Raw genomic sequence first — 72,089 nt, 5'->3', positions numbered from 1 at the left:
ATATAGTGAGAATGCCGGGTATTTTGAGAGTTGGATTGGTTGTTGTGTAAGACAGTATGTGCCTCTCGGTACGCCGCGTATCAGTGAACTGAGTAAAATACGGAACATCATGCTAATAAACAGAATAAAGGTATGTATATACAATATTAAATGCTTTAGCTGAAATTAAGTTACTACTTGATATGTGTATTAGCCGAAACACTTGTACCAACTATGCTCATCATATATGCAGTTAGCTTACGTTGTCCCCAAAAAGTATGATAAGTACCTAAAGAAAAAGACAGGAGAAGCCCTCATATCTTGGAAGTTAAAGATTATTGAGAACCACTTGTTCAACAAGGAAACCGGGGAGATGAACAAGAAACCACCAAAAAAGAAGTATCCGTATGTCAGTCAGGACCATTGGGATAGCTATATTGCTTATAGGCAGTCTGACAAGTTTAAGGCAACTTAATAATAATAAGTAAATAAGTATACTTAGTTTAGTGTTTGGTCATGCTTACGTTTCTTGATAGAATTTATTTGATGAAGGCTATGAGTGAGAGGAACAAGGCGAACATTTCAAAGAAAAAGACCGTCTTTTACGGCTCCCGAGGTGGTTATAGATTGATTAAGACGAAACTTGTAAGCACATAATTCTTATAGTATTAGATTATTAGGTATTTTAGTCGGATGTTATATATGTTCATAGTAATCATACATATTTTGAGAGGATATCAATGTGATGAATGAATTGTAGGCAAAGTTTGGAAAATTTAGTCGTCATGATGCTTGGGTGGAAGGTCACACTCCTAAGAATGGAAAGACGGAAACTGAATATGATAAGGACATCAAAGAGAAAATCGTAAGTTTGAATAAATATGTCACTCCTACCACTGGTGGTCGGAGTTATATAATTGTGAACTGCTTCAAGGTTTTATGTGTATGTAGAGGATCTGAGAGAAGGACGTACAGGAAGGAAAAGGGAAGCCTCAAGGACGTGATGACATTCTTGCTAGGGAAATCGGCAAAGCAGAGCATCCAGGTCATGTGAGAGGGGTATCGACGCATGTTGGTATCACTAAGTATTTTGGGAAAACTACTCGAAGGATGATGAGTGGTGATGATTCCAAGAAGGTAACTGTATAAATACTGTATTTGAACTAAGGTAATTTATAACTATATATGCTGACATTAATTTCTACTACACAGCTACAGAAAATAGCCAGGTTAATGCTGAGAATGTTGGAAACTGGGGAAAAGCCATCAAAAAAAGAGTTGGATATGGTTCAAGAAGTCATAAAGGAAGCAGAGGAGGAGGAGGAGGAGGAGGAGGGGGAGGAGGGGGAGGAGGAGGAAAAAAAGGTAATAATATTTATGTCTTATATACAGTGTGTTATTTGATTTGAAAAATCAGTACGTGTTATATGGACAAGTGTTAATGTACAGAAGGAAGCCGAGGATGACATGGAAAGGGAGAAGGAAATGGAAAAGGAGACTGAGGTGGGAGCCGATGATCGATATCAGGTAGTTGAAGAGGAAGAGGAAGCCAGGAAGGCCGTGACACAGGATGAGGTGGAGGTAGTTGATGATCATATGTTCTTCTCAACACCGAAAAAGGTAATAGCTGCTAGTTTATAACTATTCATATCATACACGTTTTTTACTTATGAAATTTATTAAAGGTAGTTAATGTATGTGTACTAATTGATTAAAGGTAACGTGAAGGGCGATTGCAAGGTGGCTTGTCGTCTGTTCTATTTACATGGAAAATAGAAAGTTGTTGTTGCTAGGGGATACATGTTCAATTACGACCGACTTCATCAAGTTAAGGTTCATGGTATACCCCTTCGTGAAAAATGCAGGAAAGTGGAAGTGTCCCAATTATATAAAGACGAGTATGGGGAAGTAAAAGTACCATTTCCTAATGAGGAGGTCACTTATTTGAAAGAAGCCCTAAGCTCTTATGTACAATGGCTTGACAACCTCATCAATGTTGTCATCCCCGAGGTAGCTATATGCAGACGTTAATTATTACTTGTTCTTTAAATATATTAGGGTACGAATATTAACATATCGTAATTACTTTAATCTTTAAATTTGCAGAACTTAAGCAAAGCCATGATGGCAGCTAAAGCAATTACTACTACGTCAACGAAAGTTGTTGCAGTCAAGCCGGCTTATGATTCTTATTATGAATCTTGTGAATATAAGAAAAAAAAAATGAAAACTACTTCGCTGAAAGCTTTGCACAACCTGGCTATAAAGAGGTCACCTAGAGGGGATGTAGTCATGATTAACATTGAAGAGAAAATTATGGGCGCAACTGATATAGCCGTACTAGACCCGAAGCAACTGATGGAATTTGTCGACCTTGACAATTTAGATGCTGTTCACATTTTGATTTGGATGAAGTACGTTTTATTAATATAACTATTTAGTCATTTCCGTTTACGAATAATGATGTTTGTTTAAATTATCAATTATAATAACATTCTTCGTTCCATGTGGCATAATAGGTACCTCAATAATCAGTTCGCAGAGTGGAAGGTCCCAATTCACGCCTATGGATTCTTGAGTCCTAAGGTGTTCTCTGTGCACAGAATTTCATACAAAGAACAAATCAATAGTATCGCTCGTCGGTTGATGGCAACCAAAAACTATGGTTTGCCCCCTACAATGAGAATATGTATGTATAGTACGTGATTATTGTAATGAATCACGGTTCTATAAATTTATTATTAACATGCTTAAATGAGTGTAAATGAACTAACAGTTCAATGTTGCAAATTGAATAGGAAGCATTGGTTGCTACTCGCAATCCAAGTGGAAACAAAAACAGTGTACTGGATTGACTCTCGCGAAGGCAAACCTTGTGACAGTTGTGTAAAGATGATAACTGAGTAAGTTTAAAACCTTTAATAATGTCATTTGTTATTGTATGACTTGAGCCATATATATGCAAATAATAATGGCATGTGTGTATATTTATGAATTAGTGTTTGTGAAGCAAAAAAAAAAGATTATGTCCACTTGGGAAATATAAAAGCAACACTGTTCTCAATTTCATCATGCCATTAGTAAGTGTATTCTTAATAATTACTCGTATCATTTAATTAATGTTTATGCGAGAGGTTGATTATCTAATTTAGCTGATTTGTGTGATTTATATAATAGTCTCCTAAAGCGCAAGACGACAAACAATGCGCCTTTTACGTTTGTCAGTCCATGTGGGAGGTTATCAACGCAAAACTTTATACCATTCCGATACGGGTTAGTGTGATTTAAAAACTATTTCAGACGTAAATTGAGTTCAATTCTGTATACTTCCATGTATTATATCTATTTTGATTATGTATATTTTGAATTGTAGTTTCCACTAATACTCAACAAAGCCCCGAAATATTCGCCAGAGGACATCAACCAGATGAGAAATATGTGGGCCAGTTATGTTGTTTCATTAGTGGAGTCTCAATAGTTTGCTCAGGGTTTATGTACGTGTATGTATATATAGAGCCATTGTGTATTGGCTTCTTTTGTTTTTTTTTTGAGGAAGTTGTGTTTTGGCTTTTGATCATCCTGTTTGTACTGTTTTGAAACTGGGTTTAATTGATCACGGGGTGTAATATTTTGATGCTGGATTGAATTTTTGCAGTGCACAGCTGCTGGAATGCTATTTTCAACAAAGAAATTTAAAAAAAAATAGCATTCCAAAGAACTACTACAAACGCTGCTGAAAAATAGCATTTCAAAGAAACAATAGAACAAGCTAAAATCATTTTTTTTAAAAAAAATAAAAATAAAAACGATAACGGTTAAAAACAACCCGTTGCAAACAATTATTTGACAACAGTTTTATTTAGATAAATAACCGTTGACATATTTTCCCTCCCATTCAAACAGCCAAAAATATAAGATAACTAACGATAACCGTTGTCGAGTTCAAAACATTTACAACGGTTTATTTAAGAAGAACCGTTGTCAAAGTTTCATCAAAAAAATAGATAACGGTTAACTACCGTTGTCAATTGATAAATATAACAACAGTTTTGCACGCAATAAAACCGTTGTTAAATTTTGACATTTAATTAAATAAGATAACGAAATAAACCATTATCATATATAATATTTAACAACGGTTTTGGAACCACTAAACCGTTGTCAATAGTAAAGTAGGACAACGGGTTTGAAACCGTTGTTAATATTTAATAACGGTTTCTTAAAAGTATACCCGTTACCATAAACATATTTAACAACAGTTTAATAGCTGTTCTTGAGTTGTGATAACGGTATTATAATCCGTTATTGATGTTATATAACAGTCGCGTGTTTGTATACAACCGTGGTATACATTTAACAACAGTCATTGCAATAACGGTTCCGTGTTTCTATTTAATAACGGGAATTGCATTATCTGACCGTTATTGAAGGACTTATTTGGCGTAGTGATTAAATATAAAGTATAGATATAAAGAATAATTAACATAAGTACATAAAATATGTTGTTCAATTTTTATCAAGTACCCTTAACTAACTCATCATGTACATTGATTTTATACTGAATATACATTAAATGTAAACTAGAAGTACATTTAATAGTTATTAGAGGTATATATTGTTTTAACTCAGATCTTCACAAAGATATTTAGCAAAAGAGATACAAAAGTAACAACAAGATGCATGTGTCATAGTGGTAAAAGTAAGTGCATTTCAACCAAGAGGTTGTGGGTTCAATCCCCATCAACAACATTTCTGAAGTTATTACTATTATTATTAGATTATTAGATAGGTATAAAAGACAAGTTCCATTATTATTACTACACACAACACCAATTAGATTAGTTAGCTTATTTTTCTCTCAACATTTTAGAACCCTAGAATATTTTCCCTCTCAATATTCCTTCAATAAAATTTGTGATCTTTCTTTAATTCTAGTTTAATTACTCTCTAGTTTATCCAAGTTCTTCTCTTTTCATTAGTTTACATTTAGTTTTGGGTTGTAATTGGAAGACAATAAGAAATTCATCTCCTTTATCAATCCAAGTTCATTACTTTCCTCTTAGGTGGTATAATTCTCATCTTTTATTTACATTTATTTCATTAGTTTACATTAATTGTCTTACTTGTTTGTTATTCATTCAAAGTAGTAATCTTTATCATGTTTACCATGTTTGCTTGTGTATTGTTGCACTTTGTTGTTGATTTCTCACCCATGAAAATGTGTGAGTAGTTTTATCTAGGGCCTAGGGGGATCTTGGGTTGTCAATGGGTGTGAATTTGGGTTATTAACATTTAAATTTGGGTGATTTATTGGTATTCACTTTCATGTACATGAAGTGTTTGTAGGAATATTTGAACGAAAGTTTGAACCTTTTCCTCACATGCTTGACTTTTCTTGGTGCCCTTTTATTGGGTTTTACAAATAGTGTTTGATACCGAAAACGACGACAAAATCTGGCCATCAAAATGGCGCCGTTGCCGGGGATGGTGTTAGGTTATACTTAGTTAGTTAGAGTCTTAGGCTTAGTCATTTTGAGTTGTTGCTTGTTTGCATAGTTTGTGTGCTTCTTGTAGAGTGCGTGTTATTTTTGCCTTATCATTGTATGTAACACCCCGGTTTATGAAGGAGCCTTTAGCAAGACATTCCCTAATAAACCGGACTGTTACCATCTCGGTTTCCCGAGGTAGTGAATAACAAATTAAACTCCAAGGCAAATTATATCATTACTTCAACTTAATTATTACAAAACCTCTTTTACATCAAAATAACAAAGAACTAACATAAATAAAAGTGAAAGTCTTCTAAATGATGATCTAGCTACTAAGTCTTCTGATCCAGTGTCTCACGCCCATCAAGCTCCCATCCTATCTCTTAAACCTGTCAAGTCTCAAAGTGCCAGCAAATCCAATTAAGCAGTTCAAGCAGTCCAGAAAATAAAGCAACGAATCTGATTATCGATCCTTCACGAATCCGTCACCTTTCCGCCACCACAACAGCCACCACGGCCACCCACAGTCGTCGACGATAGTCCCTAGCTCATCCCTGCTGTGCCGTCAACACCCATGGCCACTCTCTCTCTCTCTCCAAGCGTGAAAACTGAGATTTGGTGTTGATGAAGAAGGGAGGCGGGTTGAGGGAGTGTGTAGTGAGGGAGGCGGCTGGGTAGGTACTATTAGGGTTAGGGTTAGGGTTTAAATGGGCTTAGGGCTAAATATATTATTGGGCCCACTCAAATGGGTTAGCTCACAATTCGAGTTCCATATAAACCCGTCTCAATTAACTTACGATAGCTTAACGTAATTATCGACTCAACAATTAACCCGATATAATTAGTAATATAAAATGTATAATAATTAATATATATATTAATATCCGTTTAATTGATTATATAAAATACGGGGTATTACAGGCTTCCCCCCTTAAAATGAACTTCGTCCCGAAGTTCGCTCCCGTACTCAAACATCAGAAGGGTATTGTATATCGTACATACGGACGTCACGCATTTCTAACACGGTTAACACACACTGTTGACACATCAGTTAAACATAACAGACACGGAATGTTACATTCTGCCCTCCTAAAAAATAAACTTCGTCCCGAAGTTTTAGCTCGTCTATACTTAACCCAACTAACTACAACTACTAACTACCTGAGAACACCAATGTATAACAACTAAATATTCACCTGAGAACACCGTCATCTTCCATCTAAATTCCGATCTCAAACTCAAGTAACTCGATAACCATGGTCTCACTGGACCGTAAACGTAACTCGGCACAAAGGCCCCACAACTCATAACTCAATACCAGCAGTTTAACTATACTCTTCTTTTACACCTCAACCAACTAACAGAAGTATGAATAAAACATATAGAACTCATTTGCATAGGTACCCCACAACGAAACATCTACTTGATCAAAACTACCATCTACAAACAAGTGCAATATAAACATGAAGATTTTACAATCCTACCCGACTAGAAACATGGTTACGTCCTCGTAACCTCTTTTCAATTTTTCATATACCTATGCAACAAAATCAATATCAACCACATGTGACAGGAAAGAATACATGATAAGAGATTGCGCATCAACATTAAGGTCGAGACAAGGTTTTATTAAGGAATTAACTGATTGTCAACAAGTAACATTTATTACTAGCTCATGCCTAACTTAAAAACACAACATCAAACTAAAAGAACAACAAGAAAGGAACCAAGGTTTACACGGTTTCACAACTAACAAATTTGATGATCAATTATAGACTATGAACGAGCGAGAGCAAAATCAACAAAACAATTTAAGAACTTCTCACATTTGTAATCATATCACAGAAATAGATTTACCACTACTATCTATCACAATCACAGGATCTTATTGACATGTCCATACAATCATTTACTCACTCACTGGTTTAGGTCACGAATTAGGTCGATGAATTTAAGAAATCAACAACATACTCATAATTCATATTTTAAATTATAAAATTTGTTTGCACGATATCAATTCTGAAAACATGTTTCCCAATAAAAGTAACTACATATGATCTATGACAACGACAACATTACTTCCATATCACACCTATGTTTCACATTTTAGCAACCATATCATTCAATTGTGTCCAGCAACTTAGTATAATTCATTTTCAGCAAAACAAAAGATATTGTATAAATAGTTTAAACATATACATTAGCCATCATATACTTTGTAGAACACTAGCTATGATAAAAGATTAGCAACTTGAACAACTTCCCTGATTTGCACGATTTGAATAATTAGGCAACTCGTGGCTCAAATAAATGTAACTATAATGACTATCATTTAAACCAATGCATATCATGTGAATCATCAAAAGAGTTATCCCATTATAATTGCCAACATAGTTATCATAAACAATCTTTATTAGAATATAATTAATAGTAACGACTCGAGAATATAGATATGTCAGATGTCGTGTTACGATTGCAAGGATCACTTTAGCATTTTATGACAATATATTAACGAACATATCCAATAAGAAATAACTCACTGTTTATTATCATGTTATAGATTTAGGTTCAACTGAAATAATTTAATGTGATGAAGGTAATAAATATAACTATTGGCACACAACTCATATGAAAGACATTAGAACTCAGATGCATCCTACACGTGTGAACATTTAGACATACTCATTACTACCATCCATGTGTAAACATTTAAACATAATTATTATAATTATCCATGCGAGTATATTAGAACAATCAGATTAACTTTTAACGCCATCAACTTTACCAAGATATGACAATATAGTTTTATATTTATATATATCCGACCACTATGCAAATATGATGAACACACCAGATATATTACAACATGCCAAATATACATAAAATATGCAACAACTGGACTCGTATAAAATATTTCACCCTTGATTAAGAATCAATTTAAGCTATTCAATCTTACTCATACTATCATGCCAACAATGTTATCAACTAAACTTTAATTTTATCACCGGTTAAGATACATAACTACTGAACATGCCTGCTACTATCATCATATAAGGACATTATAAATTCACATTACTAAAGCTCATGAATTAATCAAATAACTGTATGAAAACTCAACCTAGAACACACATTTTACAAGTCATGTTTCCCGTTGTACTTTCAAAGATCACGAATAAATAACCGTTCGATTAAAACTTGATTCATATTATTTTTATAAACACGGGGAGTTAAAAACACAGGGGAAAAAGAATTAGGTCTAACGCACAAAAATTTCATTTTTAAAGAATTTTACAACTCAGTTGGTCCAAACAAACATGTGACAACAATTGGTCCAAAACTTGGGTCAGTTTGCAAAATTTACCGTTTAATATAGAGACATCAAGAATTTTCGTGGCTTATCAATTTGAAAACATACGCGACTCTCTTGATCGATGGAGTTGGAATTATGCAAAGGTTACTAATAATTTAAATGAGGATTTTTACAAAAGGTTGGTCAAACATCACTGCACAGGAACTTCCTAACCACAGCTCACTAAAATATTTATTACTCCTAATCCGTATATCATATAAGCATGAAACCAACGCCAAATGGACACTAACTCCCAAGGCTATCTCTCATATAATTTTCATCCATAGGCAATAAACAGAAAAGAAATGGCAGTAAGGTCAATTAAAAGTAACATCAACCAAAACGAGTTTCAGCACTAAGTCTTTCATTTCATATGTCCCAATTCTTACAACTAGACTATCGATGCTATCCCATCCTAACTTAAATCTCACACTGTGTATTTCGTAACATCTACCCCATAAAATCCCTTCGCATCTCGATCTACTCCTTACATCTAAATCACGATTGCTATGACTATAAACATGCAATTCAACAGTGTTTCTAATTACTATCACAAGACTATACTAGCATGGCTTTGGGATCACATAACCGCATATTACTAGACATAATAGTACTATCAGCACATCATTCAACATCCCCCTAGGTAACTATCATCGACTCGTAATTATTTTCATACTCACGACTAGCACAATACTTCATTGATTATTAGCCTGAACTCGAATTTTTATTTCTCATTTCCACAACATTATATGATCACGTCATCATTCATACAAAATACTTACCGTAGCGTTGTCCTGCAGAATGGTTAGAATATATGGGTCTCAAGGTATACATCAACTCGATTATGCAATAATCAATGTATCCATCAGTTAACACTTAAGCAACGATATATGAATTTCATGTTCAACCTCAAGCAACTTTTCTACCCTTTCTCTCATATACACTCAGGGTTTCCGGGTCAAACTGAGAGGGCCGCTGGTTCGGTGTGAGGGGGCCCCTAAATCATACCTTACCTTAGTGTGCTCCTAACAGTTCTATCCCGGGGTTCATTTTAATTAGACACATCCTATGTTCATTGGGCTCATTGGTTTAGGCCTGAGGATCGTTCGCTCTGATACCACTTTGTAACACCCCGGTTTATGAAGGAGCCTTTAGCAAGACATTCCCTAATAAACCGGACTGTTACCATCTCGGTTTCCCGAGGTAGTGAATAACAAATTAAACTCCAAGGCAAATTATATCATTACTTCAACTTAATTATTACAAAACCTCTTTTACATCAAAATAACAAAGAACTAACATAAATAAAAGTGAAAGTCTTCTAAATGATGATCTAGCTACTAAGTCTTCTGATCCAGTGTCTTACGCCCATCAAGCTCCCATCCTATCTCTTAAACCTGTCAAGTCTCAAAGTGCCAGCAAATCCAATTAAGCAGTTCAAGCAGTCCAGAAAATAAAGCAACGAATCTGATTATCGATCCTTCACGAATCCGTCACCTTTCCGCCACCACAACAGCCACCACGGCCACCCACAGTCGTCGACGATAGTCCCTAGCTCATCCCTGCTGTGCCGTCAACACCCATGGCCACTCTCTCTCTCTCCCTCCAAGCGTGAAAACTGAGATTTGGTGTTGATGAAGAAGGGAGGCGGGTTGAGGGAGTGTGTAGTGAGGGAGGCGGCTGGGTAGGTACTATTAGGGTTAGGGTTAGGGTTTAAATGGGCTTAGGGCTAAATATATTATTGGGCCCACTCAAATGGGTTAGCTCACAATTCGAGTTCCATATAAACCCGTCTCAATTAACTTACGATAGCTTAACGTAATTATCGACTCAACAATTAACCCGATATAATTAGTAATATAAAATGTATAATAATTAATATATATATTAATATCCGTTTAATTGATTATATAAAATACGGGGTATTACATTGTAACACCCGCATACTCCAAGTGCCTTACCAGAACAACTCAGGTATAAAGATGCTACCATCTCGGTTGCCCGAGGCAATGATAATCATAAGACAATAACGAAACAACATTTAAATAGTATAACTTTAGTGAATAAGATACAATCCAAAACCAAATACCAAAATACGGTTACATGTTCTCAAAATCAACTGTCTGCTCAACTAAATGAAATGTTTAATAAACTAATCATGCTACAGCGGAAGACACTATCATCAGACGGTGGCACATCCCAGCTATCCCATGTAACTCGACTCATACCTGCTCAACAACGGCTCACCATCCCCGAATGGATCACCACAGTTTTTAAAACAATAAACGGGGCCAGTACTAATCACACAATTTATATAAACCAACAACACAGTAACAAACAGCTCAATCATCACAGATATACTCCGAACTCCAGTCTCAACTCCACAATCCTGATACACACTAAAGTGTGTAGCCCTGCCAGAGTGCCCATCGCAACAGGTCACTCCACGCCGCCAGTGGGGGACCGCAACCGTATCCACCAAATCCCCGCTCATCTCCGTCGAGCGATAAACCCAAATTCCTTAATGTGCACATCCCTTCTGTGGCGGGTTCCACAGAAGGCGAATAATGGGCATGAAGCCACTCCCGCAAGTGACTCCACTCAGCCAGGGACACTCTCCGAAGAACACAGACAGATACAATCAATCACAACTACTATCAACAACCAAATCCAACAATCGTCACAATACGAGTATGATAATATTCAACAATCACAAAACACCAACAACACATTATGGGACTAATACTGAGTAGGGAAACCCTACCTGGAAAGCAACACAGGCAGACGATCTCAACAGATGATATTAAAAGGCTTCTTCTACGAATCCTCCTCCTAACATACAATCATATAATCACTACCAATCAAGAAATACAACAAAACCCTCAAATCCCCAAATTAGGGTTTAACTAACTTTAACGAAATACTATAAAAACAGTACGTAGATCTTACCCTCGACGCAAGGATTACAAAGGTATAAAAAAACACGAATTCCGACCTTCCAAGCTCCGGGATTTGCCAACAATGCGATTGATGCGAAGAACGTAGATTGTTTTCTCTTTGAAAGTAATTAGGTTTGTAAAAGTGTTTAAAGAAAGTGACGGGAGTAATTATATACTAAATCGCATTATTAACAAAACCCGACAAATCATCCCCCCGTAAACCGGCTACTCGATCGAGTAGCTGACATACTCGATCGAGTGCCTCCTACTCTATTGAGTATCCAGGTTACTCGATCGAGTACGCAACAGGTCAGAAACTATTTTAAAACGCAACACACCCTTACTCGACAGAGTAAGGCCCAGTCGATAGAGTACCCAGAGACTCATAAAATCGTAGTATTACAGTCTTCCCTCCTTAAAAAGAACTTCGTCCCCGAAGTTCAAACCAGAACAAAACAATGACACACACTACAACACTCCCGACTCAACAACCGAAACGAAACTCAACATAAAACATGTTACCAATCCAAACTCAACCCGACTCGACCACAACAAACATACCGACCCAACATGAAAAAGGTATAAAAGCTCCTAAAAACTCTTCGCGATCATCTCCTACCCCCTTAAAAAAACAAGGTTACGTCCCCGTAACCATACATACCTGATCAAAAAGGAAAAGGGTAACGCTCTCTCATAGCCTCCTCTGCCTCCCATGTAGCTTCCCCAGACTCGTGGTTAGACCAAAGGATCTTAAGCAAAACTGTCTCACCACTCCTAGTCTTCCTAACCTTCCGGTCAAGAATCTGCTTAGGCACCTCAAGATATGACAAGGACTCATCTAGCTCTAAGCTCTATGCCTCTAACACATGTGACAGATCACTCACATACTTCCGCAGCTGAGATACATGAAACACGTTATGCACTCTCTCTAACACGGCTGGTAAAGCCAGACGATATGCAACCTCTCCAACCCGCTCTAAGATCTCATAAGGCCCTATGAACTTCTGACTCAGCTTGCCTTTCTTCCCAAATCTCATAACCCCACGCATAGGAGACACTTTCAGAAGAACCTTATCCCCAACCTGAAACTCTATATTCCGGCGATGTAGATCTGCATAACTCTTTTGCCTATCCTGAGCTGCTCTCATCCGTTCCCTGATCATCTTAATCTGTTCAACCATCTCATGTACCATCTCTGGTCCTAGAACCACTGCCTCAGCACTGTCGTCCCAACAAATCGGACTCCTACATCTCCTCCCATATAAGGCCTCGAACGGTGCCATACCAATACTAGTGTGATAGCTGTTGTTGTAAGAAAACTCTATCAAATCCAACCTCTCCTTCCCACTACCACCAAAGTCCATCACACAAGCTCGTAACATATCCTCAAGAGTCTTGATCGTTCTCTCGATCCCGACCGTCTGTCGCAGAAGAAATGTCTTTGACTCATCTTCAAAGTCGTTCCCAAAGATTCCTGCAACTCTTTCCAAAACCTTGAGATAAATCTCGCATCTCTGTCAGATACTATGTCCTTGGGGACTCCATGTAATTTTAGCACATTCTTCCAATAAGCCATAGCTAATTGTGCTCATGTATCTTTCATTGGCACAAAGTGAGCTGACTTGGTCAGTCGATCCACTATTACCCATATCATATTGTTACCCTGTTGACTCTTTGGCAAACCCACGATAAAATCCATAGAAATGGATTCCCACTTCCACTCAGGTACCTCTAAAGACTAAATCTTACCTTGAGGTCGTCGCTGTTCCCCTTTAACTCTCTGGCATGTCAAACAACGGGCCACAAACTCAGCTGTTTCTTTCTTCATCCCAGGCCACCAAAATGTGTTCTTTAAATCCTTGTACAGCTTGTCACCACCTGGATGTACTGAATACGGTGTACAATGTGCCTCTGTCATGATTGTCTTTTTCAGCTCCTCATCATTAGGGACACACCACCTACCATCAAACCTCAAACTACCATCTGTATGAATAGAGAACCGAGACACTGTCCCTTTCTCTACTCCAGCTCTCCACTCAACCATCTTAGGATCCAACGCCTGTTTACCTCGAATATCATCATAAAGATCAGTGTCTGTCACAAAATCTCCCATGGCATCCCCTCTCTGCATCATATGTATCCCAAACCTTCCCACCTCATCTCTCAACCTCATCAAAGATAGAGCTGTACACAAAGAATGTACACTCTTCCTACTCAAAGCATCTGCAACGACATTGTCTTTCCCTTCATGGTAGATAATATCCATGTCATAATCGCAAATCAGCTCCATCCACCTCCTCTGTCTCATGTTCAACTCCTTTTGAGTGAAGATGTACTTGAGACTCTTGTGATCCGAAAATACCTTAAAGGTCGCCCCATAAAGGTAATGTCTCCATATCTTGAGAGCAAACACCACAGCACCCAACTCTGAATCATGTGTAGGATAGTTCTCCTCATACGGCTTCAATTGCCTAGAAGCATAAACAATCACCTTACCGTTTTGCATCAACGCACATCCCAACCCATTCTTCGAGGCATCCGAATAAACCTCAAAGTTCTCGATCCCTTCAGGCAATGCTAAGATAGGAGCCGTGGTCAAACGCTCCTTTAATGTTTGGAACGCCGTCTCACAACTCTCATCCCAACGAAACCTGTTCTCTTTCCTCATCAAAGCTGTCATAGGTCTAGCAATCTTGGAGAAATCTTTCACGAACCGTCTGTAGTATCCAGCTAAACCCAAGAAACTCTTGATCTCAGCAACATTCTTTGGTGCTTCCCACTTTGTCACTCGCCTCAATCTTTGCTTGGATCCACACTACCCCATCCTTAGAGATCACATGCCCCAGAAAAGCAACTTTCTCTAACCAGAACTCACACTTGGACAGCTTAGCATATAACTCATGCTCCCTCAAAGTCTGCAACACAATCCTCAGATGCTCCTCATGCTCCTCCTTAGTCTTGGAGTAGACTAAGATGTCGTCGATAAACACCACTACAAACTTGTCCAAAAACTGTCTGAAGACTTTGTTCATCAAATCCATAAATACAGCCGGTGCATTAGATAACCCAAACGGCATCACCACATACTCATAATGGCCATACCTCGACGTGAAAGCTGTCTTTGGTATGTCCACCTCTATCTTCACCTGATGGGACCCCGACCTCAAATCAATCTTGGAAAAGACTGATACACCACTCAACTGATCAAACAGGTCATCTATCCTTGGTAAAGGATACTTGTTCTTCACCGTCACTCGGTTCAGCTCCCTGTAGTCTATGCACAACCTCAAACTCCCATCTTTCTTCTTCACAAAAAGAACTGGTGCTCCCCACGGCGATACACTAGGTCTAATGTATCCCTTCTCTATCAGATCATCTAACTGCTTCCTGAGCTACTCCATCTCCTTAGGACCCATCCGGTATGGTGCCTTAGAGATTGGCTCCGTCCCCAGTTTCAACTCAACCATGAAATCTATCTCCCTCTTCGGTGGCAACCCCGGAATCTCCTCTGGAAAGACATCTGCAAACTCATCCAGCACTGGTATCTGATCAACCGTCTGACTCTCTATCCGGTCATCTCTCATATGGCACAAGATCAAAGGGCATCCCTTCCTCAGATAAGACTTCAAGGTCACAGCTGCAATCAACTTAACTTTGGGTTTGACCACAAACCCACGATAAGACACACTAACACCCTTAGGACCTCTCAAAGACACTTTCTTTTGATGACAGTCTATCTTAGCATTATACTTTCCCAACTAATCCATCCCGACTATCATCTCAAAACCATCAAAAGGAAACTCTAGCAAGTCTACAGGTAGATCAACTTGCCCAACTATCATAGGTACATCCCTATACAACCTCACACATGATACAGACTCACCCGAAGGTATAAAAACTTTCTCACTTACAGACTCATATACCCTCAAACCCAACCGTTTAACATGACTCGAAGATACAAACGACTGAGACGCCCCCGAATCAAATAAAACAAAGGTATGAATACAGTTAAAAAGAAAAGTACCAGTGATAACATGTGCATCATCCTCAGCTGCTTTCTTGTCCATCATGAATAGCTTTCCATCGGTCTTCATCCACCTCCCCGGACAAGATCTTGGTGATGTGGTCGGCGTAGCACCCGACCCCTGTTTGTTGTTGTTGTTGTTCGTAGCTGGTTTCTGATAGGAATTACCGCCATTGCGGTTACCTCCACCTTGATAGCTCTGACTTCCCCGGTTAGACCATGACCCTGTCGGTCTATTGCTCGCATAACTCTGTGCCGACCCCTGAGAATAGCTCCCCTGAGCCGGTCTCTGAAGAGCTCCAGGTAAACTCGTACACTCATGTCTCTTGTGGTCAACACTGCCACAACCATAGCAGGTCATCCCCCAACTACCACTACCACTCATACGGCCACGCCCAAAGGAAGCTCCAGCACTGAATCCTGACCCAGAAGATAACGCTCTAGCCTGATTGTGGTTGCCTTTCTTGTGACTAGATTGGCCACCACCTTCACTCTCAGCTTTTCTTTTCTCAACCACTCTCTCCTGAGCCATCTCCACCAACCTCTCAGCTCTCCCAGCCCTCTCATAAGCTTCCTTAACATCGGTAAGGACTCCCACGGGTAACTTATCCATGATCTTAGGGGTCAACCCCCTCTCAAATCTCAGCGCTAGATTCTCCTCACTCAAACCCATGTCCTCAGCATACCTAGACTTCTCATTAAACTGCTTGTAGTACTCAGCCACTGACATATCAGATGTCATCCTAAACCCATCAAACTCCTCCCTCAGCTTACTCCTTACATGCTCAGGTACAAACTCTTTCCTCATAGCCCTCCGAAACTCTTCCCAAGGAATAGCAGGTAAGCCCTGCTTCGTGTACATCTCCCTAGCACTCACCTTCACCTTATCCCACCACTCACCAGCTGCTTCCCTCAGGTAGAATGCAACTTGTTCCACTCTCATCTCATCAGGACAGTGTACCAGGTCTAGTATGTTCTCCATCTCACGATTCCAGTTGTCAAGAAGATTAAGCTCCCCGGTCCCCTTGTACTCTTTTGGGTTAAACCTTGCTATATAAAGGCTGATCTTGGAGTGATCAAACTCCTTATCCTTTCCCACTCTCTTTAGGGCCTCAGTAAGAGCATCTTGATGCTCCAACATCTTAACGACATCATCGATGTTCATGCTCTCAGCTCTCGCATACAAAGCGTTTCTCTTGGGCGGCATCTTAAAACTATATAAGAAAGGGTAGATATAATCATACACACTATAACCCCAAAACACGAAAACAGACTGCCCAGAACACACTCGATCGAGTGCCCCCCATACTCGATCGAGTGCCCCGACATCAGACCCAAAACAGACCTTCTGATCTGTAACATACTCGACCGAGTAGCACAGCTACTCGATCGAGTGACCCCCTACTCGATCGAGTGCCCTATGTACTCGATCGAGTGCCCAAAAACACGATTCTGGTTATAAAAACGTCAAATACCCACTCAATCGAGTCAGACCCACTCAACCGAGTACCTCACCTACTCGATAGAGTGCCCCCTACTCGATCGAGTCATGCTGACTCGTATATACTACCCGCATGTTATCTTACATATCCCACCATACTATACAACTTTATAAACTCAACATTATAATATAGGTAAACATGCAATTCTACACAACTCTTCATATGATCAACAAAACAACTATTTCATGTTACCAAACGCCACATAATAAACATCCAACATGCTTCTTATACGAACAACATACATATACGTACTTCACTAACTTTTCAATCACCACATCAATCTTCTACTCCCAACATCCATCAATTCACAACATATATCGTCACATTTTCATACAAGCTAACAATTATCACATACGACCTTGACATATACCCCCCATGTGACCGGTTCAAAATTGTAGGGCGAGTTCGCGACTTTAGGACGTCTCCCAAGTCTTTGCATTAGCTCCTACAACCTTTACCCCGGGTTCATTTTAATTGACTCCCTATATTCATTAGATTCATTGGTTACAGGTTTTGGGATCGTCGCTCTGGTACAATTTTGTAACACCCCCATACTCCAAGGATCACTCAGGTATAAAGATGCTACCATCTCGGTTGCCCGAGGCAATGATAATCATAAGAGAATAACAAAACAACATTTAAATAGTATAACTTTAGTGAATAAGATACAATCCAAAACCAAATACCAAAATACGGTTACATGTTCTCAAAATCAACAGTCTGCTCAACTAAATGAAATGTTTAATAAACTAATCATGCTACATCAGAAGACTCTATCATCAGACGGTGGCACATCCCAGCTATCCCATGTAACTCGACTCATACCTGCTCAACAACTGCTCACCCTCCCCGAATGGATCACCACAGTTTTTAAAACAATAAACGGGGTCAGTACTAATCACACAATTTATATAAACCAACAACACAAGAATAAAACACTCAATCATCACGGATATACTCCGAACTCCGGTCCCAACTCCACAATCCCGACTACACACTAAAGTGTGTAGCCACCTTGAGTGCCCATCGCAACAGTCACTCCACGCCGCCGATGGGGACCGCGGCCGTACCCACCAAATCCTCGCTCATCTCCGTCGAGCGATAAACCCAAATTCCTTAATGTGCACATCCCTTCGTGGGCGGGTTCCACGAGAAGGCGAATAATGGGCGTGAAGCCACTCCCGCAAGTGACTCCACTCGGCCCGGGACGCGCCCAAGAACACGACAGATACAATCAATCACAACTACTATCAACAACCAAATCCAACAATCGTCACAATACGAGTATGATAATATTCAACAATCACAAAACACCAACAACACATTATGGGACTAATACTGAGTAGGGAAACCCTACCTGGAAAGCAACACAGTCAGATGATCTAAACAACTGATATCAAAAGGCTTCTTCTACGAATCCTCCTCCTAACATACAATCATATAATCACTACCTATCAAGAAATACAACAAAACCCCCAAATCCCCAAATTAGGGTTTAACTAACATTAACGAAATACTATAAAAACAGTACGTAGATCTTACCCTCGACGCAAGGATTACAAAGGTATAAAGAAACACGAATTCCGACCTTCTAAGCTCCGGGATTTGCCAACAATGCGACTGATGCGAAGAACGTAGATTGTTTTCTCTTTGAAAGTAATTAGGTTTGTAAAAGTGTTTAAAGAAAGTGACGGGAGTAATTATATACTAAATCGCATTATTAACAAAACCCGACAAATCATCCTCCCGTAAACCGGCTACTCGATCGGGTAGCTGACATACTCGATCGAGTGCCTCCTACTCGATCGAGTATCCAGGTTACTCGATCGAGTACCCAACAGGTCAGAAACTATTTTAAAACGCAACACACCCTTACCCGACAGAGTAAGGCCCACTCGATAGAGTACCCAGAGACTCATAAAACCGTAGTATTACAATCCTAGTGTGTAAAAGCACTAGGAGTCTTACGGTTTGTCATGTTGCATGCCTAGGAGGAACCATCAAGCTTTGATCTTTGACTCCGACCCTGAAAGGCTTTTTAGAGCCTTAAGGAAAAGACCTTTGCAAGGGTTAGAACCTCTTCTCAAGCTACTTTAAACCAAGCAAATTCACCCACCCAACCTCTCATTGAAAACACAACACAACAACAACCAAATAACCCCATTGATACTCTACTAGAAAACCCATTTCACGATCTCCAAATTCCTACAAATACACCACCTCAAATACTACCTCCAAATACACCAATTCCACAACCACAAATGGCGGCTCTAAGAGACCACAATCGCCCAAACCCGGATGACTCTTCTTCTCCAATCAACTTTGGTACCTTGGCTCCAAATAACTTCGAACTTCATCCTGCCCAATTCGGGTTGATCGAGAAAGATAGATTTAGTGGCAATATTGATGAAGATGCCCATGCTCATCTAAATTAGGAAGTTCAAGAGCAAGGTGGCGATGATGAAAAGAATTGGAGTCTCCGAGGATACATTGAGGCTTATGTTGTTTCCATTTTCTTTAAGAGATAAGGCGGGCCAGTGGTTAAACATTTATCCACCAAATACCTTCACGACTTGGGATGACTTGGTCAAAGCATTCCTTGCCAAGTATTATCCTTCTTCAAAGACCGCTATACTCCGGAATGAGATCCATAAATTCCTACAAGAAGATGGGGAGTGATTGGGTGAAGCATGGGATAGATACCAGGATTTGATTGCTCGTTGTCCTCACCATGGAATACCGACTTGGTATATCACTCAAACATTTTCCCAAACTCTATTGCCAAGAACAAAAGAAATGGTGAATGCCTCAGCGGGAGGAAGTTTTGACCACCTTGGAGATGCCGATGGCACCCCTTTGATCAAGAAAATGGTTGACTCCGAGGCAAACTATGGCACAAAAGGGCTTGAGAAGAAGTAAGCCCTCTTCCAAATTCCTCAAATACACCACCTCAAATACCACCTTCAAATATACCAATTCCACAACCACAAATGGCGGCTCTAAGAGACCACAATCGCCCAAACCCGGACGACTCTTCTTTTCCAATCAACTTTGGTACCTTGGCTCCAAATAACTTCGAAATTCATCCCGCCCAATTCGGGTTGACCGAGAAAGATAGCTTTAGTGGAAATATTGATGAAGATGCCCATGCTCACCTTAATTAGGAAGTTCAAGAGCAAGGTGGCGATGATGAAAAGAATTGGAGTCTCCGAGGATACATTGAGGCTTATGTTGTTTCCATTTTCTTTAAGAGATAAGGCGGACCGGTGGTTGAACATTCATCCACCAAATACCTTCACGACTTTGGATGACTTGGCCATAGAATTCCTTGCCAAGTATTATCCTTCTTCAAAGACCGCTATGCTCCGGAATGAGATCCATACATTCCTACAAGAAGATGGGGAGTCATTGGGTGAAGCATGGGATAGATACCAGGATTTGATTGCTCGTTGTCCTCACCATGGAATACCGACTTGGTATATCACTCAAACATTTTCCCAAAATCTATTGCCAAGAACAAAATAAATGGTGAATGCCTCGGCGGGAGGAAGTTTTGACCACCTTGGAGATGCCGATGGCACCACTTTGATCAAGAAAATGGTGGACTCCAAGGCAAACTATGGCACAAGAGGGAATGTCTTGAGAAAAAGTAATCCCCCTTCCGAATTCTTGGCAAATATGGAGACTAATGCTAAGCTTGATATGCTCAACAAGAAGCTTGAGGAGTTGAGTAAGAAGAAGCAAGTAAACCATGTAAACCAAGCTATCACATCTTATGAGCCATACATGAAGTAATGGAAAGACCAATGTGTGAGTCATGTGGAGGGATGAGGCACACTTATGAAGTATGTGAAAATAACAACTTTGATGAGAACAATGTGAAAGAGGTGAATGCTTTCCAAGCATTTAACACCTTCTCCAACCGTCCACCTAGGCCCCCATTCAACAGCAACCAAGGACCGAACCAAAAATTTGCCAACCAACCTCAAGCATATCAAGATTATGAGGGTAATGAAGGGAACCAAGGACCGAACCAAAACTTTGTTTAGATCTGGCATATACACGAATCTGTGTTGTTAATTGTAGCAGTTAATAGCATTTATTTGGTTAAGTTGACATAATTGATTATTTGAACCGGTAAACACCGGCCTTGATCGAGAGATTGGAGAGAGTTAGATCCGCTGCAAACAATAGAATAACCTAATAAGAGCTAGAGCATATTAGAAGCATTCTAGGGCGAATAGCGGACCGAGAGGACCTTTTCACTACCCTGCATACCGTTTTATGACTGATTGTTGACCCTAGACTTGACCGTTGCATTTTCATGGTGACCTGATGTCCTAGCCTTTTCTCTTATTATTTGAACTCCGTTTTCTACACTTTATTTCTCTTTCCTTCGCTACTTTAGTTAGTAAACAAAACAAACCCCCCCAATTTGTGACGTAGACGGACTTAGAACAGAGAATAGAACGCATTTGTCTCCTTGTGGATTCGATCCCGACTTTCTTTGCTGCATTAGTTTTGTAACACCCCTTTCTTACCCGACCAAGGTAATGGGAGGATGTTACCATCTCGGTTTCCTAAGGTGGTGAATCGGAGTTTCAATTAAGAAACAACTTAAATAAATAACAAGTTTAGTGATTTACAGATGATTAAATAAATGAATGATAAATGTGAACTAGACATGATACAACTTGTCTACCATCTAAGTTATCTATCTATGCCGCTCGACTCCAAATCTGATGCTCGTCCCGTCTCCCGTCGGACATCAAACCAACATGTACTTAACTTGCTCCCCAAATTGTAACACCCCCATTTATTCAGGAGCCTTTAGCTAGACATTCTCAAATAAATAGGACTGTTACCATCTCGGTTTCCCGAGGTAGTGAATAACAAAGTACAACAATACCAAAGTACTTTAAATTAAAACTTTAATGATTACATATGTTTTACAATTTTAATCAACTAAAACTTAATATAAAAATAAATACATCTCGCAGCGGAATTTAAATAAGTGATATAACTACATTTGTGATCTAGACTCCTGCAGGTCCGAAAGCTCACACGCCCAAGCTCCCCATATCCAGCTAACTCAAAACCTGCTATTTAAATCTGCTCCCCATTTAACCGGAAATATTAAATGGTTCACCACAGGATGCCATCAATTAAAGCAGGCATCAATTTTATTTTGACACAGAAGCAAACACGTCAACCAATGGTTGAGTAGGATAAAATATATTAAAACAACCAATGTCTCACACCTGTCAATATTCCAATCTCAACTGTTCACATGTCACATCTCAACATCAACTATCCACGTTATCCACCAGAGACTAAGCCTGGGGCAGTCCAAATATTCACACACGTTATCCACCAGAGACTAAGCCTGGGGCAGTCCAATCACCACTCACGTTATCCACCAGAGACTAAGCCTGGGGCAGTCCAATTCTCATAAACCATTCTCGTAATTAAACATGACAATCATGTATATAAACCATCCAATTAAATAACATCACAAATTAAATTGCCAATCAACCATATATCATAACCATATGATAAATAACACCAATTACACAATCAGTTGAGTAGATTATCCTACCTGGCAAGCAAGCACTCCAATTACGCAATCCAAATAAATAAAGCAAATCCAATCCGATTATAATTCTTCACAATTTCCGTCACCTATATAATAATAACAATCACAACAATCATAATTACTAACTTTATTTATTTATTTATTCCTTTTATTTAATTATCCAAATTAATTATTTACTATAATTATTAAAGGTTTATGATAACTAAAACCCGATTTAACTACGAACCCGACTCACCCGAGCTAATTAAATAATTAAAACCCGTCACACTACAAACACACACCACCCTAACATGGTTTATAAACCATGGCGAACACCTCTCTTAAAACCCACCAAACCCGACACCACAAGCCACCACAGCCACCACCCAACCTCGACACCTCTAGCCTGCAACCCCACGCATCCCACTCGCCCTTAACCACCAGCTAAACCACCACCAACAACCCACAAACACACGCCCTATCACACGACACCAACCGCAACACTCACCTGACACCCCATAAAACCCGTCCCAAAACCACCACCTAACACCACCTTCACTGCCACCTACAACCACTAATCAACTCACCAATCTACCCTTGACAAAATCCACCCAAAACCACCCCAACCCAGACCTCCTACAACCATTAAAAACCCCCTCGAAACAGCCTGCCCAAAACGCGAGTCACTCCCCTGTTTTCGCCACCACCGCCACAAACCGCCATCTGCCACCATTCCGCCACCACAAAAAGGACCGACCACCTTCCCCCATCACAACCCCTCTATACCCAGGTCAAGTCGAGGTCAATTAGGGGTTCAATTACTCATTCTAATCACCCACAACCAACCCGTATAACCCCCTGACCAGCCACCTTTAGCCGCCCTAAACGCCACCCTACCACGGTCAATGACAGTCAACAATGGTCAGGTTATAAACTTGGCAGTCCAATGTCGCTATAGGTCCAATTCCCGAGTCCTATGGTGGTCTATAGAGGTCACATGGTTGTCTTAAAGATGCTTGCATGAAAAGATTATAAATCGATTTAAGATGAATAAATTACCTCGAGTTATTAATTGTTTTATGTTAATTCCTTCCTCTTCCGTCTCCTAAAGCTTCTTCTTTTAATTTGTGAATTATTTCTCAGATTTGAGGTGGTATTTATAGTGTAAGATTTAGAGAATACGAGGCCAATTAGGAAACTATGTAACTTTCCTTATTCTAATTAATATAGGAATTGTCATTATAATTATATCATTATTATTTATCATATACTATTAATCTTACCATAATTATGATTTCCTCATATAATACTTACTAATTTATTATTGCCATAACTTTATTATTATTATTATAATTATAATTACCTTTATATAATATTATTTCCTTGTTATATTATTATTAATTCCCGATATAAATCCCGATTATTCTAATACCAACTTAATAATTTCGGCCCATACAATAACAACACACGGTCCAATCACTCGATCAACAACTAAGCCCAAAGCACAAATATTAGCCAAACCCAATTCCCGACTAGAATTATTAATTTATTACTTAATTAACGTCTCACTTGTATTTATTATTAGAAATGTCATTTAATCACTCATTAAATTACATAAATTATCCTTATAAATTATTATTAAAATACGGAGTATTACACAAATAATAGGAAATATCATATGGATCGACACAGGCCACCCGAAAATAGGTGACAATTACATAGACACACAACACGTCAGTTTCAATAAATAAATATAATACAAAACATGAAAGATAAATACTCCCTCAATACCAGACCAATCTTCCGACTTACCGAATACGTCCGTACCACACCAATGGTAACATACCATAAATGGGTTATTTTTTTACAAAAATACCCTTATATCCTTCCTATATCTACATAAATACCAAAGGTTGGGCCACTCATCAATCATACATTTAACCCATTAATCCCATTGATTATACCCACCAACCCAACATTTAACCCAATAATCCCACCCACTACCCACTAATCGTTCCCTCCATATTTCCCTAATTACCCAACCCAATCCAACCCAACCCTTCATTCAATTCTCTGGAATCTTCTCCTCTTCTCTTCTCTCTTGCTCATAAAACCCTCAAAACAATCGTTGCAATCTGCCGTTCTCATACTCCCTCTCACTAGATCTAAAAAAAACTCAACTTTGCCATGAATCATCTTGAATCTCAACCACTTTCGATGAAGAACAATAATAAAGCTGCCTCATATCATAAATCTCTTGATCATTTGTTATTTATACCTGGTATTGGGCATGTTGCCCCTGATACTTACTCCGGTTATGGGTCACTTTTAGACTCTAATGTTGATAATGATACTGAGGTAACATCAGCATTTTATGGTGATTCAAATACCATCATTCCTGATTCTATACCCATCGATATCCCTGAATGTTCTGAGAAAATCGGTAGAAGAAACTCTGATTTTGGTGCATGTTTTGATAGATCTGGTGATTTGTCACCAAAATCTGTGAAGATCAACAAATTTGTTGCGAATTTCTTAGAAAAGAGGAGGAAAAAAGCAGAGGAAAATGTGAAAGGTAAAGATTCTTATTTTGTCCTTTAATTACTTTTATTGTTTGTAATTGTTTTTATTATTTGAATTTGTTTGAAATAGTTTATTTCCAATTTCTTTCAGTCTGCATTCTTATGTTTGATAGGAAATTTCAGTCTGCATTCCGTCACATTCATAGTTTATGTTTTTTTTCCTATTTTTCTATAAATGTGTAGGTGAATTTGATTTTACGATTTTACGATGTGACTTGTGAGTATTGATTAATTGAAGTTTGGTTTTGTTGCTATATGATCATTAGATGTTCATGATGATATTAGGGTTGACTGCTGCATTAATTGATGATATTTCGAGGATGATCTTTTTAACAATGAAGCGCCTTCAGTTAAATCATCAGTCTTTGGCTTAACACGCGTTGTCCGCATTGTTTTATTTCCGCTACTTGTACTTGCAGAGCTACCCCTATTACAATCACCACCACAATCGGAAATACAAACCTCACCAACCATTGTTTTCAAACCATTCACATCCTTCTTAAGAAAAGAAAATCTCGAATCTTTTTCATCACCAGAACAATCAGTAGCATTCGGGTCAGTGTACATAACCCGAACTCTTTGTTTCAATACTTTCCTACCAGACAAGCAACGCTTCTCTTTCGTCTTTTCTTCCAATGATCGGATCAAAATCTCGTCATCTCTTAAATACATATACTAGGAGTATAAAGTAAGGTCCAACCATGAAAAACCCAAATCTTGAAAATAAAATGCTTTACATTAAATACATCAATTTTATGTCTGTTTACGATATTTTTAATTGGTTTAATTGTTTTAATTGTCTGAATTTGATGAGATATTGATTTTTTATTGACTGATTTTTGTCCCCCTTTTGTTTTCTACTCCAGGTAGGGCTCATATTGTCTTTGAGGAAGTCCATTATTGTGTTGATATGTCACCAAAATCTTTGAAGTTCAACAAATTCTATGCTAAATCCTTAGAAAAGTACAAATAAATGAGCTAAAAAAAGGAGGTTAATTTCTTAATCTTGGACTTTAATTGTTTCTACTTTGGGTATATTATACGGTTTTGATTGTATTGTTATTATTTGAATTTTGTTGGGTTTTTATTGTTGTTACTTGAAATTTGTTGGGTAAACTCACTCTCACTTTGTTAAGAATTGTTTATAAATCCTGTGTTAATAATTGTGTCCAAATTTCATATGTTAAATCACGTTTGCAGTATAGTGTGCTCAATGTATGCCATCTGCATTAGTCTGTAACATGTCATCTGTTTTGGTTGTAATGTCACCCAATGATGAACACTTTGAGGGTATTTGTTACTGTTGCATTCACTATGTTACCCCATAATCAAATTAAGATTCTTATAGAACCAAAAATTAGGTTGGTTAAAGAGGCTAACTGTTGATCATGTTATGCCACCCCAATCTAAGTTTTGGATGCATATAATCACAAGTTAATGCCACCCCAATCTAAGATTGGTTAAGGAGGCATTACTAGAATAATTTGTAAGCTCAATGACGAGAGGGTCATTACTCCCTGAGAGCTTCTTTTCTGACCCAATGAAACATTTTATGAGGGTCTTGCTTGGACTAAGTAGTGTCTTTCCCCAATATATAAATGTTTATTTTATGTCACCCCAATCTTAAGTTGGTTAAGGAGGCATTAAATGAACATATTTAAGCTCAATGATGAGAGGGTGTTAATCCCTGAAAGCTTAAGATGCTGCTGCCAACAATGATGTGGTATTCTGTGTATGATGTTCTAAATGATGAATCACTATATTCAACCACCAAGTAGCCAATTGAACATTAATTGAACAAAACGTAATGTCTTAACATGTCATGTGAATAAGTAAAACATTCTTGGATTTCATTACACATGATTACATTTGATTGCATTAACCAAAAATAAAAAACACTATTGCATTTTGATGTTTAGGTAGTTAACATTCACAACAGTCAAACCAAAACAGATCCCCTACATCATTGGCTTCAGCTGCTTCAATCATCTGTAACATCTCCCCTTCCCCTGGCATATTTTCTAGTTCTATTATAAACAATTGAGCAACTCCCTCTCTTAGCTCATTCAGAGAACTACCAAACCCATTTTCATCCAAATAGTCCAAACATTCCCTCACTAAAGTTACATATATTGTGAGATTAACTGGGAGTAATCCATGTCTCAGTAGTGACTCCTTCCCTATATGAGGAATCTTGAAATCATTGTGTCTCCTACATTTCATGATTTTCACCATGACTGATTGTAGAGTAAGATAATTGAAGTTCAATTTTATTGAGTCATGATCTATAAAAGCTATCATAACATTACCCACCAATTCATCAACTGTAGAGGCAACTTCAGAATGTTTGTAAAGACCTAAAAAATCCAAAATCATTTATGTTCAAGTCAGGACTATTAGGTGGTTGAAAAATAAGGTGAATATTAAAACCATCTAAGCTGGCAGCAGCCCTAAAATCTGGGTCAAGGTCAGAAATATGTGGTCTTTCATTATCTTGTTGTATGTATATGTTCTTACTTCCATTAGCAGGCCACTTTGCCTTGATTGCTGGAATGATTTTCTGAATTATGCAGTCTTTTGTAACTTGTCTTGTAATGGAATCAATAGCCTTGGTGACTGTTGATACGTCTGTCGTGTACCTATCAAAAATAAACTAACTAAACTAACTATATAGCTAGGGAAGTCAGGTCGATCTCCTCAGGGAGGCAAGATATCTGTAGACGTCCGTCTATTTGGTCACAAATGGGGGGGGGGGGGGGTGTTTGAATTGTTTTCTAAACTACAAAGGGTTAAAGGAAGAGAATTAGAGACAAGAGCAGTAAAGGCAAGAAAATAGGATTAAACTATCAGATAGAGAAGGGACATGTCGGGAATTCGATTCACTACGGTAGTCCAGTGACTCAGTTGTAAACAACTCAGACGAATTAATGCAAGACGGATGCGGAAAGGTCCTTTCGGTCCACTTTCGATCCTAAAATACCACTAACTTAACTTTCATTCTCGTCAGGGTAGTCTACTGTTCATAGCAGGCCTATTTAGTCCAATCTTTCAATCTAGGATTAATTTTAGCCAGATTAAAGAGATGACTCAGAAGCGTGCACTCAACTATGTCGATAAATACAATTAAATTGCTATGGTGACAGAATCTCACAATTAATCCATCTATTTCATTTACTACATCGTCACATTCCTACCGCAGATCCCCTAATCCCAACATGTATTAAATTTAGCTACTCATATTGCTATTAATATCGAAACTAACAATCAACAACGAATTAACGGTAAACATAATGAAATAAACAATAAGGTGCATAAAAGTAAATTAGGGCAAAGGATTAAATGAGGTAAACAAGCAATTAAAGCAAACAAATGATTGATTATTACTAAGAGAAGGGAAATGAATTACAATCGTGCGAATCCGGCATAAAGAACACAAAATCCGAGCAAAACAATTCCGAGAACAAGGTTACAGTCAAAGGGAAAAAGCAACGTAATAAAGTTCTCTGTGTAAAACTGATTAAGATAAAAGATAGATGCTAATGACCTAGTAAAGCGTGCTTAAATAGGAAAATAGATAAGTTTATCGAAATAAATCAACTCACGGGCTAATTAAAGCCCATAACAGCAGAAACCACTCGATCGAGTGGAATAAAACTACTCGATCGAGCAAACCTCAGCACAATCTACTCGATCGAGTAGAATAGTTACTCGATCGAGTAACTCTCTTTTCAGCACCTGTCGATCGGGCATAGTAACCACTCGATCGACCAACTGGACTCTGAAAACCACTCGATCGAGTGGTAAAACTACTCGATCGAGTCTTCTGTCTTCAATTCAGCTCAAGTCCACGTCCGACTGCCTTGTAAACCGCGCCTTCACGCATTCCAATGCAATATCTCAATCAGGAAAATCCCGTCTCTTCTAAATGCATGCAAAAAGGACGAAAAAGGGTACGATTCCACTACTTTCGCGTTCATTTCTACAAAACGGACAAAACGAACTAAAGTAGCCAATTCGGGGCAAAATACTATAAAAACAGTATAAAATGCATGGAAATACGTGCTGAAATAGGCTAAAAAGACTATACAAAATGCACGTATCAAATCTCCCCAAACCGAACCTTTACTCGTCCTCGAGTAAACTAAAATGCAACTAATGGAAGGGAAATGATAACTCAGAGCTAGCTTACCTTGTCTACTTGAACCAATTTAATGCAACAAAAACTAACAGTTAAAGCTAACTAGTCAATACGCAAACGAGTTATAAGCTGTTCAGAAATATAGTCAACCTATCGACCTTGCAAGACCAACAAAATCGGACTCTCTCGTGGTCACTCTTCTCTCATGAAGCAAAGGGTGAATGTTATATGTAAAAGAGAGAAGGAAAGACAGTCACTAACCTAACTGCGACCTACATAGCATGCATGCAACAAAAATGAAAGACAATTCAAGTACTAATGCACACACTCCAACCAATAATGTCCGTCACAGCCGAGGGCTTACAAATAATATGGGAATAGTAAAGTTCAGGTGAGAAAAGGCAAAACAAGTTATGGTAATGTGGAGGTAAAAGCGTCAAGCTAGTTCCTAACAGGACCATAATAAACCATCCGAATCTCAACTGACTGAAAAATAGAATACAAGTGCCCTTCGTTTGGCACAAAGCTCACTAAACTCAAACACAAACTCCTCAAAAATATAGAATAAGAATGGAGGAGTCAGACGGTCACAGACTTCCCTTTTTTAACACCGTCTAAACGAGTCATATGAAACAAATCAAACTTTTCAAACCTCTTTTTTTTTCTCTTTTTTCACGTGATCAGCTTTTTTTTCATTTTTTTTGCTTTCTTTCACGGTTTTCTTTTTCTTTTTCTTTTCCAATTCTTTTTTCAATTCTTTTTCCTCCTTCCTCTATTTACACCAACTCCATACAAAGAGATACGGGCCAAACTGCAGACGGAAAATCATACCACAAAAGGACATACTAAAACTAGCTTGACTAGGCAGGCTTAATTTTTGGATGTAGCTAATCGGTCAAAAAGGCAAGTTTTGGCTTATGTGGAGCTAAATGGGTGAAAAAAAAATAAGGAAAGGGAAATTTGCAAGCAGCTCCCTGCATGTGACACCAACCACAAACCCGAATATGTGCATTTGACAAGAAGTTGAATGTCATAAAACTGCAAAAAAAGATGAACATGCTATGCAAGGAGTACTACTCTCAATTCCTAATGAACTGGTCATGAATGTCACCAGTTATGGCTCTAAAACTCAGAATTTATCAAGTAGTTTGCCAATTTATCAGGTCAAGTCTAAATAGTCAGCTATATTTGAACAAAAACTCGTAGACTATGCGTATGACAAAGCTAATAACTATCAACAGAAGTGCAAGGCTCAAGTAAAATGACAAGTTATAGTGCATTATCATCACGGAAATCTACCGTTCCGACTCAATCTATATGCAAAAATAAACGTGAAATTTTTGAATTTTTTTGAAATTTTCTAATTTTTTGGAATTTTTGAATTTTTAATGAAATAAACAACAATGCAAAGCTGAAAAATAAACGTGAATGCAAAACAAATGCAAATGCAGACTCAAAAGGATGCAATACCCTCCCCAAACCAAAACGGACAACGCCCTCGTTGTCCTCCAAAGATACACCAAGAGAGATATACGGGGGGGAACGGAGTATACAACCAATAAATAAATAAAAACAAGAAATAAAAAGGAGACAAAATAAAAGAGTAAGATATACATACAAAATGCGAACTTCCCCAAACCAACCAGAAAACTGGGGAAGTGAGTAGACCAGTAGCTACTCATCGGCCTCCTCGTCGCTGTCGCGGACGTCCTCCACCCGGAACTCAGGATCTCTCTCCTCCTCTGTCCTCCTCCGCTCCTCAGCTCGAGCTCTCTCCACAGCCACCTCAGGGTCCTCGTCCTCCTCCTCCTCCTTAGCAGACTCCGGGTACCCCTCAGCTGGGTACCGGTAGAAGGAAAGGTGTGGCCAACCCTCTGGGATTGGACGGTGTCGCCTCAAGTGGTACTCGTACAGAGGGTGTAAGGCCAGGGCGATGTCCCTCTCCATACGAGCCTGACGCTCTGCAATCTCAAGCAACAAACCGTCACGGTGCCCTTGGTCCATGACCGCGGACGCCACAAAGGGAGGAGGTGGTACGAAAGTAGCCGGTAGGACCGGCTGTGCCTGTGTCTGGTCGGTAGAAGTGGGAGTAGTAGTAGTAGTGAGAGTAGGAGTAGGGGTCGGGATGGGAGTAGCCGTGGAAGGCTGGGTACTCCTTGAAGGTGTGGACCCCTCTCCAGTCTCAACTCGACGCCGCTTCTTGGCAGCGGGTACAGTGGGAGGTGGTCGGAGTGGAAGGTGAAGGTCAGGAAGTGGTGGAAGTCGGGCGCCCCTAGCGACAGTAGGCAAAGGGGCTAGACGGGGGAGAGTGTCACAGGGTAAGTCTACAGACAGGAAGCCGTCTATCTTCCATGTCCGTAGTGCGGGTCGACCAATCTTTGAGAAAGCATGGCATCCAGACTCAGATACCTCTCTCCCTCGAGGTACTGCAAGTCACGAGGGCAAACGAGGAAGAAGGAACGAGCAAGAATGGTGGCTATGCCACCGCAAGCAATAGATCCCGTCTCCTTCAGCCCCTGGGCCTGAAAGTATTCGGCGGTTAAGTAAGCAATGTTGAGGGTAAAAGGACCCTTACAGTCAACGTTCAGGTAACCGCCCAGGATGGAGAGCTCGGTGTTTGTGATGTTGTTCGGCTCCTTTCGGCCGAAAATGGTGCTCCCCATCAATCTAAGAAAACAACGGGCAGGGGGAAGGTGAACCTGTTGGAGCTTTCGCTCGGTAAAAGTGGTCTGGGCCAGGGTCCGCCAAAGCTGACGAAAGACCCTCCTAGGGGGTGTAGTCTCACCCGTAGAAGATAGGCCAAGTCTGCGACCAAACTCCTCTAAAGTCATCTGAAAAGTCCGGTTAAACAACCGGAAAGACACTGAAGAACTAGCGGGGTCAGCATCGTGTGCCCCGGAGGAGAAGGTGAAGGAGCTGAGAAACTCAAGGCTCAGCTCCAGAAAGGTACGACCGCTCATAGTGATGAGTCCGGCCATCCCCGTGCCCCGTAGTAAATCACAAACCGACTCATAGATGCCGAGTCTCTCAAGTGCCGATTTCTCTAAAAATCGGGAAGGTACAAACTCGCAGCCTAGCAGGTGATAAAACTTCTTACGATGTAAAGCGTTAACAAAAATTACCTACGGATAGTCTGGGTGAGAGTCGAGGGAGGTGTCCCCTTGGGTGTGGATTGTGTGCGAAGTAGAAGGAGCGGCGAGCAGAGTGGAAGTAGCGGGAGGCGACGTAGAACGGAAACATCGACGACCTCGGCCCCGGCCTCGGAACCCAAAGTAGAAGCCCGTGCGGATGACGGTGTGAGGAACCGTGGTCGCTCTAAAGCATTGCAGTGAAGACGAGTCCGCCACAGGTGTGAAAACGGCGGCTGGAGTAGAAGTAGGGGCTGCTGTGGCCACCACTGAAGAAAGACTAGCAGCAGTGTTAGCAGTGGTGGTGGCCGTAACGGAAGTGGTAGCCGAAACAGAGCTAGCAGCAGAGCTAGCTGGGGTAAAAACGGTACAGGCAGCTGAAACCAAGAACACGGGGGCTGCGGTACTAACTAAAGCGAAGGCGGTGGCAACAGCAGGGGCCACTGTCTCAGTCAAGGATGGGCTAGAAGACGAGCTAGTAGAGGGCAGAGAGCTAGACTCCATCCTGTAAACAAGGGCAGGGGATTTTATAAGAAAAACACCGGCTAAATGGCAGGAAAACCAGCATGATACAGCATGATAAATCCCCTACAAGTCGAAAGATTCGACTTACAGCACAAAGTTCCCAAAATTCCTCCAAAATTTCGAATTACAGCATCTAAGCATCGATAGGGGCGGGATAGCAGTCAACAACAGCAGCAATTAAGCAACAATGAAGTTACTAGGCAAATTACAGCAACAAGAACCATAATGACAATCGAAAATTTCGACTGTCCTGAACCCATATCGCAAATTTTTGCGTAAAATTCGAATTGAAGCATGTTAAAGCAATGAGGAAGCGGGAATGATCATCAAGCAAGACAAGTAAGGGCCAATAATGACAGTTAAAGTCGAAAAATCGACTGCACAGTGAATTTCGAACCCTAATTCCAAGTTACCTCCATAAAATTCGAAATAAAGAAATTAAAATGCATAGAGGATGAAGGAATCACTTACTTGATGGGGATGAACCTACAATATGCAATTAATCTTCAATTAACAAGCAAAAATGGCGATTTCTTTGTTCGAAAACCGCGAACCCTAAACCCTTTAATAGACCGTGTAAACGAGCACAAATCAAGGGGAAAATAAGGGGCTTTGAAAGATTAATTAGCAAGCAAGAGAATGTAGGTGACGGATTTGGTATTTAGAGCAATTAAAATGGGGATTTGGGGATTGTTTTATCGCAAATGGAAGGGGATGACGAAAAGAATTGGGGAAAATGAATTAGAAACGAAAATAAAGGAGTTTAAAGGAAAACTCCCCTTGTCCTCTGCGAAATCACTCGATCGAGTGGTTTAAAACTACTCGATCGAGGACTTTGATGCTTCACCTACTCGATCGAGTAGAATTCTACTCGGTCGAGAACTCCCCTTATATGCTTTACTCGGTCGACTAGAATAGGATCACTCGATTGACCAGAATCCAATCGATCGAGTACAAAAAGTGTTCGATCGAGTTCTTTTTCTCGCGTAAGCTCTTTAATTCGTCATTTCTTCCTTCGAAATGCGTAAAAATTCCCCAAACCTGCATAAAAACACGTGCAAAAATATACCAAAATACCAAATACGTATAAGAACAGTCTATAGTCTTAAATCTACGCTAAAAATTGTCTAAAAGCTAATTGTCCTAATTGAAAGCAATAAAAGAAATTCAACGAAAAATTTTAAAAATTGTTTTTACAAGGTGTTACACGGGGCATTTCCCCGCTCACTTTCCAATGCAATTCAGTAGCCCCTTGGAGGGCTCCTGACTGGAGGACGTCATCTCAGCAACATTGATTGTCCTCTTCAACTTCCATGAGCTTGAATTTGAATCATTTAATTCAGTAGGAGGGGAATAGTTCACATCCACATATGCACGAACTTTCCTCATCCTTGCTCCTTTATCAACGTCTTTAGCATCCTCACTTCCAATTTGATTGACATTAATTGCACAATGTCCTTTGACAGCTCCTTCATTGCTTTCATCTGTACCTGCAGCAAGGAAAACAGACGAACTTTCCTTCTTTTTGCTCTCAACCTGAGGCGGAGGGGTAACAATAGCAGCACAATACTCCAAATTTTCATTTGAAGTGTCAATAATAGGGTCAATAGAAGAGAGGGCATTGCAAGGCCGAGCTTGCATGGGAGCCCTCCGGAACTTAGACTGATGGAATATCAGCTCCTCGTCCCCTACCTGAAAAGTCAACGTCTTACCCCCGATGTCTATTACTGCACGGGCAGTAGACAAAAATGGTCTCCCTAAAATAATAGGGGTGTGAGCATCTTCGGGGATGTCTAAGACAACGAAATCAAGGGGAATAAAGAACTTCCCGATCTGAACAGGTATGTCTTCTATTATACCTAGTGGCCGTGATATACTACGGTCGGCCATCTGGACAGTCATGTTGGTGAAACTCATCTTTGTCAAACCAAGTCTCTTAGCTAGAGACAACGGTAAGACACTCACGCTAGCGCCTAGATCGCATAGCGCGTTATCAATCAAATGGGTACCGATATGACACGGAATTGAGAAACTACCCGGATCTGACTGTTTGGGAGGTAACTTATTTTGAAATAGGGTCGTCCCTACCTCAGTCAAAGCTACTGTCTCATTATCACTAATGTGCCTCTTACGCGTTAAAATTTGTTTCATAAATTTAAGGTAAGAGGGTACCTTTGTCAGCAACTCGGTGAATGGCACAGTGACTTCTAAGCTTCTCAGAAGTTCGACAAATTTGCCGAATTGTTGATTAGCTTTAGTACTCTGCAGACGCCTCGGGAAGGGAACCGTGATGGGTATCTCGAGTCCCTTGTTTCTCTCTTCCAATGTATCACCCGGAGCAAGCTCTGTACCCTTTGGACACTTCTTACCTCTCGAACAAGGTCTTTCTGGTGATTTCTCGCTTAATCGAGCACTAGCAGGCTCTCGATCAAGCTTCCCGTCATCTAAACTACTCGATCGACCAAAATTGCCATTCGATCGAGTAGTTTCTTCATCAATATCACTCGATCGAGTGGAAGTTTCACTCGATCGAGCAGTCTGCTTTTCCTGTTCACTCGATCAAGTAGAAAATCCACTCGATCGAGTACTTTCACCATCAAATCCAATCGATCGACCTACAGAAACCAGTCGATCGAGCACTTTCTTAGCCGTCAGCTCATTTCCTTCGACAGAACACTGTTCATCATCAGTTATAGCCTTCCTTGGGTGTTATTTTAGCACTTCCGGTCCCTCATATGAACGACCGCTTCTCAAATTGATTAAATTTACCGACTCATGTGGATTCTTCTCATTTTGAGTCGGTAATTGACCCTGCTTTCTTCTGGATTGATTCGTGGCTAGTTGGGCAACTTGAGTTTCAAGTGCCTTAATGGACGCATCTTTCTGTTGATCACTCAGCTGCCACTGCTTTGTAAAGGACTGCAACATAGATTTAAGCTCACCTATTTCACTCACCCCACCGGAAGATGATGCACCGTGATTGGGAGGATGGAAGGAAGGAGGCTTCTGAAAGCCTTGTTGATTCTTATGTTGAGGAACATACGGCTGCTGCTGGTGCGGAGGAGGGGTAGGATTAAGCACATTTTGACTAGTCCACCTCAAATTGGGATGGACTGCCCCTTGGTTGTTGTAATAGGAACTCCCTCCTTGCCTATATTGTTGAAAGGCAAGGACTTGTTCCTTCTTCACAAGACAACCAACAGCAGTGTGGCCATCATTACTCCCACATATCTCACATGTGACGGTCTCCCCTCTAGTAAGAACATGGACCGTCTGAGGCTCCCCAGCAGCTTGTAACTCCAACTTGTCAAATCTAGCATTCATGGCTTCCAGCTGAGCCACAACCTGGTTATCGACTGCATGAACTGTTCTTATACTATCCCTCGGGTTTCCATACTCAGCACTGTGATTCGCCATCTCCTCAATAAGGGCCCATCCCTTATCATCATCGGTGTTTTCCTGGAATCTCCCATTAGATGCCGCATCAAGTATGGCTCTGTGGTCGTCATCTGACCCATTGTAGAACTGATTAGCTATAAACCATGGGTCAAAACCATGGTGAGGAATAGACCTCACCAACTTCTTGAATCGTGACCACGCCTCATATAAAGTCTCATCGGGAGCCTGCCTGAAACTGGTAATCTTGGCCCTTAGCAGATTGGTACGCTGTGGAGGGAAATGTCTCTTGTAAAAGGCAAGAGCAAGAGACTCCCAATCTGTAACCCCTGCAGCTGTGCGGTCCAAGTCAGTCAGCCACTCCCTGGCTGAATCGGTCAAAGAGAAAGGAAATAGAACCTCATTAATCTTGTCTTGAGTTACTCCCTTAGTGGCGGGGATAGTAGAACAGTAGTCTGTAAAGACCTCTATGTGCTTCCTCGGGTCTTCACCTGCCACACCTCTATAAAGATTTCTCTCCACTAGATTGATATAGGAAGGACGGATGTCGAATGTATTCCCATCCTCAGTCTGGAGATCGAAACCCTTTGGAATCGAGGTTGCTTTAGGCACCGAATGACTAGAAAGCTTTGGCATCTTTACTGGTTGATCGGCAGAAATAGGAATGTCTTCTGCGAAAAGAGAATGATCTAGCTCTGGCTCGAAAGTACTGAAGTCTTTCTTTCGTGATTTTCTCTGCAGACGGAGTCTATGCCTGAACAATCTCTCTGGTTCAATCACCAAACTAACTCAAACCTGTCTGACCTGGGCATAAACAATACTGAAAGAAAATAAGTAAGAACTGCCTCAAGGAATAAAAATTCCCTGAGACAGATAAAATAAACGAAACAAAAACAGATAGGGCAATTGCCTCCCCGGCAACGGCGCCAAAATTTGATACATCTGTCGTGTACCTATCAAAAATAAACTAACTATATAGCTAGGGAAGTCAGGTCGATCTCCTCAGGGAGGCAAGATATCTGTAGAAGTCCGTCTATTTGGTCACAAATGGGTGGGTTGTTTGAATTGTTTTCTAAACTACAAAGGGTTAAAGGAAGAGAAGTAGAGACAAGAGCAGTAAAGGCAAGAAAATAGGATTAAACTATCAGATAGAGAAGGGACATGCCGGGAATTCGGTTCACTACGGTAGTCCAGTGACTCAGTTGTAAACAACGTAGACGAATTAATGCAAGACGGATGCGGAAAGGTCCTTTCGGTCAACTTTCTATCCTAAAATACCACTAACTTAACTTTCATTCTCGCCAGGGTAGTCTACTGTTCATAGCAGGCCTATTTAGTCCAATCTTTCGATCTAGGATTAATTTTAGCCAGATTAAAGAGATGACTCAGAAGCGTGCACTCAACTAAGTCGATAAATACAATTTAATTGCTATGGTGACAGAATCTCACAATTAATCCATCTATTTCATTTACTACATCGTCACATTCCTACCGCAGATCCCCTAATCCCAACATGTATTAAATTTAGCTACTCATATTGCTATTAAAATCAAAACTAACAATCAACAACGAATTAACGGTAAACATAATGAAATAAACAATAAGGTGCATAAAAGTAAATTAGGGCAAAGGATTAAATGAGGTAAACAAGCAATTAAAGCAAACAAATGATTGATTATTACTAAAAGAAGGGAAAGGAATTACAATCGTGCGAATCCGGCGTAAAGAACACAAAATCCGAGCAAAACAATTCCGAGAACAAGGTTACAATCAAAGGGAAAAAGCAACGTAATAAAGTTCTCTGTGTAAAACTGATTAAGATAAAAGATAGATGCTAATGACCTAGTAGCGTGCTTAAATAGGAAAATAGATAAGTTTATCGAAATAAATCAACTCACGGGCTAATTAAAGCCCATAGCAGCAGGAACCACTCGATCGAGCAAACCTCAGCACAATCTACTTGATCGAGTAGAATAGTTACTCGATCGAGTAACTCTCTTTTCAGCACCTGTCGATCGAGCATAGTAACCACTCGATCGACCAACTGGGACTCTGAAAACCACTCGATCGAGTGGTAAAACTACTCGATCGAGTCTTCTGTCTTCAATTCAGCTCAAGTCCACGTCCGACTGCCTTGTAAACCGCGCCTTCACGCATTCCAATGCAATATCTCACTCAGGAAAATCCCGTCTCCTCTAAATGCATGCAAAAAGGACGAAAAAGGGTACGATTCCACTACTTTCGCATTCATTTCTACAAAATGGACAAAACGAACCAAAGTAGCCAATTCGGGGCAAAATACTATAAAAACAGTGTAAAAATGCATGGAAATACATGCTGAAATAGGCTAAAAAGACTATACAAAATGCACGTATCAACTGTTGTGCCTGCCTCCATATGTTTGGATTTCCTTGTTGCTGGAACATGTTCAATGAAAGGCCATACTCCTATTTTTCCATCAAAAAGAAGCTCACCATCTTTTCCTTAAACTGGCATGGCCACATCACACATAAACATGACCTTGGTTATGTACCTCTTTCATTGACATGAACGATATGGTTCCTCTTCACCGGGAACAATGTAGTAAGTATCCGTTGTTGTTGTTAGATAAAACCACTTCTCGTCAATGTGAACTTGACATGACATATCTTTGAATTTAATGAGAGTTTTAGCTATGTCGACAAGAATTGATTCAAGTGAAAACAAAAGCCTTTGTAATTTGTTTGAATCTATCAACGGGGGGTGCATTGGGTGTCTATATCTCTTTAATTCACCTTTTTCGACACAACGTTGGACCGTGCCATGTCCAACTTTCAGTGTTTTTGCTATTTTACTAATTGATGAGCGGTTCTTAAATGGCAAGCTCTTGATCATCTTTATATCGTTATACACTTTTGGTGAATTTGTGTTGCCCAACATATGAGACGGTAAGTGGATTGGTTTCTCTTCTAAAATCTTCTCTTTTTCTCTACTCCACCATAACCAAATCGTCTTCTGAGAGACAGACCACTTGGTTACTGCTTCTAAAATTTTTCCTTTAAAAGGGACAGCTTTTATTGAGTGAGCCAACAAAAAATGAGCAATTGAATCCTTTTGATCAATTGTTAAGTTGGCTTTACCCATTACTAATGTTTTGTTCCACTAACTGTTTTTTTGTTTATTTTTTTTTTCAGGAAACAAGATGCTTTTGTTGGTAGAGAAGAAGTTGCTGGAAAGGGGAAGAAATACAGATGATGTAATGGCAAGAAATTAGGACTAATGTATAGGTGTAATCTTTGTGTAATGATGTAATGAGTGATGTAATAGTGATGATGTAATGTGTTGTTTAAACATCATTCTAGGCGCCAAATACAAATTTTGGCGAAACAATTTCCCACGCTGCTTTGTTTGTGCAAGTGGGTTCTCTTATTATGAAATTATTAGCTTTATCTTAATGATAGTCTCCCCTTCTTAATTTTTAATTCATTTTAGCTTACTTTCCATTTTTACCCTTGATTTTACCTTCTTTTCTTAAAAACCCCAATTTTCACCATGTTACCATTGATGTGGTATGGAGGGAGTATGCAACATGCCAATGATATAAATGAGACATTATTATACAATCACCACGCCGGTACCGGGAAACACCCAGACATACTCATAACCACCGATGCCAGGGACACGACCACGACACCACACCTCACAAATAGGTACCGGGATTCGAAAGCCAGCCGGATCCCCTGCCAGACGTCGTGCCTCAACCACACGAGTCCCTTCGTACTCAAGTAATTAATGGGCACATCCCTCTTGAAGTGGAAAGTTGTAAGAGGCGACTCAAGCGTAAGACGGTCTCTCAACCGTCTTACGTCTCCTCAACAACAACCATATCCTCGACATATACAACAACAATAACCACAATGATATAATATGCAACACAACACATCAAAGTAAAACTAATCATGGAATACACTCTTCAACATGCCATGGACCTCTATTTGAGTCCTCACAATTCAATGTCATGTTATAATGCATTTCCAACAACATAAGAGATTCATCAAGATCCTCCACAAATACCATGTGATGCAATACAACTCATAATACGAAAATAATGCAAAAGACACACAAATATACACACACATTATTGAAACCGAGTAGGATTAACCTACCTTTTGGAATGCATCCCGATTCCTTCTCATGAAACTGTCTCATCCTATTCAAACCAGACAATACTATCACAAATACATCCAACACTATTATATACTATAAATCCCTTTATTATCACCCATTAATTATACATATTACATACCCTAATTACTAATTAATTACCCACAACAAGACTCCCAAAAGTTAGGGTTTAAACTAATGAGAGAAAGGTAGATCTTAACTTACAAAGTAAGAGGAAAGAAGAAGGAAGATGAAAAATCCACCAAATCAAGCCTGAATCCCATGAAAATATGTTTGTGCGGGTTTTAGAGAGAAGGGAGAGAGTTTAGAGTAAGAAGGAAGGAGGAGGAAATGATTTGGATAAGATAAGGTGAAATCTCAAAGGCGTTTATTGGGTGTTGAAAAGTGGCACTCGGTCGAGTGCCACTCACTCGGTCGAGTGCTCGCCCACACGATCAAGTAAACCCTTAACTCGGTCCACTGCAGCCCCACAGGATCTAGTCTAGGTCAATCTAGGTCTAGTGTGCACTCACTCGGTCCATCCAATACTCCAGTAGGTCCACTGTAGGTCTCTCACGCGTTCGGAGGTACTTTGGCGGATCCCAAAGAATCCGGGTATTACAATCTTCCCCCTTAAAATGAACTTCGTCTCCGAAGTTCGCCTCACAATCTCTTTCCCTCCGTTCTCTTAAGTCTCTCTCTCCGTCTCGTTACCAACTCTCAAGTCTCCTCTCTTTCCCAAGCCCTTACCATATTCACTCTCTTACATACAAACGCTTCTCAACTCGAGGTTCCCTTGACATTGTCGCTCTCATAACACTTGGTTTCTTTCTTTAACTTCCTAATTATTACATTCACACCTCCTAAAAGAGAAATTCGTCCCAAAGTTCAACGTTCAAGAACATGGCATACTCGTAAACTACCTATGAAACATATAACTCGATAAAATGATGATCACACTGCAACGGATTATGCATTCTAACAGAACTCAATTTCCATTCTCATGTCACGCATATATTGTGTCAAATGTACCACATGATCGCACATATATTTGTGTCTGTTTTCACTCCATGCAAGTATTCCATCTATAACCATCATAAAACTCATTTGTATATCAAGCGACTATCATGAGATTCACAAATGTTACTCACTATAATGTCAAGGAATCATCACATGTCGCATAAGATTATTACATGCCTTCGTCGTCTATTTAGTAATGTCACATTGCTATCGATTAATTGGGTACACCCGAATAGTGATACTCTAAGTATTAATAACATCTGAAGTAATAATAACACACTAAATATTATGGTCAAGCGTAAATAATTCACGAAAGTCAACTATATAAACCCTTTTCATGTACATCCAACCACCAAGGGACCATTATGGTCACTAACATGGGTATCTACTCAATCCTTGGTCAAAAACATGCAAAATGGGGCACAAACGGGTCACTCGGTCGAGTGAAAAAGGCCACTCGGCCGAGAATCGGAGCACTCGGTCGAGTGAATGGAGCCCTCGGCTAAGTAGCACTGGGCAGCCTCGAGTTTAAAAAGTGGTCTCCAATCTCCACCTAGTTCATCATATAAATGTAAATAACTCCAATGGTGACTACTACACCATTGCCTATCTCAAAAGTAAACACATTTTGGCCTTATGGCCAAGATTATATACCAAGAAATAAAATGTTCAAGTCTCATTCGAGGAAAATATTAGGTTAGTCCGACTAAAAACAATCAAATCTAATCAGAGGACTTCCTCCTCTTACCAAGTCTTTTTGTCCACCGGACCAAGGCTTCTTCTTTGTTCACTAGTGATTCCTCTCTTCGGGTGCTACGTTCCTTGCTTCTTATCTTTCCCAATGTGTCCGTTGCCGTATCCTCAATCACCAGATTATCATAGCCGCCATCATGATCCATAGGTCCCGATGCCATACCCGACGCTCCTCCTCCGCTTTCACTTACTTGGTAAGCACCGATTCCACCTCCTTGATATGTGTCGCCAAGGAAACTCCCGGTGGCATAGTGAGGTCCCGCCAAAGGACCAAGCAAGTGTTCCTCATCAAAAAGGAATCTTAGTACCCCAACCCGATGGTTGGATACCATAGGCCTTAAAGACACCCGAAGTATTCCCATCCCCGGACCAAAAGCTAGGACGTTGAGTGGGTCTTACACCTTGATTGTAGGCAAACACATGCATGTCCCTTAGAACTAGGGAGTGGTTTACCCGATCGATAAGGTTCGACATTGGGTATTGGTGGTTATAGGCCGGTTGGCGTTGGGTATATTCCCCGGTATGCGATGGCATGTGCATAGAATGCCTAGGACGGTTACGAAGTGGTGAAGGCATGGGCATATATGAAGATGACGAGGTATATGTATAATGTCTAGGGCGATCGTGGGACAGTGAAGGGATGGGCATATATGAAGACGATGGATCATGCATCGAGTGATAAGGGAGCCCATGGGGTAGTATCGGTGTATGAGCCCGTTCTACTTCTTCATCCCTTAGGGCATAGGTAAGCTCAACCGGAGTATGAGGTGGTGTCATGTTGGGTAGGTGAGAGGTTTCGGGCAATCTCTCCGGCGCGGGAAGCCTCATGTACAAGTTCATGTTCACTTTCCACGAGTAGCCATTCTTGTCCTTCCTATCCGCAAACCAGAACATGTTCTTCATATAGGTGATGTCAAAGTACGACACTTCCATACTCATAGGCCTATCAATCTCCCCCGGTTCATAACCCAATAGGTTCTTTGCCAACCTAGTCACTAGAACACCGCAATCAAAAGAGCACTTGTCGGATTTGGTCATCCTCTCAAATGTTAGGCTCACTATGGTCACGGGGCTAATGTAGAAACGTCTTCATAGCGTGGGTTGAGGTAGGAGCTCAAACGTATCACTTCCGTGAAGTTGATTTTGCTAGGATCTTTCCTGCCATAAAGGATATTGGTCATAAGGCGAAGGAAAACTTTCAAAACGGGGTGTTCCACATCATTTATTTTCATTGCACTCACCTCGGCACGTTGGTTACCCGTATAAAGATCCATGTACCTTGTCGCTTTCATATCTTTTTCCACCTTGTCATAGGTATGTAGACACCTCGTCTCTACATCTCCCGCCAACCACCCAGTGATGATTGGGCCACATGTTTAATCATGCGGAGCGATTTATGAGATTTCGTAAGTTCGTTGATATGTGGTAGCTAAAACAGTTGAGTCAACCCCATGGTCGTTGTCTACGTGCTGATACGGGCATTTTGACAGTAATTACAGTATATTTGGAGTCCGGGTCAAAAATCGTTTCCATTTCCTAAAACCGTCTTAAGCCGAGTCGGAATGTTCTAGAATTTTCTAGAGTGTTATTCCTTAATTTTATCTTTTATTATTTAAAATCACGGTGATGTGACTCATATTTGAGCACCTTTAGTCCCCGAATTAATCTCGTTCCTATGCTTTATAGAACTTATTTGGGTAATTTATTATCTTTAGTTTCCCATTTTGCATATTCTTTGAGGTTATGTGTCCTTGGTAGGAGAGGATGACTAACCTTGCATTTATGAGGCGGAATGGAGCTAAATTGATCGCATCTAATGACCAAGCATCAAGGAGAAGACCAACACTAGAGGCATAAGTAGATAATAAAGTGAAATGGGCAATGATGAAAAGATCTTTGCATCCCCGACATGATCCTTGCGGATTGTTAAGGAGCAAAAGAAGAAAAGTAGTCTGTCCCAGAATCCGAGCGGATCATACACGATCCGGGCGTCTCTGAGTATTATGATCCGGGCGTCTTGTGCCCAGGACGAGTGGCTTGCAGCAGCTCGATCCGAGCGTCTTCCCCAGGATCTGAGCGGATCACAAGTCAGAACAACCTGTGTCTCATCACGGGACGAGCAGATCAACACGGAACTAGCTAGAGGATCCACTCATTTCCCTCGAGAGGAGCATTTCCTCAACTTTTCTTAGGGTCTTAATAGTCATTTAAGCCCTTAGTAACCCTAATCCGTGTACCTAATCTTTAGTATAAATACCCCTTTGTACTACCTAGATTAGCATCAAGTTAGAATCAAGTTGTAATCAATCCTTAATCAAGTCTTAATACTCTCAAATTAGTCTTAATTTAGTTATAATACAATTCTCAATATTAATCACATCTTAATGTTTCCTTAGTTTCTCTATTGTTCTTCCTTTATTTTGGGTAATTAGAAGATTATTTGGGTTTATTTGGAGGATTGACAACTTTCCATCAATCATCAAGTACTTCTATTATTCTTTGCTTTAGTATTTGGAATCATCTTCATAGGTATAATTCTCTCTTAACCTTGTTTAATTATTGTTAATCACTTTCATTTATTCATCATGTTTTGCTTTGTTAGTATGATTGACAACCTTATTAACATGCTAACCTTGATCGTGAGTGAGTAGTTTCCTTAGCTAGGATTAATGGGGAATTAGAGGAAACCAACATGGGGATTGATCTATGCCTAATCTAATATGTTATCATAATTAATTTGCTTGCTTGTTGTGATTTCAACTTATGCACATGTTATGTTTGATGAAATACGAGCCTATGAATCCTTGCATTTTTTACCCATCACCTATCTTTTCAATGAGGCTTGTAAGCTTATACACCAACTCAAGCCTCATTAGACCATGCATATAGTTGAATAGGAAGGATTAAGTCGACTTGTAGGTGTTGTACAATCTAATCGATTCGGCTCCGGGACCCAAACCTTCTTAGGGATTGTAAGCTTATACACCAACTCGATCCCATCACAACAATAAGTGCTTGCATCTAGTAGAGAACATGTTTGTATGATCAACTCCCATGAATCCGCTATGAACCCATGACACCCTAGTGCCTTTAATCAATTGTTTACATCTCCTTTATTTGCCTTACTTTGTTTTCATTAATTTACTTTCATCTTGTTGATTAGTTTAGTTGATCTCCTATCTCAACCCAATTGTCACACCTTAAGACACAACCATTTGCAATTGAGAATCCTACATCAATACCCGTCCCTTAGGATCCGACCTTTACTTGCCTCTTTACTAAGAGTAGTTTGCGAAGGTATAAATATTGTTTTGGTTGGTAGCTTTTGACGACGAGTTTAAACCGGACCAAAAATGGCGCAGTTGCCGGGGACGGTGTTAAGTTGATTTGATTTTCATTAATTGTTTTTAGTTGTGTCTTTCTTTACCTTGTGGAAGTCAATCTCCTCAAGGTTGTTCTAATTGTTTTCAAGTTGTTTGATATTTTGCATGACTAGGAGATCACAAGGTAAACATGTTACCCATTGATCTTGAAATTGAAAGAACCTTAACCAACAATAGAAGAGTTTCTAGAGGTACTTCAAGAGTTGTAGGTATTGGAGAAATTGTGGACATTCAACCAAATAACATTGAGTTTACCAACCCTTTTGCAAGATAAGGAGAGGACAACCCAATACAAAATCCACCATAAAATCAACCCACAATGCCTAAATTTTCATCACATTCCGTACCAACCGAGGAGAACCTTCCAAATGGTACTCCTACACCACCACATTTAACCGGTAATTTTATTGCCAAATGCGCATTCATACAACTAGTTGAGAGAAGTCAATTTGGAGGGATGCCTAGTGTAGACCCTCATTCACCTATGGAGACTTTTTGTGACTATTGTGATGCGATTACTCAAACCGGAGTTACTCAAGACCAAATTCGATGGGTATTATTTCCTTTTTCTTTAATTGGTACCGCAAAACAATGGTTGAAAAGCCTAGACAAGACTACCCTTGGTATTGACTCATGGAAGAAGTTGGCACTTGCCTTCTACAAGAAATTCTATCCTCCAGAGAAGACCAATATGTTGAGAGCCCAAATCACCGGGTTCAAACAAAGGTATGAGGAATCATTGTATAAAGCATGGGAGAGATTTAAGTACACTTGTCGTTTTTGTCCACACCATGGACTTAGCGAGTGGTTCCTTATGCAACAATTTTGGAATGGTCTATATGAAGACTCTCGCAACATTATCAATATGGGATCCAATGGTATTTTTACCGAAGTTGATGACAATCAAACATGGGCAAAAATTGAAGAGATGGCGGTTCATAATTCACAATATAGTAGGCCTCGAAAGGCCACTAGAGGAGGAAAGCATGAGGTAGATTACATCACTCAATTGGGTGCTCAACTAAGTGCTCATATTAACCCCATCAATTTGAAGTTTGAGAAGGCCATGGCTAAGCTTGATGAAGCTTCCAAATCACCCAAAAAACATGTTAATGCTATGGTGGCATCATCCTCAATTCCAAGTGGAGTATGTGAGAGTTGTGGAACTTTGGGACATGACCAAAGTGAATGCAGGGGAACAAGTGAACAAGTGAATGCTTTCCAAGCATACAAGAGTAGCACCCCTTATTCCAACTATTATAACGAGAATACCAAATTCCATCCAAACCTTTCAAACAAAAGCCAAAATGTTCAAAACCCTCAACCAACATACACCCCACCTCCAATGAGAAATCAAGCTCAAAGACCCTTTTACAACCAAAGCCAAGGTCATCAAAATCAACCCTATTATAATCAATCTAATGATCAAGGTTTTGATGTTCAAAAAGTGGTCCTCCAAATGCAAAATAACCAACAAGAATTTTTCACCCAAATGCAAAAAGATAGCCAAGCCAAAGACATCACCATCAATAACATACTAGCCCACACCAAAATGTTGGAAACCCAAATGTCTCAATTAGCATCTTCTAGCTCTCAAAGACAAAAGGGGCAATTACCACCTCAAAGTAATCCCCCAAGACATGAGTTGGTTAGTGCCATCCATTTGAAGAGTGGTACGAGGTATGAAGGGCCGAAGAAGCCGATTGATGAAGATATTGCGGATGCTAGTGACAAGCAATAAGCTGTGGAGAACTCTAAAGAAGAAGAACCCACCGCCTAAGAGGTTTCAAAGAAGAAGAATGAAGATAAGGCTAAGGAAAAAGAGCCTATTGTGATTAGACTTCCATTCCCAAGTCGTCAAGCTAAGCCTAAGTTTGATGAACAACTTGGAAAGTTCATGGAAATTGTGAAGAACTTAGAAGTCTCAATCCCATTCACGGAATTGATCAATCATGTTCCGGCCTATGCAAAGTACATGAAAGATATTCTTACCAAGAAGAAATCTATCTGGAAGCTAGAGACTATTGCCTTCACCAAAGTGAGTAGTGCTATTCTTCAAGGAAGTTCACCTCCAAAACTCAAAGATTTGGGAAGCTTCTCTATTCCATGCACCATTGGCAACACTACAATCAACAAAGTATTATGTGACCTTGGAGCAAGTATAAGTGTCATGCCATACTCGGTATGCAAGAGGCTAGGAATGGGAGAGCTCAAGTACACTAACATTACTCTTCAAATGGCGGATCGATCAACAAAGATACCTTTAGGGGTATGAGAGGATGGGCCCGTGAGAATTGGCAAGTTCTTCATCCCGGTAGACTTTGTCATTGTACACATGGAGGAGGATTCCAACATTCCTATCATCCTAGGAAGACCTTTCTTGTACACCGCGGGAGCGGTAATTGATGTGAAACATGGAGAGCTTACACTTGAAGTGGGGGATGAGACAATCACTTTTAATCTTGACAAGACAATAAGAGCTCCCCGACTACATCAGCCATGGTTCATGGTCGATCATTATAGCTGAGAAAGGGATAGGAAGAAGTTGGCATCTCAATGCAAAGATCAAGCTATGGGTAAAGAATCACCACCCATATGGACGAAGAAAGTGGATAATCCTCAAGATTCTCTATCCGGAGGGCAAGGAAATTTCAACATCAAAGAGACCTTGAATAGCTCACCACCAATCATGACAAGTAAGGAAGAAGGCCTCATTGGCCATGACAACAAGAAAGAATAGTTTCTTTCATCAACTCATCACATCATTGGGGAGCAAGCTAGTGAAGTTTGTGGTCTATGGGATGACGAATTTGTAGGATTAGTCAATCCTTACATTGGTAGTGCTATGACCTTAGACCAAGGCTTTGGTGATAATCTTGACTCAAGTCACCACCATGAAGAACACAATGTGCAAAGATCTATTGAAGACCTTTATAATGACAATGAACAAGCCTTTGACTACTTCTACAAGGTGTTGAGCAACATCAATAACACCTTGGCTATGCCCCCTTGACATCTCATTCAAGAATGAGAGTTTGGTGGAGTCCTCCCTAAACCACCATTTGTAAATATTCTAACCCTTAACTTGCATTTTACTTTTCGTATTCCATTTTTGTCAATTTTGGATTTGCAATTTCATACTTTGATCAAGATTATCATTGAGAGAAAAAGTGAGGGAGGTATTTTAATGTGTTTTGATGTGTAGTGTTTGATCTAGTGTGGGGATAGCAAATGTCTAGGCTATCCGAGCCTTCATAGTGCACCCACAGTGATGAACAAAGCAATGAAGAAAGAATGATATGGGAAATAAAGATCTCCATGGGTGGAACTGAACTCGTGGGTACAGGAGAAGATCCGAGCGTCCCAGGTGGAATCCGCTCGAGCTGGGCATGATCCAAGCATCCTGGCTCTAAGACGCTCATCTTGGAAGTGCTGAAATTGAAAATTTTAGTCCGTTCAAAAATCTGAGCAGATTACATAGAAGACGCCCGTACTAGTCCTGAAGCCGCTCGTCTCAGGATAGATCTACGCGTCCTGGCTGCTTCAAAAATTTAAAGTTCACACTGTTTATGAATCCGAGCGTCCCCAATGAAGACGCTCGTCTCCTGCAGAAATCCGCCCGTCTCCTGCAGAATCTGCGCGTCTCAGCACGGGTTAGAAATTCCTGAGCAGACTGTCGGTAAATCCGAGCGTCCCCAGCCCAAGACGCTCGTCTCCCATGCTATTTGGCTATAACACCGGATTAAAATCTCCTCATCCCCAATTCATTTCTTTCTTTCAAAATACAAACACACACCTTTCTCCCTCAAAACCCTCAATCCCCTCATCAACAAAACAAAAATTCCTCATCCAAATTCACCCAAATCAAATCAAAACTTCCTGTGGACGCGGGCCCACGGGGGTCGCTCGGGAGTGAAAAGCGATCAAGCTTTGCAATTATGGAGTCGCCACCCATTTATTGTGGAAAATTGGAAACCGTTCGAATACCTTATGCCATGTCAAGACACAAAGTAGTGACATGAACACCAAGAACTCGTTACCCTTAGCATTCTATGTCTAGAATGACTCTCGTGGATGCCAATGAACACGGATGTTCACAGAGATCTGGAGTAAGGGGTGAGGGTACTTATTAGGAAGCCCTTTTGATCGAACACCTAATCCAACCCGTCTCGATAGCGGCCTCTACTAATGATTAGGGAAAATCATCTATACTTGATATGTTGTCGATTATATGCATGCAATGCAACATCCATTAAATTAATCCTAGCATGTGAGAATTAACTAAGTCGGTAGACACATAATTTAACATGCATTAATGTCGAGGTAGAAATTTAGGTTAATTGCATGTGAGAGCATACAAACAAACAATAATAAAGAAATACAATAAAAATACAATGATTGAAAATTACAATAATTACAATGGATTATTTGATCTACGTCGAAAATACATTCAAAACGGATAATTTGAGAAAAAGTGATACGTGCATTTTATATAGTCCTTTTAGGCCTATTTATGCACGTATTTCTATGCTATTATCGTAGTTTTATGCTACGAAATGCCCCGAATATGCTACTTTGGTTTGTTTTGTCTTAGTTGCAGGAATGAACCAGAAAGTAGTGAAATCGAGCCTTTTACCATCCGTTTAGCATGCATTTGGAGGAAGAGTGAATTTGGAGCGGGAATGTAGCTATTTTGGGATGCGCAAAGAAGAAAGATAGCTAGGCGAGCAAAGAAAGAACTTCAAATTGCTAGTGTCGACTTTGAAGAGCCATATCTAGAGTTTTACAATTGATTTTTAGGTTATTCCAATTGGAGATGAAATTTTGTCGTCTTAGCTTTCCAACGCCACCAGAATCGCCCTGTTTGCCCAAGTAACGAAGAAATGGCAGCCGTTTGAAGTTCAGTGCGCTAAGTAGGAAATTGTGCGCTGGAAAGTACTCGATCGAGTAAAATTATGTTCGATCGAGTCCTTTTTCTACTCGATCGAGTAGTTTCATTTTTGGATTTACTCGATCGAGTAGATTTTCTATTCGATCGGGTGGTTTAACCTTTATTTTACTCGACCGAGTAGTTTAAATTACTCGATCGAGTGGTTTCTCTTATGGGCTCGGGCTTTTAGCTTTAATCCGTCATTAGGTTAAATAAAATCCTATTTTTCTTATAAATAGGAAGGGGAGACGTCATTTGTAACTCTCCACACACATCACACGTTACTTTTTCCTCTGGTTACTGTTGAATACTATTTTCTCTCGTATTTTCCGGATACTTTTCTACTGTAATTTTCTTCCTTTCCCCTTTTTTCTTTAATTTAATTAATGATTATTGTTTTTCTTCCCTTTATTCTTGTTCTTTCTTTATTTATGTCTAGCTAATTCTCTCTGCTAGGATTAGGTGATTCAATGGACTAATGTTAAATTGCTAATTAGGTTTATAGGTTGTCGTTGTTGTTTTAGTCTATGTTGTTAATCGCTGCTATAATTGTATCCTGCTAGTTGAATCAATGCAATTAGACTTTTAATTTTGGTAAGCCTTGACCTACACCGAAAGGTTGGAAGGGGTGAGACCTGCAGTGAACAATAGGATGCTTTAGTAAGGGCGAAATTTAAGCTAATGGCATTTTAGGGCGAATTGAGACCGAAAGGAGATATTCATTGCCCCTTAGACCGATACATCGACTGATCTGTTACCTTAACTGCGATTGACTGACGTTCATTGATGACCAGAAATCCTAGTCCTCTCCCCCTTGCTTGTTAATTCCTCTCATTTCTATTTCTCTTGCTTTATCTTATTTAGTTTAGTCAAACAACTCAAAACCCCCAACTTGTGACATAGACAGACCGAATAGACAAGTAGATAGTGACCGCCTCCCTGTGGAGATCGACCCTACTTACCGCTGACTTCTGTTAGTAATATCTAGGTATTTTATTTTTGGTACTGAAACGACGGTATCAAATTTTGGCGCCGTTGCCGGGGAGGCAACTATTTTATTTACTTGTTACTTTTTGTCTGTCTATAGCCTCAAGGAGTTTATTCCTTGAGGCAGTTCTTATCTTTTTCCTTAGTGCTATTTTGATAGGCCTTACAGGTTCTACCTAGACAGTTCTAGGTAAAAGATCATCAAAGGGAAGGTTTGAGTACCTTTGACCCGTCACCTATGTCCCATTATATGGCGCAAACAGTGATTTGCTCATGGGAGATGTGGTGTTTGCTTGAGCACAATGCAGCCTTTGCATGGCGAGAAAATGACGCGGTCTACGAGTTCGAGCTTCGTGGACGAGCTAGCCAATCCTCTCGTAGTTGTGACGCCACATCCGCCCTATCAACGAGGCTACCAACAGCCTCCATTTATCTGGCCACCGCGACAAGAAGCTCCTCCCCCTGATAAGCAGAAAGAAGAGATTGCTGAGTTGAAGTCTTTGATGAAGGCACTTGCACTCAAAAGGCAAGAATATGATAGACAGGTTTTTGCTCAAATTGATGAGCTCGAGTCCCAAATAGCTCATTTAGCTGTTTCTGATGACCGGGATGACTCGGATTGCGAAGTTCTATCGATTAGTGACGCTTGTACGAGGATTTTAGCACTGTACAACAAGAATCACTCGATCGAGTGAAATATATTGGTCGATCGAGTGAAATACCTGAAGAATCGTTCGATCGAACACTTTATTCCACTCGATCGAACAGCTGCTTAGAGGGAGTACTCGATCGAGCTGTTCCAAGTGCTCGATCGAGTGATTATCAAGAGGAAAGTTCTCGATCGAGTAATAAATCTGCTCGATCGAGTAGTTTGGCCAGTGAGAGCAATGATTTGTTACTTGGGTTCGTTTTAGACGACAATTTTGATGATGACGATGGTTATGGTGAGTCTCCCCTTTTCAAAGCTGAGTTGGATGCGCTTGAGGCTGCGATTTACGGGACGGTTTCCACAGAGGAGGCAGCTGAGTTAGTGATTGCTCCTAACACGGATGAGGTAATATATTCTTTTGTCAATGATTCCGACATTGAGAGCAACCAACCCGAGGTAGTAAACGATAATTTTATTATTGTTTGTTTAAATAGTACATCGCCTCATTTGACTCATGCTTTGTATTTTAATACTATACCCCCTCCTAGTTGGACTAGTAGTTTAATAGTTTTTCACCGTACTTATCGTCACAAACTTATTAATCTAAAATGGAGCCCTAAATCATTATTAATTGCTCCTGAGCTCCTTTATTTTGTGGACAAATTTAGGAGCTGTCATAGGAAATTTGTTAGACTTAAACGGTCGTACATTTTTATTTCCTATTTCTTTATTCCACTGTGGTGCTACTTACATTTTTGTGTAGCACATGCGCAACTGTTTGATCGGTTGCTGCGCGCTTTGAGCTATTTTGACCAGGCTAATTAATGAGAGGCTCGAAGAAAAGAAGGTCGAGCTGGGACCTGACTGAAACTAGCGTTACCCGGGAGGCAACCCGGAGATTTTATTTTTAGTTGTTTTTCAAACATTTCAGTTTTTATTTTGTTTAATAATCGGTTCTCTCGATCGAGTTTTCTTGCTTTGATTCGCTTCCTATGACGCCACTATGAAGTTTGTTTTGCGACCTCCCATGTTGTCTTTGGCTGGTTTGGGAGGTCCCTTCTTCGCGTTATCTTGTAAGTTTTCCGCATCTTCACTCTCCTTTTTTAGTTTGCATTTCCTTTCCCTATTTTTGGGTACAATGAGGGCATTGTACGGTTTGGTTTGGGGAGGTTATGCATCCATATCTGTGTCTGCATCTTCTTTTTATTGCATTTCTGTTGTCACGTTTAATTTCCGTTTGCATTGTTGTTTATTCTTATTAAAATTCAAAATCTCATAAAAATTTGAAAATTTCAAAAATTCAAAAAATCCACGTTTATTTTTGCATATAGGTTGAGTCGGAACGGTGAATTTCAGTGATGAAATTGCACTGTAATTTGTCTTTTTGCTTAAGCCTTGCATTAAACTGTTATCTTTTAGCTATGTCTTATTGCATATCTACGAGTTAATGTTAAAATTTAGCTGAACGAATAGACTTGACCCGATAAATTGGCAAACTACTCCATAAATTCCGAGTCTTAGAGCCCATAACTGGTGACATTCATGACCGGTTCATTAGGAATTGCGAGTAGTACTCTTTGCATAGCATGTTCATCATTTTTGCACTTTTATGACATTCAATTTCTTGTCAAATGCACACATTCGGGTTTGTGGTTGGTGTCACATGTAGGGAGGTGCTTACATTTCCCCTTTCTTTCATTTTTACCCATTTAACTCCACATTAGCCAAATTTGCCTGTGACCCTTAGCTACATCCAAATTTAGCCTGCCTTGTCAAGCTAGTTTAGATTGTTTTGCGGTATATAATTTATTGTGCCAAATTTGGCTTGTATCCATCGACTTGGAGTTGGTATTTGATGAAGAAAAGGAGGTTGATGAAAAAAAACGTGAAAAATGAAAAAAAAAAGAATTCGAAAAAAAAAAGAAAAAAAAATGTGAAGAAAAGAAACCGAAAAAAAATAGAAAAAAAAGAAAGGAAAAAAAAAGAGTTTGTATTGTTGACGGTTTCGCTCCTATGCTTTATTTACATATATTGAGGAGTATTTTCAGTTCGGTTTGGTGAGTTTGTGCCAAATGAAGGGCACTCGTGCTTAAATCTATAATTGAGTTGGAAATGGATGTTGTCACATGGTTTTGTTTAGGTACTAGCTTGGCCGCCTATACCTCCACATTCCCATAAATGTTTTGCCTTTTCTTACCCATTGCCTCACTTTACCATATTTTTGTAAGCCCTCGGCTGTGATAGGACCTTGTTTGGTTGGAATGTGTGTACGGTAGCTAGAATTGTCTATCATATTAGTTGCATGCATGTTTATGTGGGTCGTAGTCTAGGTGAGCGACTATTTTTCTTTCTCTCTTACATATATATGTTCACCCTTTGCTTCATGAGAGAAGAGTGGCCCGTGAGAGTCCATTATTAAAGGTCTTGCAAGGTCGACGGTTCGGCTTTATTATAAACATCTTACAACTCGTTTGCATTTGACTGTTTGCTATAAGTGTTAGTTTGCTTGCATTAAATTGGTTTAAGTGGGCATTTGTAGCTAGCTCTGAGTTATCTTTTCCGTTCCATTAGTTTGCATTTAGTTTACTCGAGGACGAGTAAAGGTTTGGTTTGGGGAGATTTGATACGTGCATTTTATATAGTCCTTTTAGGCCTTTTTATGCACGTATTTCTATGCTATTATCGTAGTTTTATGCTACGAAATGCCCCGAATATGCTACTTTGGTTTGTTTTGTCTTATTTGCAGGAATGAACCAGAAAGTAGTGAAATCGAGCCTTTTACCGTCCGTTTAGCATGAATTTGGAGGAAGAGTGAATTTGGAGCGGGAATGTAGCTATTTTGAGATGCGCAAAGAAGAAAGATAGCTAGGCGAGCAAAGAAAGAACTTCAAATTACTAGTGCCTACTTTGAAGAGCCATATATCGAGTTCTAGAATGGATTTTCAGGTTATTCCAATTGGCGATGAACGACTGTCCTCTTAGCTTTCCAACGCCACTGGAATCGCCCTGTTTGCCCAAGTAACGAAGAAATGGCAGCCGTTTGAAGTTCAGTGCGCGAAGCAGAAAATTGTGCGCTGGAAAGTACTCGATCGAGTACAATTATGTTCAATCGAGTCCTTTTTCTACTCGATCGAGTAGTTGCATTTTAGGATTTACTCGATCGAGTATATTTTCTATTAGATCGAGTGGTTTAAGCTTTATTTTACTCGATCGAGTAGTTTAAAAGTACTCGGTCGAGTGGTTTCTCTTATGGGCTCGGGCTTTTAGCTTTAATCCGTCATTAGGTTAAATAAAATCCTATTTTCTTTTAAATAGGAAGGGGAGACGTCATTTGTAACTCTCCACACACATCACACGTTACTTTTTCCTATGGTTACTGTTGAATACTATTTTCTCTCCTATTTTCCGGATCCTTTTCTACTGTAATTTTCTTCCTTTCCCTTTTTTCTTTAATTTAATTAATGCTTATTGTTTTTCTTCCCTTTATTCTTGTTCTTTCTTTATTTATGTCTAGCTAATTCTCTCTGCTAGGATTAGGTGATTCAATGGACTAATGTTAAATTGCTAATTAGGTTTATAGTTATCGTTGTTTTAGTCTATGTTGTTAATCGCTGCAATAATTGTATCCTGCTAGTTGAATCGATGCAATTAGCCTTTTAATTTTGGTAAGCCTTGACCTAGACCGAAAGATTGGAAGGGGTGAGACATGTAGTGAACAATAGGATGCTTTAGTGAGGGCGAAAGTTAAGCTAATGGCGTTTTAGGGCGAATTGAGACCGAAAGGAGATATTCATTGCCCCTCAGACCGACACATCGACTGATCTGTGACCTTAACTGCGATTGACTTACGTTCATTGATGACCCGAAATCATAGTCCTCTCCCCCTTGCTTGTTAATTCCTCTCATTTCTATTTCTCTTGCTTTATCTTATTTAGTTTAGTCAAACAACTCAAAACCCCCAACTTGTGACATAGACAGACCGAATAGACAAGTAGATAGTGACCGCCTCCCTGTGGAGATCGACCCTACTTACCGCTGACTTCTGTTAGTAGTATCTAGGTATTTTATTTTTGGTACTGAAATGACGGTATCAAAAGAAAGAATAAATAAATTAGGTTAGAAAAATAAACAGATTAGTGGTGATAATATGATTAATATTTAATTAATATGTAAGCTAATAACTAGGTCAAAGCAACAACAGAAGGTCAGAGGCAGAATTCAACCCGGAACAGGCGCAGCAGAGCTGCGTCCTTTGGAAGAGGCGCAGCAGTTGCTGCATCTGTTCCTGACCTGAATTATGGTTGTGAAGCCGGAATTGCGTGTTGTTTAATGTTAATTGGTGATTTAACGGTTGATTAATATTTGACTCGGATAGAAGTGATTTAGCGTATTATTTACATATGATTGGGTCATAAAAACAATAAAACATGAATAAAATTAATTAGGGCAAATCAATAAAAAGGTTAATTATGGGATTAATGATACAAATTATCAAACTAATCAAATTAATTAGGTTATTAATTCGAAACTATTGATGATGATGACGATAAACCGACGAAAATATACCAATGATGAATTCCAGAGACTCAATATTGATGAATCGAACCTCTAAAAACCCGAATTGATTTTATGACGAAAACATGCAAATATGAATTATAAGGGATTTAAGTCGGGATTTAAAAGATGAATTAATTAATAACGAATTACATGTTAAAGATATTATACTAGAATTATCGTGTCAATGAAACATGAACAAACAAAGACAAAACAAAACAAACAGACGAACAAAAGACGAAGGAAGAAGAAATGATGCAGGAATTGCGGCAACCTCAGGAAGAGGCGCAGCAGGTGCTGCATCCCTTCGAAGAGGCGCAACAGTTGCTGCGTCCTTTCTCGACGTTTGTCTCCTGTTATTCCGTAAAAAAAGGTTTAAAACAAGGTTTTATAAATCGGTTTTGAATGTGCTTTCGACGTAAACCTTACAATAATGATTACAAAAATAAAGTCCAATAATAAAATAAGGGATTTACACCCTCAGACTTACATGTTTGACGAAACGAGATTGACTAAGTTAACGTTTAGTGATGCTCGACTCGATTGTACGACAAAAGTGCCCTCTAAGACGAAATTAAACAAGATTGATTAAATTTGATTGAGGTGGAGTTGGTCAAATTGGTCGGTCATGCAAAACGAGGCTGGTACTCAGAAGGATCCGAACTTACGTGGTCGAATGTTCAAGCACGTAGACGCCAAAAAGCAAGAGCGTGGTCTTAGAATGCAAAGGGAGAAGAGAAGGACGGACACTCGCGTGAGAATGATCGGTTCGTTTCGTGTTCACAATTTAAGGTGTGGTCGTTGGGTCACGTCCGAATCAAAACACAATTTATAGCTTCACAAACAACTCTACAATTAGTAAAGAGGCAAGTAAAGGTCGGATCCCAAGGGACGGGTATTGAAATGAGATTTCTATTACAACTAGTGGTGTCTTAGGGGTGTCACAAATTGGGTTGATGTAGAAGGTCACTAAACTAAAATATCAATGGAAATAAACAAGCAACATGAATTAAAGAGTTGTAAACAATTGATTAAAAAGCACTAGGGTGTCATGGGATCATAGGGGAATCATGGGAATTGATCATACAAACATGTTCTCAAATTATAAGCAAGCAATTATTGTTGTGATGGATTGAGTTGGGTTATATCTTACAATCCTAGGAAAGTTTGGGTCCCGGAGCCGAATCGATTAGAATGTACAACACCTACAAGTCGACTTAGTCTTCCCTACTCAAAAACATGCATGGTCTAATGAGACTCGAGTTGGGTTATGTCTTACAAGTCTCATTGAAAAGATAGGAGATGGTGGTAAATGCAAGGATTCATAGGCTTAGCATTTCATCAAATATAACATGTGCATGAGTTGAGATCAAAACAAGCAAGCAAATAAAACATGAAAGCATATTAATTTAAGCATGAATCATTCCCCATGTTGGTTTCCCCTAATCACCCATTAACCCTAGCTAATAGACTACTCACTCATTATCATGTTGATCATGCTAGCAAGGTTGTCAATCATACCAACAAAATGAAACATGATGAATAAATGAAAGTAATTAACAATAATTAAAAAAGGATTAAGAGAATTATACTTACTAATGATTCCAATAATAAAGCAAAGATAAAAGAAGTACTTGATGCTTGATTGAGAGGTTGTCAATCTCCCAATAATAACCCAAATAATCTTCAATTACCCAAAATAAAGGATGAACAAAAGAGAGATTAAGGAAATAAAACTTGTATTATAACTTGATTAATTGTTGATTACAAAATTAAAGAGAGATTTGATTGGTATTAACTACTCTAAGAATTGATAAGAAGAACATGCTCTTCTAATTAGACTAATGGGGTATTTATAGTGGAGATTAGGGGGATGCATTAGGGTTAACTAAGGGCTAAACTAGTAATTACACTTTTTAGATTGAGCAGGGAGGAGCCGATATTTTTCGAAGGAAGGGCTTCTTTCTTTGTAGCTTGGAGAAGAAGAAAATGCATTGTAGAGGAATCCGAGCGGATTAGTGTCGGGACGGGCGGATTCTGGCGGTGGAACTCGAGCGGCTTAGGAGGAATCCGGGCGGATTGTGGCAGTGCTAACCCGAGCGTCTTGGGATGAAACCGCACGAATTGTGCAGGTGGAGGACGGCCGGATTGTAGTCAATCCGCACGGATTGTTCTTTAGAATGATTTCTTCTTCTTTTCTTCCCTTTTCTTCATAAATTCCTTGGGGATTTCCTTGGGGACTCAAGGATCCTTTCTCAACATTGCTCATCTACTATAATATGTACAAAGGCCTTCTAATCTTGTCTCTCCTTGATGCTTGGTCATTGGATTCGATCAATTTAGTCTCGTTTTGCCAAGAAAATGCAAGATTCTTACTCCTTTCCTACCAAGGGATCAAAATCTCAAAGAATATGCAAAACAAAGAACTAAAGATAAGAAATGACCCAAATATGCACTAAAAAGCATGGGAACAAGGCTAATTCGAGGGCTAAATATGCGCTAATTATGGTCACATCAAATATCCCCAAACCGAACCTTTGCTCGTCCCGAGTAAAGAGGTGACAAAGACTAGGACCATTATTTAAACTAACCTAATAACATAGCCGATATGAGACAATTAGCGGGTCTCACTCCGCCCCTTCAACTCATAACAAGACAACCATGAGGTAGGATGCCTTCTTGCAAGGCAAGGTGGGTCTTGCCAAAATGGCGACACATCCAAACATTAAGCACACAAAATCACATAATAGATGCATCTACAAAAGAATAGCCACTTCCTCATCAAGCGGCGGAGGCACTAAAGAGGAACAAATTTAAGAGCATGTAATCCTTCACAAATACTAGTTCAACAAATTACTAAGGCTAAGAGGATGGCACTAAATCACCTCCAAATGGTGTTAAACTAGACTACTTTCGTCCTCAATTTCCAAATGCTTTCGTCAAGAGCGATCGGATGGTGGTGGAATGATGATCCCTATGACGCTAGTAGCATATGACATGACAAGTCTCGAATTCTCTACAAAAGTAAAGGTCATGGATCGTCCCAAGCTCGACAAAGTGGCTTGACAAAAAGGCTTTTTGGGAATGAAATGCTCAAATCTTTATACACAATGAGTGGATATGACTAGTATTCAAAATTGTCCTCATTTCACTTTCACATTTCAAAAATTTTAGATGGGGTTTGTCCCTTCCGGGCTAGTGTCCTTTGCTTTCTCCTATCGCTTATTAGGCAACCGGTTAACCTCTAGACAATAGCTTTTCGGGGTGATAGTCACTCTGTCTCTGGGCGGCCGAATTCACAACCGTGTGGGGGCCCAATTCAATGGATCCGGCACCAAAGCACATCGAAGTGGTACGCCTCCATCAAAACAAATTAAATTTCTCAACATTCAACAATTCATAACATTTGAGGTTTCCTTGGCATTAAATTACTTCCACATGACAAAATTCTTTGAAATGAGCACTTCAAGCTTATTGATAGAAAATATTTTTGGGTTGCCTTACCACAAGGTCAATCAAGGTCACCTAGACAAGTTAACCAAGTCCACATCGCATCACGGGGTTGGATAGGTGACTCACATGAAAACCCTTGACTAGGCTTTGGGTCATGGGTTAAAAGACACTAGTATGACACTATCTAGGGTGTTTTACAACCATTCTAGTAGGCAAAGTCTTAAGTTGAACAAGTATTTGTAATGGCTTAGTTGCTCTTGTCAAATTCCTAATTAGGCATTTTTCAAAACTTTTATCTAAATGCAACTATATGCTATGATGCAACTAATATAAACATCCTAATGCAAGTGATTCTATCAACTAATATGACATATAAACTAAATGCAAGTCCTAAGTTCACATTGTTATACCGCATCAAACAAAATAAAGCCACATAGTCATTAACATAAAGAGGAAAAAGGAGATTGGAAAGATCATACCATGCGGTCTTCATGATCCTCATGTCTCGGATGTGGCGTAGTCAATCAATGTGAACAAGGATAAAACAAACACAATATATACAATTATATAAACAAGACTACACTACAAAAGGAAATAAACATGTTATTGGCTTTTTAATTTTTTTCAATTTTTATGATTTTCAAAATTTTTCAATTTTTATCATTTTGGAATATAAAGTTAAGTTAGAATTCTCCATCCCCACACTAATATGGGCATTGTCCTCAATGGCCAAAATGATGTGAAATTATGCAAAGATGATGCATGATTTCTATACTAAATGTAATCTACACTAGTCTACACTACATGATGCATGGTTTTTGTTATGACGGAGAGGATAATTTAGATTACCTCCCGTTGTGTATGCATTAACTTCCCCAAACCGAGTTAGACACTATTGCTAATGTCCAAGGATGGGTGTAGTTCATGCACACACTATGCAATGCATGAAACTAATTTGTCATTTTGGATTTTGAAAGTGGGAACAATAAAATGAGAACACATCAATGGTACCGAGGTGTGAGTCCTCTATGGTGCTAGGACTACTCCAACAATGATAAAGAAAATAATTAAAACAAAGAGAGAAATAGACAAACCATGAGAGGGTAGGAGCCTCCAAGGATTGCTAATCTTCCATCATATCATCATCATCATCACTTTCCTCATTAGAAGTGGTCACATTGCCACTTCCCTCTTCATTTGCTTCTTCACCTTGCTCATCATATTTCTCACCATCCTCTTCTCCTTCTTCACTTGCTTCTTCATCAATGTTATCATCAACCTCTTCATTACCGACAACCTCATTGTCACCCGAAATGACCCTAGATGCACCCGAAAATAGGACTTCTCTATCCGCCCAACTAGGCAAAGGACATGATGGATCAAGTAGTCCTTGCCTAGCTAAGTGTAGGAGGGGTGGATATTGAGCCAAGTAAGCATTTTTCCGATCCTCAAAGGCTTGCTTGTGCATTGCTTGCATGAGAAGAGTCAAATAATCATTTCTTGCTTCAACACCTTCCGGCTTGAACTCTTGGTACTCAAAAGGGTAAGGTGGTGTGACAATGGAAGAGGAGGGCATTTCAAGTTCACCCTTTTGTTGTCGGATAATATACTTGGCCTCTTTTGAAAGGGTAAGTAGATAATTGGTCCGGTGGACGCTTAGACGACAAATCTTTGAAGGCAAAGTAAACGATCTAGCCCCACTAGTGAGCCATCCATACTCGGTGTCAAGAGGGTTATGGGCAACCCACTTGTACTTGTGTATCATAGTATGCATATCAACAAGATGACCACCCTCCTTTGCTTTATACTTGTTATCCTTGTTGAAGTTAGGATCAAAGTATTTAGCTAGGATAGTGACTAGGCCGCCATTGACAATAACAGTAGTACCTTTCTTCCCACAATCAATGTTGAGCCATCTATCTACCAAAAGCCTTAAAGAGTTGAAAGGCTTGGTGTGTACTCTTCCAATGTTCAAAGCCGATTCAAGAAGAATAAAATCAAGTTTGGTGAAATGGTTGGTATCTTTCCTTGCAATAATGGTGTTTCCTATGACCTTGTGCCATACTCTTATGCCCGGATGGTGGACTAAAAGAGCATGACTCGCATGAAAATCCTCAAATTTCCTTCCGGAAATTGCCTCCCAAAGAGGGTTGGGGTCATACTTTCCGTAATTCTTAAAATAACTCGGTTCATCACTAAGACCCAAAATTTCACCCAATTCCCTAAAGGAAATGCGTCTACTAACATTAGCTAGACGAAACTCGAGGTTCTCCCTAGTCTCAACTTTGGTGACTTTCAAAGAACTCAAAAATTCCAAGGTAAGGGAGGGGTATGTCAATTCTTTTGATTTAAACAATTTCTCTAACCCCATGGCTTTGAAAAAGGCTCTAGTTTGCTCAAGAACACCCAATTTTTCTAAGGTATCTTCACAAATAAACTTGGTGGATTGAAATGATTTCCTAGCAAACTTGGCAAAAGTATCTCTATGGGTTTCGGAAATAAAATTTACCTCCGGATAATGCAAAAGTTGATCAATTTCCGGAGTCGTAGATGTTGTTGCTCCCATAGAAGGTTGTTGTTGTTGTTGCACTTCCAAGTTTGGGGTTGCTACCACCATAGCAAATGCTTTCTTTGCTTGAAGAGCCTTTTGCCTTTGTGAAAGTGTCTTAGCCTTTGGTGCCTTTGTTGCCTTTGTTGTTCCCTTAGTCCTTGCCATTGATGAATTAACCAAGAAAAGAATGAAAAATCTTCAATTTGTAGTGTACCCAAATCGATTTAAAGGTGAAAGGCTTTGCCTTTATGAATTCAAAAATCGACTCAAAGGTTGAAGATTTTGTGCTTGGTTTTGATTTTTATTGAAAAAGGAGTGATTGATTTGTTGTTAAAAGGATGATTTGATTTGATTTTGGTGAATGTAGTTGAGGAATTTTGTTTTTGTGATGGAGAGGATGAGGGTTTTGATGTTTTTGAGTAGTGTTATGAATGAATGAATGAATGAATGAAGGTGGGAGGGGTTTTATAAAGCCCGAAAAATTCGAATCGGGGGCAATCCGTGCGGTTTCGCTCAAGACGGCGGATTCTGCACTTTCTGGGTTGGGAAAAACTCGCCTAAAGACGGGCGTCTTTAAGAGAAGACGCTCGGATTCGCTGACACGGGACGGGCGGATTCTTCAGAAGACGGACGGATTTCATTCCAGGAATTTTTCTTGTTTTCCTCAAAGAGAAGACCGGCGTCTTCCTCACAAGACGGGCGGATTTTCGAGACGAGCGGATTGCGATTCAGACGCCCGATTCTCTTACGGTCAAAAATCTTTCAAAAATTCAGCTCATAGGGACGTGCGTCTTATACCCAATACGCTCGGATTGTCAGAGACGGGCGATTCTCCTGAATCCGCCCGGATTCCCGCCCCCTTTGTACCCGGATTCAGTTCTATCCGTGTACAATGCATATCCCTTATCATTCTTCCATTCTTCTTTATATCTTGTGTTCTTCATTGTGGGGGCACTACTAAGGCATGGATAGCCTAGGCAATTGCCATCCCCACACTAAGCTAGAGCACTACACATCAATTGAAACTATTAGTCCCTCCCTCACTTCTCTCAAACATGACAATTATCTTGATCAAAGTAAATAAAAATCCAAAGATGACAAAAAATGCAGGAATTGCAATGCGAGTTAGGGAGTTAGAAATATTTACAAACGGTGGTTTAGGCAGGACTCTACCAAACTCTCATTCTTGATGAGATGTCAAGGGGGCATGTTCAAGGTGTTGTTGATGTTGCTCAACACCTTGAAAAAGTAATCAAAAGCTTGTTCATTATTGTTATAGAGCTCTTCAATAGACGTTGGCCCTTGTTGTCGGTCTTGATCGATGGCATTACCAATGTAGGGATTAAAAATCCCTTCAAATTCGTCGTCCCAAAGGCCACAAACTTCATTAAGTTGATCATTGAAACTCTCTTGATTTGATGGAGACAACTCTCCTAAATTCCTCTCTTGGCCAATGAGGCCATCCTCTTCTTCTTTGATTGATTTTGATGAGCTTTGCAAGCTCTCCTTGTCACAATTCACTTGTTCTTTGAATGGAGCATCTTCAATTTTCTTCTTCCATTGGAGTTCCGATTTCTTCCTCTCATCCTTTCGGCTATAATGATCGATCATGAAACACGGTTCATACAAACGAGGAGCTCTCATAGTCTTGTCAAGATTAAAGGTTATGCTTTCATCTCCCACTTCTAGAGTGAGCTCACCATGTTTCACATCAATCACCGCACCCGCGGTATGTAGGAAAGGTCTTCCTAGAATGATTGGAATGTTGGAATCTTCCTCCATATCAACAATGACAAAGTCCACCGGGATGAAAAACTTCCCAATTCGCACGGGGACATCTTCCCATATCCCTAATGGTGTCTTCGTCAATCTATCGGCCATTTGGAGTGTGATGTTGGTGCATTTAAGCTCTCCCATCCCCAACCTTTTACTCACCGAGTACGGCATAACACTCACACTAGCCCCTATATCACATAAGGCTTTGTTTATCGTTGTGTCGCCAATGGTACACGGTATTGAGAAGCTTCCCGGATCCTTTAGTTTTGGAGGTGAACTCCCTTGAAGTATTGCACTACTCACCTTAGTGAAGGCGATAGTCTCAAGTTTCCGGATTGACTTCTTCTTTGTGAGGATATCTTTCATGTATTTCGCATAGGCCGGCACGTGATTTATTAATTCCGAGAAAGGAATTGAGATTTCTAAATTCTTCACAATTTCCATGAACTTTCCAAGTTGATCATCAAATTTGGGCTTGGCTTGACGACTTGGAAAAGGAAGTCTAATCACAATGGGCTCCTTCTCCTTGACCTTGTCTTCATTTTTCTTTGAAATTTCTTCTTTTGATGATTCTCCATCTTTGGAGTTTTGCACAATTTCTTCCTTATCACTAACTTCCACAACTTCATCCTCAACTTGCTTCTTCGGTGCTTCATACCTTGTACAACTTCTCAAGTGAAGGACACTAACCGTTTCATGTCTTGGGGGATTACTTTGAGGTGGTAATTGCCCCTTTTGTCTTTCTGAGCTTGAAGATGCTAGTTGAGTCAATTGTGTTTCCAACATCTTGGTGTGAGCTAGAATGTTGTTGATGGTGGTTTCCTTTGCTTGACTATCTTTTTGCATTTGAGTGAAAAATTCTTGTTGATTCTTTTGCATTTGGAGGACCGCTTTTTGGACATCAAAACCTTGGTCATTTTTGTGATTGTATGGATTTTGATTTTGGTAACCTTGGTTTTGATTGTAAAAGGGTCTTTGATTTTGGTTTCTCATGGGTGGTGGAGTGTATGTTGTTTGAGGGTTTTGAACATTTTGGCTTTTGTATGAGAGATTTGGGTGAAACTTGGTGTTTTCATTGTAATAGTTGGAATAAGGGGTACCACTCTTGTATGCTTGGAAAGCATTCACTTGTTCATTTGTTCCCCTACATTCACTTTGGTCATGTCCCAAAGTTCCACAATTCTCACATATCCCACTTGGGATTGATGAGGATGCCGTCATGGCATTAACATGATGCTATGGTGATTTTGAGACTTCTTCAAGTCTAGCCATAGCTTTTTCAAACTTCAAATTGATTATGTCAATATGAGCACTAAGTTGAGCACCCAATTGAGTAACGGAGTCCACTTCATGCTTTCCTCCTCTAGTAGCCTTGCGAGGTCTACTATATTGTGAGTTATGGACCGCCATTTCCTCAATTTTGTTTCATGTTTGATTGTCATCAACTTCGGTGAACATTCCATTTGATCCCATGTTGAGAATGTTCCTTGAATCTTCATATAAACCGTTCCAAAATTGTTGTACCAAGAACCATTCGCTAAGTCCATGGTGAGGACATGAGCGACAAATTCCCTTGAACCGCTCCCAAGCTTCATACAAAGATTCTTCATCCCTTTGCTTAAAACCCGTAATTTGAGCTCTTAGCATGTTAGTCTTTTCCGGTGGGTAGAATTTTTTGTAGAAAGCTAGAGCCAACTTCTTCCAAGAATCTATTCCGAGAGTGGCCTTGTCAAGGCCCTTCAACCATTGTTTCGCGGTGCCGATTAGAGAAAAAGGAAATAAGACCCATCGAATTTGGTCTTGAGTCACACCGGTTTGAGAGATTGCATCACAATAGTCGCAAAAGGTTTCCATATAAGAATGAGGGTCTTCACTAGGCATCCCCCCAAATTGGCTCCTTTCGACTAATTGGATAAAGGCGGATTTGGCAATAAAATTTCCGGTTAGATGTTGTGGTGTAGGAGTACCATTGGGTAGGTTCTCCTCGGTGGGTACGGAATGTGATGAGAATTTAGGCATTGTAGGTTGATTTTGTGGGTTATTGTGTAATGGGTTCTCCTCTCCTTCTATTGCGAAAGGGTAGATGAACTCAATAGTTGGTTGAACAACCTCACTAATACCTCTCAAATTCCTCCTAGCAAATCTCCTATTGTTCGTCAAGGTTCTTTCAATTTCACGGTCAAAAGGTAACAAATCACCTTGTGACCTTCTAGACATGCAAAATATCAAACAACTCGAAAACAATTAGAACAAAGCTTGAGGGGTTTTACTTCCCCAAGGCGAAGAAAGACACAACTAATAACAATAAAAGGAAATCTAAATCAAGTAAACACCGTCCCCGGCAACGGCGCCATTTTTTTGATCGGTCCGTTTCGTGTTCACAATTTAAGGTGTGGTCGTTGGGTCACGTCCGAATCAAAACACAATTTATAGCTTCACAAACAACTCTACAATTAGTAAAGAGGCAAGTAAAGGTCGGATCCCAAGGGACGGGTATTGAAATGAGATTTCTATTGCAACTAGTGGTGTCTTAGGGGTGTCACAAATTGGGTTGATGTAGAAGGTCACTAAACTAAAATATCAATGGAAATAAACAAGCAAGATGAATTAAAGAGTTGTAAACAATTGATTAAAAAGCACTAGGGTGTCATGGGATCATAGGGGAATCATGGGAATTGATCATACAAACATGTTCTCAAATTATAAGCAAGCAATTAATGTTGTGATGGATTGAGTTGGGTTATATCTTACAATCCGAGGAAAGTTTGGGTCCCGGAGCCGAATCGATTAGATTGTACAACACCTACAAGTCGACTTAGTCTTCCCTACTCAACAACATGCATGGTCTAATGAGACTCGAGTTGGGTTATGTCTTACAAGTCTCATTGAAAAGATAGGAGATGGTGGTAAATGCAAGGATTCATAGGCTTAGCATTTCATCAAATATAACATGTGCATGAGTTGAGATCAAAACAAGCAAGCAAATAAAACATGAAAGCATATTAATTTAAGCATGAATCATTCCCCATGTTGGTTTCCCCTAATCACCCATTAACCCTAGCTAAGAGACTACTCACTCATTATCATGTTGATCATGCTAGCAAGGTTGTCAATCATACCAACAAAATGAAACATGATGAATAAATGAAAGTAATTAACAATAATTAAAAAGGGATTAAGAGAATTATACCTACTAATGATTCCAATAATAAAGCAAAGATAAAAGAAGTACTTGATGCTTGATTGAGATGTTGTCAATCTCCCAATAATAACCCAAATAATCTTCAATTACCCAAAATAAAGGATGAACAAAAGAGAGATTAAGGAAATAAAACTTGTATTATAACTTGATTAATTGTTGATTACAAAATTAAAAAGAGATTTGATTGGTATTAACTACTCTAAGAATTGATAAGAAGAACATGCTCTTCTAATTAGACTAATGGGGTATTTATAGTGGAGATTAGGGGGATGCATTAGGGTTAACTAAGGGCTAAACTAGTAATTACACTTTTTAGATTGAGCAGGGAGGAGCCGGTATTTTTCGAAGGAAGGGCTTCTTTCTTTGTAGCTTGGAGAAGACGAAAATGCGCTGTAGAGGAATCCGAGCGGATTAGTGTCGGGACGGGCGGATTCTGGCGGTGGAACTCGAGCGGCTTAGGAGGAATCCGGGCGGATTGTCGCAGTGCTAACCCGAGCCTCTTGGGATGAAACCGCACGGATTGTGCAGGTGGAGGACGGCCAGATTGTAGTCAAGCCGCGCGGATTGTTCTTCAGCAAGATTTCTTCTTCTTTTCTTCCCTTTTCTTCATAAATTCCTTGGGGATTTCCTTGGGGACTCAAGGTTCCTTTCTCAACATTGCTCATCTACTATAATATGTACAAAGGCCTTCTAATCTTGTCTCTCCTTGATGCTTGGTCATTGGATTCGATCAATTTAGTCTCTCGTTTTGCCATGAAAATGCAAGATTCTTACTCCTTTCCTACCAAGGGATCAAAATCTCAAAGAATATGCAAAACAAAGAACTAAAGATAAGAAATGACCCAAATATGCACTAAAAAGCATGGGAACAAGGCTAATTCGGGGGCTAAATATGCGCTAATTATGGTCACATCAGAGAAATATAAGGAACGAAGCTCCTATTTATACTAATCACACGGGAGGCATTAGGGTTTCGGAGAAACTTTGGAAGTGAATCTCGAAAAGATTTGAAAATACGCAGAAAGGAACTGGGGAAAAGGCGTAGCAGCCACTGCGTCTCTTGGAAGCGACGCAGCACCTGCTGCGTCCTTTCCCAAGTGGTTTCCTCCTACGGAAGAAAGATTTCCGCGTTTCTATTATTTTATTGCGGTTTGATCTCAATTTCCTTAATATTTTATATAATATTTCCGGGATATAATTTGCCAAAGAGATTAAAAGATTGAAAATATGGAATAGAAGTATCCGGAACATTCCAGAATATTCTGACTCGGCATTTTAAAACGGTTATTAGAAAATGAAGACGGTTTTTGACCCGGACTCCAAATGTACTCTAACTACTGTCAAAACGACCGTATTAGCGCGTAGATGACGACTATGAGGTTGATACAAGTTTTTGAGCTATCACTTGACAATAAACTTACAAACTTTCATAAATCGTTCCGTGTACCAAACATGCGGCCCAATCATCACCGGGTGGCTTGCGGGAGGTGCAGAAATGATGTATCTACAGAGCCCCCACTTTGACTAAGGCTTGGACAAGGCGAAAGTCAAAGTATAGCCATCAGGTCAATCGAAGATTACAACCTGACGACTATGGCGACGCGAGGCGGCTCAAGGGGTCTGAGCCAAGGACCTGTCGTCGGGAACATTTTAGAGTCTGTCGACTATCGGGGAGGGTCGTTTAAAGTCCATTAGACTACGTAAGGAGGCTCGCCAGCCATAAGAAGAGACCATACATGAGATTCCTTGAGACTCCAAAGGAAGGCAAAACGTGAAATCGAAGAGGCGGCAGGACGCCGGCAGGAATTGCTGCGGAAATCTGCTCGGGTCGGTTTTCAAACAAACTTCTGCAAAACTTGAGGTTAATGGTTATATCCACGTGTTGAGAGGGACAATTGGCCGTCGTGAACTCTCGCTGGGGGAAAATAATCGAGACTGATCTTCACGTCTTGAGAGGGACAATTGTCTGTCCAGAACTCTCGCTCGGGGAACAGAATAGAGGTGTGTCGAAACACCTGTCAGAGGATACTCGCTTGTTGTGGCAAGCGAGGTTTTGATAAAGTACCGCAACAGTTCGCAGTTGGCTTGAAAATGCGGGTCCGGGCGAAGAATAAACATCAAACGGACCAAATATATGGTATATGGTATTGAGGAAGAGGCGCACCAAAATGGGCCCACAAATAACGAACTTATAACGAATCTTCGAAAATTAATTTGGAGGGAAACTGAGGAAGAGGCGTAGCAAGAGCTGCGTCTCTTGGAAGAGGCGCAGCACCTGCTGCGTCTTTTCCTGAGTGTGGCTTCGTCTGGGTAAAAGCCCGATAAAAGTCGTGTTTTATTCATAATTTCGAAACATAATTCCGTCTAATACTCTCTCAAATTCCAACCATTTCTCGCCAAAAATTGATCAAAAGCTTGCATTTGCCATGAATAATCGAGGTATGTGTATTATCTTTGCATTAATCTTCCATATTTGATCAACTTGGATCGACAAATTAGGGTTTCCAACCCTAAAAATTTCGAAAATTTGGGGCTTTTCCCCCAAATGATTTTGCCTTGCAAAATTGACTTCGTAGATGGATAAATGGCAATATAAGGATCATAACCATGTGTTCATTTCGAATTTTCATTGAGTTTTGAGCATTTGAGCGAAATTGAGACGGTCTCACAGCTGAACCGTAAGTTGCTTCGAAAATAGCCTTAGGATTGCCCATTTGTGATGAAACTTGGTATTTAGAATCCTTGTATGATGGGTAAACTTCCTACCATTTCGGAATTTTGATTTGTGACGGCTTTTTCAGGACACTTTTCTAGGGCATAATCATCGTTATAACGAAATGCTGTCAATATTCTGACTCGCACCCATGACTAGGCTTCAATTTAGACTTGACTTAACCCACATTACCACATGAGTGGTCGGGTTTTTGGAAAAAACGGCCAAAGATGGCGAGAAAAGAGCGATTTCGGAGCTTTGAAGACTAAAAAATCCCCTAATTAAGGCTTGTCGTCATTTGACGCGGCCTAAATTCACTTTAATTTTGTAGGTGACGAGGCTTCTATGTCGGGGAGGGGCCCCATAGACGTGGACACAACTCTTAACCCTTTTCGTACGCTTGAGAAGGCGTTAGAGCAGGCTTTTACTGCTGCAGTGGCAGCAGCTGAGGACGAGGTCGTCGAGGAAGAGGTTGTCGAGGAGGAGGAGGCCCCGAGGCGGGCCAACGTCGGACGAGGTGGTCATCAGCTAAGGGGAGAACTCGAGTGGGCTAAGAGTTGGGACTGCAGACACCTCATCCGGGCTGCGGAGGGTCACCTGTCCTACAGGACGGTGAAGAGCTTGGTAATTTGAACTCATCACTCTTTCATTTATCTTCTTTTATTATTATTTGCTATTCCTTTTCCCTTTCATTCGAGCTAAAGATAGCTCTTGCTTCGAATCAAAATAGGAGGCCGGGAACATCAGGTCTTTCTCGGGCTACACGACGATGATGGAGTTTTACGGGAGGTTGTCGCCGGAGGAGCGGACCATCATCGAGCGGGGAGCGTTTGGTGCCTTGGTACGAGCTTGGAGGGACATCAAGGGAAGGAATATTCGGGCTAACCTTAGCCTGGTTTGAGCTTTCGTTGATCGGTTTTGGGACACGACCTCTACCTTTCACATGCCTTTTGGCGAGGTTGGGGTCACGTTGGAGGATTACGGCATGATTTATGGCTTGCCGTGCTGGATTGAGGCTGTGGTGTGGCCGGAGACAGCCATGAGGGTGGACTCGGCTGAGGCTAGGAGCTTGATCGATTAGAACCTGATGCCGAAGGCTACTGCGGTTCCCGGGCTGGTGCTTAGTTCCTACGTTCGGGATTACTTTGCTGGGAAGAGACCGGCGATGGTGGTGATCGATGGGAGGGAGACGGCTCCTCCTCCTTGCACTGCTGATCAAAGAGCTCGTTTGTGGCTCTGGTGGTTCTTGTCTTCGATCTACCTCGGAGACGAGGAAGAGAGGCTATCGACAAAGCTTCTTCCCTTCCTTTATGACCTGAGTGGCCTAGGCCATCGGGACTGGGTCACTG

The 72,089-nt window shown here is 40.0% G+C and overlaps 4 non-coding genes across 4 annotated transcripts; 1 reads left to right on the top strand and 3 right to left on the bottom strand.

The window, feature by feature from the left end:
• Positions 1 to 19,913: 19,913 nt before the first annotated feature.
• LOC141624384 (small nucleolar RNA R71) lies at positions 19,914 to 20,020 on the bottom strand. Its single transcript, XR_012534190.1, has one exon. It is a non-coding gene; the product is annotated as a small nucleolar RNA R71 (small nucleolar RNA).
• A 622-nt stretch (positions 20,021 to 20,642) lies between these two features.
• On the bottom strand, positions 20,643 to 20,749 carry LOC141624723 (small nucleolar RNA R71). The gene has a single exon (XR_012534529.1). It is a non-coding gene; the product is annotated as a small nucleolar RNA R71 (small nucleolar RNA).
• Positions 20,750 to 46,616: 25,867 nt separating this feature from the next.
• LOC141625543 (small nucleolar RNA R71) lies at positions 46,617 to 46,723 on the bottom strand. The gene has a single exon (XR_012535317.1). It is a non-coding gene; the product is annotated as a small nucleolar RNA R71 (small nucleolar RNA).
• Positions 46,724 to 66,365: 19,642 nt separating this feature from the next.
• On the top strand, positions 66,366 to 66,472 carry LOC141625901 (small nucleolar RNA R71). Its single transcript, XR_012535645.1, has one exon. It is a non-coding gene; the product is annotated as a small nucleolar RNA R71 (small nucleolar RNA).
• The last annotated feature ends 5,617 nt before the right edge of the window (positions 66,473 to 72,089 follow it).

This window comes from Silene latifolia, chromosome X, assembly GCF_048544455.1.
Source record: "Silene latifolia isolate original U9 population chromosome X, ASM4854445v1, whole genome shotgun sequence".
Classification (NCBI taxonomy): domain Eukaryota; kingdom Viridiplantae; phylum Streptophyta; class Magnoliopsida; order Caryophyllales; family Caryophyllaceae; genus Silene; species Silene latifolia.
This window is presented reverse-complemented; position numbering and strand designations above follow the sequence as displayed.